The following is a 53,671-nucleotide window of genomic DNA, read 5'->3' on the forward strand; positions in this document are numbered from 1 at the left end:
TCTCCCTCTCTATCTCCCTTCCTCCTTCTCTCCCTCCCTCACTCCCTCTCTCTCCCTCCCTCTCTCTCCCTCTCTCTCTCTGCAAAATTAACGATCAGGGTAAGAAATCTGGGCAAGACACGGGCCAAGCATTCCTATGCATAAACATGAACCCTGTTCCCACTAAGTCTCCACCAGGATTACTATGAGGTAACCACAGAATAAACTGGGCAGAGTAATACTGGGCCTCGCAGGCCTTGGGGATGGCAGGGGGAAGAACCATGACTGCCTAGTCCCACAGCATAGAGAGATCCCCACCCAGAGACTCCTTGCTGCCGGGCCAGATTCTGTTTCCATAGGTATTGGTACTCATCTGTCTACATCCAGGGCCTGGCTGGGCTTGCCTCTCCTCTGCAGATTCAGGGTAGCCGTAGGTCCCTGGGGAACCTCCATAGAGCATGGGAGGTAGCCAACCAACCTCCACTGTGCAGCCCACAGCACTGAACCTCCAGGTTACTGCCTAGATGATGAAGGTCATGCGCCTTAACCCTGGGACATTCTCTGGAATAGATGGAGGAACTTCTGTGCCTGGCTCAGGCAAGGCCTGTGTGCCATCCCCCTGTAGGACATGTGGTGACAGAATCTGAGTGAATAAAGGAGACTCGGAAGGATGCAGCAGCAGGGAAGGCCTTGCTGGAACATTCCGTGGGCATCTAAGCCACTCCAACTTGCTCTTTCTGAATGATCCCACCCTGTAAGCTTGTGAGCATTGAACATCAGGGCTCCTGGCTATGGATAGAGCCTCACGGGTTAGTAGCATCCTCTTGCCCTGGCCTGGACCAGTGATACCTGAGACAGTAACTCTGAGCTTAGTGCCTGATCTGCCTCCCGGGAGCTAGGGTGAAGTGCTTCCAGGGACAGCAAGCCCGCCTATGTGTCGCTCCAGACAGAGTGCTCCTGAGCCCTGCTGAATCTCAGGACAGCCTCCAACACACCACACCTGCTTGCAGGGAGAGCCTCACCAGGACATCTTCTCCACAGTGTTGTTCGCTGCCAACTGCCACTCAAGAGCACTCGAAGCTCACACTATGGCCCCTTCTACCCACCCTGTAGAACGGGAGCTCAGTAGACTCAGGGAGGGTACATCCTCCGGGTACCTATGACCCCTGTGGTCCCCAGGCCAACCCAGGCTCTTAGACCTTACTGGAAGAAGCAGCTATATATATCCAGGGCTACAAGAGGCACCAGGGCCGCTCACAGCCTCCTCCAAGGTGTGTTAAAAATGGAACTGAAGCAGCACCTCACCTTCTGAGCACCAACAAAAGCTGACAATGCAGACTAAAAATAACAGGTGTTTTTCCTGGAGGAGACAGAGTCAGGCTTGCACCGGCATCCCCTCCCTCTCCCCCCGTACTGCAAGGGGCCAGAGCTGCAGAGCAAGTTGGCCCTGGATCTCAGCTCTCCTGGGCTCGTAGAGACGGTGCGAAAACCTTTTCGGTACAGAAGCTGCAGTCCTACTGTGTGTCAGCGCTGCTGCAATAGACTAGGTGCGGGCAGCAAGGGGCCTCCTAGTAGGGGTTCCCTTCCGCCTCAATCCAGAGCCGTGGTGCGATCTTCTCCATGTGTTCCCGGTGGTCCTTGTCCTCTGAAGCCGGTGAAAGGGAGGGGGTGGCCGAAGGAGACACCATTCCTAAGTGTCCCTCCAAGCACACTGAACCTCAAAAGGGCTCTTTTTCTCGAAGCCCTGTGGTCACACTAGGGTCTCCACCGCATCATGGCTTCTTGAGGCCGCTGGAGTGTGTGACTTGGCAAAAGACCGGGAGGACCCAGAGCAGAGGTCGTGGGTTAAACATCAGGCCAGCTGAGGTCCGGGACAGCTAAGGTCCCATCCTTCACCATGACAGCTGTTCGGCCAAGATGTCCCTCAGGGACATGCAGCTGGGGGCGGGGCACCACGGAAGGCAGCCTCCCTTGGGACAGAACCTCCCCCCAGGATTCTGACTCAAGCCTCAAAAAGGGGGACTTGCGTTCACATGACAGAGTTTGGACCCTTCACTACGGACTCTCCATGGGGACACTCTTCCACAGAGCAAGCAGGATGGGAACCTCAATTCCTGCTTCCCATCATCCCTTGCCTGCCAGGGGCTGTATGCAAGCCTCAGCCGATATATAGATCAGGGACCAGAAGCAGTTTGTTGGATCAGCTAGTCACAGGCAAAGCAGAGGGGAAAAAAAAAATCAAACTCAGAAGCGTCGTGCATGGTGGATTCCTTGAGCCTCTCTAGCTACATTGAAGTTCACAAGACAATCAGCTTTCCGGAAGGAAATCCTGAGGACCCTTCCGTGTCTGAGCTGTTATTCTTCTCGGGGGTCTACCAACATGCTCCCAGTAAGGCAGGCCAGGGAGGAGGCCACAGACCTTCTCTAGAGAAGAATCTCACTCACTCCCATCAGGGCCTGGCTTGGAGAAACAATGGGGATGGGTTTCCCTTGACTGCCTGTTTCTGGGGCAGGACCCGTGGTCCTGATGCATTGCCCAAACTTCTACTGGAATTTACCGGTCTCATGGTATTCTTCAAGACATTGGTAAATGCTCAGGCTGAAGCAGTGATAAAGGGCTTACCATTCCTGGGGCCATAATAGACCCCTGTATGTCCTTTTTTCTGAGCCTTGGAAAACAGCCTGGCTTCAGGACCCTACCCTATGTGAGCATAGCAAGCCCTGAACCCCCTGTATGCAGACAGCAGTGTGCCAGACGCTATTCCTGAGGCGTCTACATGCAGAGCCGGATGCCAGCCAGTCCCCTCACCCAGCCAGGTCCCAAGGATGACCCCAGCGACATCTTGTTCTTCTCTTATGTGAGATGGGCTGCTCACACCGAGTGTGTTCCAGAAAATGCATCAAGATTTAGCTTCTAGAACTATGCTTGCCCCACCCCTGCTCCACTCCCCCTGCCCCCCCAGTCCTGGTTCTGCTGGGCCAACCGGAGTCCCAGAGAGCCATACCACTGAGCAGGAAGCTGGGTTTCTCCCAGTCCTACGCCTTGGATAGAATCTGGAAAATGCTCTCACGAGGCAGATCACTGCAAAGCTCCCGTGTGCCTGGACTAGCTGCGGAATCGTAGACTACCCGTAACCAAAGAAACACTCGGCCCAGGATGTCAAATTTAAGGAGACAGGCAAGCCAGGCCGTGTTGGCACACACCTGTAATCCCAGCACTTAGGAGGCTGAGGTAGGAGGGTGAGCTGGAACATCTATAGTGAGGACCATGTCTCAAAGAGCACACTCAGGGGCAAATCACACACCCACTCACTTACCAGACAGGCCCCACAGTGTCTCTCCTACTTGCACCCAAGGACAGGCCCCCATCTCGGCACCATAGTGCATTTATAGAAACACTGAACAGGAATGTTGCTTTTGCGTATAAGCCCACACAGCCCTCTTGTTGCTGATGCTCTCATGCATGACAACAGTCTACAAACATCTTTTCTCCTGCTGTGTTCTCCTCATCCCTTAACAGTCCATGGCTACCAAAGAGCTGTGACTGGTGACAAGCAGGCAGGGGGACCTAAAGGCAGAGTGGGCAGGAGGCAGGGTTATTCTATACAAATGAATAAGGAGGTAGGTTTAACTGGTCTCATAGAAGCAAGGCTCTCTACAGGAGAGCAGTCTTCAGGCTGTAAACATTTGGGGTGGGAGGAGAAAGCTACAGGGGACGTTTCATGCACACAGACTGGAGGAAAGTTTCACCATGCATGCCTCTGAGCTTCACTCACTGAAGGCTTGGCCGCTCCTGTGGTTGTGGGGTGGTTTAAATGAGAGTGGTCCCCATAGGCTCATGTTTGTGAATGTCTGGCTCCCGGTTGAAAAGTTTAGGAAGGATTAGATGTGGCCTTGCTGGAGGAAGTACGTCATGGGAGGTGGACCTCAAGATTTTTAAAGCCCACACAAAGCCGGGCAGTGGTGGTGCACACCTTTAATCCCAGCACTTGGGAGGCAGAGGCAGGCGGATTTCTGAGTTCGAGGCCAGCCTGGTCTACAGAGTGAGTTCCAGGACAGCCAGGACTACACAGAGAAACCCTGTCTTGAAAAACCAAAAGAAAAAAAAAAAAAGCCCACACAAGACTCAGTCTCTGTCTCTGTCTCTGTCTCTCTCTCTCCCTGTATATGTGTCTGTCTGCCTGCCTGCCTGTCTGCCTGTCTATCTCTTTGTGTCTCTCTGTTTCTGTCTCTGTGTATGTTTCTATCTGTCTCTGCCTCTCTGTGTGTGCGTCTGTTTCTCTGTCTGTGTGTGTGTCTGTGTGTCTGTCTCTGCCTCTCTCTGCCTCTTGTTAGCGGATCAGATACGAGCTCTCAGCTACTGCTCCAGCGCCATGCCTGCCTCCAGCCACATTCCCTGCCATGAGGTTCCTGAACTCACTCTCAGAGACTGGAAACCAGCTCTGCGCCCCCCCCCCCCCAACTAAATGCTTTCTATTTTAAATTGCCTTGGTCATGGTGTCTCGTCTCAGCAATGCAGTAGTAACTAAGACAGGGGCCCTGAGATAGCCTCCCTCATGTCAAAACCATACACTCATTCGGGACTCCATCCACTCCCCCTGCCCCCAGCCTGGCCCCAGCTAGAACTGTGGCACTTTCCCATTGTACTGCCCCAAACAGACATCCATCCAAATAGTGAGTGAACTGTCCCACAAGTTCTAAGGCCAGTGTGTTCAGCTCAGGCTGCTTGCCAAGCTGAGAACCCGATGGGTTGGCAGGTTGCATGCAGGATGACTCCCTCCCAAGGCTGGCAAGAGGGAGCCCCACCCCACCACCTGCCCCCAGTGCCACCCTAGACTCCTCCAGCCTGGAGTTTCACAACCTTGTCTTGAAAGTGGCAGTGGCTTGTGCCTGTCATACACGTTTGGCAAATGAGGGGGGGCTGCTTAAGTGTTAACATCGGAGCAGGTACCAACGGCATGAGGAGCCACCTCGGAAGACAGCTGCACCCAGTTTGGCCACCCGTGGGGTCCGAAGGTCTTGTTTCAGTAAACCAAAGAAGCCTCCGCCTCCTTTCTCAGCCATCCAGAGACCGTGACCTCTCTGGAATGAGGCCGAGGAAGCAGCGCCCGTGTCCTCTTCCTGGGTCACTCCTTTGTCCCTTAGAAAGGAGGGATGAGGAAAAATACCTTTATCCTCATAACAAAGCAACTCACCAAGGAAGAGCTTGTATCAAGAGCCTGGGTGGCCTCCAGCAGGGGTGGGGTGCGCAATGCCCTCTAGGGGCAGAGGGAAGTGGGGTGGCCAGCCACATGCCAGCTATGCCCATGTAACCCCATGACTCTGGGCAGGTAGGAAAGAGTGACCCTTTTGTGTCTCCGTTTCCCCATTTTTCAAAGCAGGCAACACGGGCACCTGGCAGGGGTACTTGGGGACGAGGAAGACTACGAGGCCAGCCCGGCCACCTGCAAGGGCGCTGGCCTGTGCCTGTGGTGACTTCTCAGCACTGGTCTCGTTGGTGTGAACTGCCTAACCCGCTGAGGACTTTCTTCTTCTTTTCAGCTGGACGCACGGCGCTGGCTCGGGACGCGGAGGCACGCTGCCATCGCAAGCCAAGATGACGCGCACATTTTTCTAGGTGTGTATAGTGGAAACAAAACCAAAATATTAGCACAAGGCTAAGTTTGTTTTACAGCAGTGATGATCTATAGCGGTACTTGTTTGAATCTGTCTAAACAGCTCCTCCCGGACGCTCCCAGACACTGCCAGCTTCCTGCCCACTGTCCCCTGGGGCTCCCAGGATAATCTCTTCAGCCTACACCCAGAAGACAGACACCCTTCGACAAAAGATCACCCTAACAATGTCCGGGATCCCCCCAAGCCCCGCTACCCTCTTGCATGGCTGGGTACAAAAAAAATTCCAGGCTGGGTCTACCCCACTTAGGGTTGCAGTAAAGCAGAAGGGTGCCCTGGCCTCTGACCGCTTGATAGCAACAGTCCCCTCTCCTGGCTAGAGCAAGAGGCAGGGGCCTCTCTAGCACATCCCCAGCCTCCCTGGATACTGATAGTACTGACTTTTGGGGGTTTTTTTGTTGTTTTTGTTTTTGTTTTGTTTTGTTTTGTTTTGTTTTTCTCCGAGACAGGGTTTCTCTGTGTAGCCCTGGCTGTCCTGGAACTCACTCTGTAGACCAGGCTGGCCTCGAACTCAGAAATCCGCCTGCCTCTACCTCCCAAGTGCCGGGATTAAAGGCGTGCGCCACCACCGCCCTGGCAATAGTACTGACTTTTATCTACAGGTCCCACAGCACCAACTCAGCCCCTCAGACACTTGAGTTCTGGACTACAGCCTCTTCCTAAACCGAAGGGAAACCACCCAGCCAGGAGAAGCCGCTCTGGGGATGGCAACAGTGACGCTCTTACAGCTCCGTCACCCTCCCAGGACTCAGCCTAGAAAGAGATGAGAAGCAGGCAGTCATCTGTGTGTGGGAGCTGAGCTCACAGGGCCAGTGACTGACAGGTGCTGACAGAGACCCAGATCCGCAAACAACTTTAAAGCCTGTTTCCCAAGCTCTCTCATCATCCCCAGTGCCGCCTTGGGAGAAGCACTCACGGCCACAGTAGAAACACCAAAGTGTCACATGGCTCAGAGAGGGCAAAGAGCTCCAGGAGGAGGGTGGGAGGGCCAGCGGAGTCTTCGGGGGAGACATGGCCGGCCGGAGAGTTTGCAGTGCTCAATAGACAGCTAAGTCGTCCATATGTTGTGCTCGGTGAATGCCGAACACTGTCCTCGGATGACAGCCCAAACCCGTTACACTCACACTTGGGGGAGACTGTCATAAGGCTCCCCACGTCATGTGCTCTGCTGCCAGTGGGCATCCTAGCATCTATTGCTGGCCTAAGGTTTGTTCCTTAGGAGCTGTCTGTCTTATTTTATGAGACAATGTCTTTCCCAGGATGGCCGGTGAACCCCAGAGATCTGCGTGCCTCTGTTTCTCCAGCATAGAGATGACAAATGTACACCCAGTTCTTAATTTTTTTAAACATTTATTTATTTATTTATTTATTTATTTATTTAATGTGAATACACTGTTGTTGTTTTCAGACACACCAGAAGAGGGCATCGGATCCCGTTACAGATGGCTGTGAGCCACTTATGTGGTTGCTGGGCATTGAACTCAGGACCTCTGGAAGAGCAGTCAGTGCTCTTGGTGACTGAGTACAGCCCATAGACCCCATATTGTCCAGCCCTTAGCCCCCATATTCTTGAATGTGGCTACCGCAAACACCACCGCAGTAAGTTAGCATGGCTGCCGTCTTCGTTAGGGTCTCTACCGCTGTGATAAAACACCATGACCAAAGGCAACTTGGGGAGGAAAGGGCTAATTTTAGCTCACAGGTCCACATCATAGTCCATCACTGAGGGCGATCAGGGCGGGAACTCACACAGGGCAGGAACCTGGAGGCAGGAGCTGATGCAGACAGAGGCCATGGAGGGATGCTGCTTCTTGATTTGCTCCTCATGGCTTTCTCAGCCTGCTTTCTTATAGAACCCAGGACCACCAGCCTCAGAGTGGCAATGTAACTTTATTTTTTTTTTCAAGACCTAATTTTTAAAAAAGATATATTTATTTATTTTATTTATGTGAGTACACTGTACACTGTCGCTCTCTTCAGACACGCCAGAAGAGGGCATCAGATCCCATTACAGATGGTTGTGAGCCACCATGTGGTTGCTGGGAATTGAACTCAGGACCTCTGGAAGAGCAGTCGGTGCTCTTAACCGCTGAGCCACCTCTCCAGCTTCCGCAAAGCCTACTTTTAATGATGGGTTTTAAACGCTTTAACCTCCCTTTTAGCCCACCACCCACCAGAAGTAGTGGGTAAGAAAGGATATGGGGGAAGTGGACCTGTTTAGAAATGGTTCCTTGGAGCAACTCTGGTCTGTGTTGTCTAGAAATTGGCTGTTCGGTTCACAGGTCAGCAGCGGCAGCTCGATCCACTCGCAAACACTTCACGGACACACCCAGCCGTCCAGTTCAGCAGAGTGGGGATAGCAAACAGGAGTCAGCAGTGGTGACAGGGCCTAGCAGAGACAGCCAGGCCTCGGCCTCCACACAAGTCAGCAGTGGAGACCAACAGGAACACCAGGAGAAGTTCTTGGCTGTGTCTCTAAGCCAAGACCCACAAGCATTGCACAGCTAGCTCTCTAAGCCTAGCTCAGCCTCAGTCCCTGTTGGGCAAGTCCTATTTATACCTCCAAACATCACATGTCCTGCCTCTCAGCAAGGGTCTGTCTCCGCTGACATCACTCTACAGATCAGCCCAGGTCTGCAGAAGCGGCATACCACCCGAAGTTCTTTGGCGCGTTTCTCTCTATAGAGTCCAGCCAGATGCAGCTCAACTACGTAGTGTAGGGCGGACCAATACATGTGCGTTGGTAGCAAAGAATCCTTCATCCCCAGTCCTTTCACATGCTTGCTTTAGCAGAGCATCCTCTCTCCTGTGTCTGCTTCAGTGAAACGTTCCTTCCCGAGTCTGCCCGAGCCTTTCACCTGTGCCTACTTCAGCTAAACATTCCTTCACGTGCTTATCCCAGCAAAACACCATCCACCACAACCAACTCTCCAAAGAACCTTTAAGTTTCCCTTTCATGCCCCTCCCTGTCATCAATCATTGATTAATCAAGAAAATGTACCTCCGGCTTGCCCACAAGCCAGTCTTATAGAGACGTTTTCTCAATGGAGGTTCCTTCATCTCAGAAGGCTCTAGCGCATCATAAGCTCGTATCAAGTTAACAGAAAAGTAGCCAGCACAATTGTGTCAATGTTTCTTGTGTGTGCTGACCGTTCCTTTAAATATACGCCCAGACGTGGCATAGCCGGATCTTATGGATCTACTTTTATTTAGGGCTCTTTTGTTTTGTTTGTGTGTTTGTTTGAGGAGTTTATAGCTGACTTCCACTGGGGCTAGACATCTCCGCCAACATGCATGTGTGTTTGCAGTATTGGCACTTGAACCCAGGGCCTCGGGCATGCTGAGTTGGTACTACGCCACTGATCTATATCCCAGCCAGCGTTTTCTCGCTCCTAGCTGCTGTGATAGTCAGAGGGAGCCTGCTCACTAAGGATGACAACACGCTTTGTGTATTTATCCATCACTGGCGCCACTTCTTCTGAAGACTCACTGGTTACAACACTTGTTGATACTTTCAGTTACATACTCTGCTTCTGAATCCTCTGAGGGATGGATACATTTCCTCCCTTGGCTGCCCCACCACCACCACTCTCCACTCTGGTGCCCGCTTCCTCTGCAGTGCACGCTTCTGGGCTTCATAGGCTCCCACCTGTCGGCTCTCACTGTTCTTCCTGGGCTAGCTAGCGCAGCCCTCCTCTGAGCTGTTTCCTGCGCTCTACCCTGAAGGGTTTGCTCTGCATTTCCTTTAGCAGTGCCACTGTCTGGGACCATGCACCCACAGTTCCAGGTCACTTTGGTACAGAGCGAGAAGTGAGGATCTAGTTTCTGTCTTCTGTCTGTGGACATCAGCTTTCCTGACAAATCTTTGCTGAAGCAGCTGTCTCTTCTCCAGTAAGTTTTTGGAACCTCCGTAGAGAGTTAGGGGTTTGTGGTTTACCAGGATTCAGTTAGTTGCTTTACATGACTCTATTGGCATCTTCCCATGTTGTTTTTGTGTTATGACTCTGCGGTACATATTACTCTTTTAGGTTTATTTGTTTTTATTTATTTACTGTGCGTTGGTGTTTTTGCCTGCATGTATATCTATGTGAAGGACAGTTGTGGCTTTGGGAATTGAACCCAGGTCCTCTGGAAATTCAGCCAGTGCTCTTACCCACTGAGCCATCTCTCCAGCCCCTCATACTGCTCTTGTTGCTCAGGATTTCTTTGGCTATCTGGGGCCTTTTGTGAAGAATGTTATTTTGAAAGGACTGCATTAGATCTATTGATTGATTTGAGTAATACAGCAATATTTACAATAAGATTCTGCCAATCCAGCCGGGCGGTGGTGGCTGCACGCCTTTAATCCCAGCACTTGGGAGGCAGAGGCAGGCAGATTTCTGAGTTCGAGGCTAGCCTAGTCTATAGAGTGAGTTCCAGGACAGCCAGGGCTACACAGAGAAACCCTGTCTCAAAAACAAAACAAAACAAAACAAAAAGATAAAAATGGTCGAAATACAATACCCCACTGTCATCTCTAGATACATTCTCCAAACTAAAAATCAACAAAGGACCCTCGGAGTTAAACTACATCATGGATGCAATGGACTGAGCACATGTCCACAGAAGGCTCTACCCAACAGTCACACTCTTGCCAGCAGCCCATCAGACTGTCTCTAAAGTAGACCGCCCTCCAGGCCACAGATTGATTTTTTTACCAAATACGAAAGAATTTACACTATCGCTGGTGCTGAGCCAGCGCACAATACACTAAACTAGACACCAACAAAGCAAGACACAACACATCAACACAAATGCATGAAGACCAAACACTACAGCCTTGAGCAACTAATGGGGAGGGAGTAGGAGGAGTTAAAAGTCCCTATAGGCAAATGAAAACAAAAGCCAATTTACCATAACTTCCGATGTGCGCTGAGCAAGTTCTGAGAGGAAGTTTGTAGCTATGAGTGACTTATTCTTTTTTTTTTTTTTTAAATTCAGAATGATCTCAAATAGATAACCCAAGGGTGCATTTCAAGGTGCCAGAAAAACAAGAACAGTCCCAACCCCAAAAGCCGTTGACAGGCAGAAACAAATGCAATGGAGCTGGAGAGATGGCTCGGTGGTTAAGAGCACTGAGGTCCTGAGTGCAATTCCCGACAACCACACGGTGGCTCACAACCATCTGTAATGGGATCTGATGCCCTCTTCTGGTGTGTCTGGAGACAGCTACCATGCACTTACATACAATACATACACACATACATACATACATGTTTTAAAAACTGGAGACAATTTCAACACAACCTCCCTTCAAAATCTCCATGACAACCATCCCAGGACTAGCAAAACAATTATACATTTCCTTTCATAGGAAGCAAAAGAGGCTCTTCAATCAAGGGGCCTGGCGGTGGTGGCACACGCCTTTAATCCCAGCACTTGGGAGGCAGAAGCAGGTAGATTTCTGAGTTTGAGGCCAGCCTGGTCTACAGAGTGAGTTCCAGGACAGCCAGGGCTATACAGAGAAACCCTGTCTGGAAAAATCCAATCGGGATGGTGGTTGGGTATCGTGGTCCAACATAAGACATGGAAGGGTCTGGCAGGTGCTCTCCTATTAGGGTAGAACTGCCTATGCATGAACAAGGAGCTGGGCTCTGCAGAATCCAGGGGGCCTGGGATAAACGAAGTAGGTAGTTCACAGTGGGACTGGTTGAGATCCAGATGGGATCAGTTAGGATAGGGTTGGACATTTCTGGGGTGAGGAAGAAAGGTCCTCACAGCTCATCCCAGGACCTGGTAGCACCTGGCTAGAGCAGAGTCCAACCTCAGGGAACCCCCAGCCTGGAGCTAGACGGAGCCTAGAACATGGTATGTCTTCCCTGCCAGCAAGCTATGAGTTCACACATATCGCCTTTCCTCAGCCCTGACCAGACACAAACCCCAGAGGAGCCTCCGTACCCTGGAAACGTCCCACAGGGACAAAAGGCTGCAGGTCAGGTCACATGTGAGAGGGGACGATCCCGAAGATGCTAGCAAAATATGCGTGTGGAAGGGAATCCCCCCAGGCTCGGCTGGAGACACTGGGAACTCAAGCCCCTGCAGCACGAGAAAGATTAATAACCTATTCACCCTGCCCACAGGAAAAAATAATAATAGAACACACGGTTTTCTCCACAGGCCCCTGAGTGGAATTCAATGAAAGTCTACATCTCTTTGTGATTTAAAAAAAAAAAATGCTATGCAATTAGGAATAACAGGTTTCATGGCTCTTCGGATGGAGGACGTGTTTAAAAGCAAACGCCTACAGGGTACCTGCGAGTTATGTACGGGTTTGCCCTAGGAACGTACACACTCATATAAATGCACATGCCGCACACCACATGGCTCTGTCCTGAGGATGTTATAGTGAGAGCGCGCTCGCGTGAGCCCGCGCACAAGCACGCGCGCGCGCGCGCGCGCACACACACACACACACACACACACACACACCTTCATTTAGGTGGCTATTGTTTGACAGGCATAGACCCGAGGATACCAGCAAGCCTTGAGACTTCATGTTGGCTTAAGGACCGACATGCCGACGAGGCAGGAATGTCTCAAGGGGGAAAGTGGAAAGACAAGCGAGCGAGCAAGCCCAGCCCTGGGTCACATGATCTTTGTGCGACCAGCCAGCAGTGTCTTGGCTTGGCATCCATGAGGAATACCGGCTAGCTGTTTTTTCATAGCGAGCTTAGACATAGTGACACCGTTGGCAGTAGTCACAAATGACCAGGGATTCAAAGGGATTTGACAGACACAAGATCTCTTGGACGCCTAGGTAGCGTATATCTCCCAGGTGACCTGCCTAGACTTCATGCCCAGGTAGTCACAGCCCAGGGACCATGGGCTAAGTTTACTGTAAAAAGACATTTTAGCCACATAGAGAGCCCTGGTCCACATTTCCACAGAAATGCAGGAAAAGGGAGTAGAGGCACAGGTCTTAAAAGGTGTCTCTGTCTTCTGGGGTTCAGGGACACTCTTAGTTGACAGTCTTAGGGAGGGAGAGTAAAGGACCCAGAAAGGGATGCCGAGACCTTCCACCAGGCAGCAGGAAAGGGTCTTTGAATAAGATAGCCTTGGAGGACGTTGGGAGGCTCAGGAAGCTGGAGAGTGTCCCCGTAGTCAAAGGGATGACCTGACAGGCTCTCAGAGGAACATCAGCAAAATACGAGAAGGAAGGCCTAAGTGTGACCCTCCTTCAGCTGAGGGCTGATTCTTCAGACCCCGCCTTGCCACAGATAGCCACGCCTCTCTGCCCACCTCCTGCTAATAGCCACGCCTCTCTCCAAGTTCCAGTTACGCCGGAAGTCCCGCCTCCAGAGACTAAAGAACAAGTTGCTGATTGGGCCAAGCCGCTGAAGAACTTAGGGGAAGGGGTTTTGCCTTACCTATGCTACCTGTTTGCTTGTAACAATGGGAATTGAATGAAAGATGGCAGAAACACAGCTATATGTTTGTCTAATTTTTACAAACCCTTACCGCAGTTCCGGTACCCCAAAATTATTTTTCAGGACCTTGACCCCATTCCAGAAAACCCATTCGTACATTGTGGCCCCTGGGCGGCTACACTTAAGGAGTTGGAGGAGGCCTAGAGTTGGGCTGCAGACCTTTGATACTTTGGGAGCCACCTGAACACTGCTGAGGAGAGGCCCTAAGCCCAGGCTGCCTCATTTCAGATTCATCCCTGCCTGGCTCCTCAGGAGAACAGGCAGACACTCTCATCTCGGAGCTCAGAGCTGAGCTGCACGTCTGAGGACTGGAAGCAGGGGACCTCTCAGCTGAAGTCACCCAACTGCTGGCCACACGCCCCATCCTAAGTCCCTCCTGAGCCAGTCTCTAAATCTGGATATTTGTCTCTGGTGAGAGAGACTATGCAGTTGACATGGCTCTCAGTGTGGGCAGGTCCAACCAGTGGTCTGGGGAGTCCCAGCTTGGTCTCCGAAGTTACGGTGGCTGGTATCCCTGGGTCCTAGGATAGATGCTGGTGATTCTGGTGTCTGCGCACTATGGAGGCAGACATCAGGGCCCTGGAGCCATACCAGGCCTCAAAGTGAGCCATACAGACTAGGAGCAGAGATCAGTGGAACAGGCTGGGTTTCCAGGGCCCCTTGAATAAATGCCTCGTGCCTCCTCCTGCATCCCTAAAGATGGCATGGCCACCCCTCCCCTGAGAAACCCGAGAGTCAGGAAGTCCAGTGATCTCTGGCTGAGCTGCAGAACCAGTGGGCAGCTGAGTCCTTGCTGGAGGCTGGGGCATCAAAATTGAATTGAATTTAGCAGATGGAGGAGACACTGGCTGAGGTTTCAAGGAGCCCAGGGCATCTCCGACAGCACAGCTCACCCCAATCCAGCAATCCTAGCCAGCTGTGTCCTGGCCAGTAACACCCCCCCCCCCAGGCCAGCCTTGGGTTCCAGGTTCAACCCTGGGTCAGAACCCCAAGACAAGGGCCAGGGGAAGTCCTCTTTTCCACTTCAGGTGTATGGAGCTCCGAGCTGCCTGACAAGTCTTTGAGTACCTGGGAACAGAGACGGCATGAGAAAGGCATTCCCTGCCCAAGAGTTCCAGAAGTCAGGCCTGGGTGAGCTCTGGCTCCCCAAATGGGCTACGTATCCCTCCAAACTGGTAGACATTTCTTAGGGGGCTGATCTGGAAGAGATCACTAAGACACCCATTCCAGGGACAAGAGCCCCCAGGGACACGGCAGCAGGCCTCAAAGGCTCGGCAGGCTTAGATCTGCTTCCCATTCACCCTCTAGTTGTGTTGGCTGGGAGCTGGAATGTCTGCTTTGTGGCCCGTGGCCTAGCCAAGAGAAACACCGGGCACACTCAGCGAGCCCCTCTTGTCTCTAGAACAACTTGCCTTTAGACTTCTACCCCTCCGTTTGGGGCATGAGGGAGACACAGCTCCACAGATAGAGTGATATTCTCCCTACAGCTTCTAAGACAACCCAGCGACAGCCACTCTTCCTGCTGGACACCTCCTGCCCACTTGCCCAGCCAGTCTGTGAGCTTCCGCAGGGGTCAAACAGTCTTACCAGGGGCTGGTTCCCTCACTAGGGTTAGTCAGACCCCAGACTGGGGCTTACAAGCAATGTACTTCGAGAACAGCAGGTGTGGCCAGCTCCTGGGAAGGCCTCATACTTAGATGGGCTGTGGCCACCAAGACTCTTAGAGCTCTGGTCCCCGCAAGCTACTCCTTCCTTGGATGTCCTGACCACCAGGAGAGTTAGGGAATGCAGGATGTAGGCCTGGCTAGTCAAGGCCAGATACCCTGGGCCCCTAACTTCATACCCTATTCAGAATCCTCTGAACTTCCCATTGCCTCCCAGCTGTGGCTTCTTCTTCCATATGACTCTACCACACCTAAGGCATCTTTCCATCCCACCCCCTTATTTCCCATGATGTCAGCAAGCACCAGAGTGAGGTGGGGTGTCCCGGAAAGCTGTTTAAAACCCCACAAGTCAAGAAATTGGGTTCCAGGGGCTGGCGGGATGGCTCAGCGGGTAAGAGCACTGACTGCTCTTCCTAACGTCCTGAGTTCAAATCCCAGCAACCACATGGTGGCTCACAACCACCTGTAATGAGATCTGACACCCTCTTCTGGTGCGTCTGAAGACAGCTCCAGTGTACTTATGTATAATTAAAAAATAAATCTTTGGGCCAGAGCGGGGTTGACTGGAGCAAGTAGAGGTCCTAAAATTCAATTCCCAACAACCACACGAAGGCTCACAGCCATCTGTACAGCTACAGTATAGTACTCATATACATAAAATAAAGAAATAAATCTTTAAAAAACATCGGGTTCTTGTGTGTTTTAGTTCCTGCCTGCTTTAGTATGAGAAGAACAGGATTGGTATCCAGTCAGGGTTTGTATTCCTGCACAAACATATGACCAAGAAGCAAGTTGGGGAGGAAAGGGTTTATTCAGCTTACACTTCCACATTGACGTTCATCACCAAAGGAAGTCAGGACAGGAACTCACATAGGGTAGGAACTTGGAGGCAGGAGCTGATGCAGAGGCCATGGAGGGATGCTGCTTACTGGCTTGCTTCCCCTGGCTTACTCAGCCTGCTCTCTTATGGAACCCAGGACTACCAGCCCAGGGATGGCACCACCCACAAGGGGCCCTACCCCCTTGATCACTAACAGAAAATGCCTTACAGCTGGATCTCATGGAGGCATTTCCTCAAGGGAAGCTCCTTTCTCTGTGATAACTCCAGCTTGTGTCAAACTGACAACATAAAACCAGCCAGTGTACTGTGGAAGGCATGGCCCTGGCCAATAGCTTGTCTCTCTTCTGGGCTTTGGGGTGGTGACAGTTGGTGGCCCTGGCTCAAGTGAATAATCCTGCCCTGGCATCTAGGATGGGAATCACCTCCAGAATGACTGCACTCCTTTGAGAGGTCCAAGTCTACAGTTTCCTGGTTGTTTGTGGCCAAGGACAAATTCTATGGGAGGCTGGGTAGCTTCTCCCCAAAGCAGAGGACAGGGTGGCCTCTGTGGATAGGACGTCCTTCCCCTTGGCTCTCCCAGTTATCCAGCCTCTGTCAGTCTGGGAAGCATGTGTAACCCAGCCTTAGCTAATGAGGTACAGGTGGACATTGCTAGTGGATCTCTGAGAAAGCCACCACAAGGGGACATCACAACTTTTCTTGGCCGTTTTACCATTTCCCCTCTGCGCAGTTCATGCCTGCCTAGACTACGTGAATATGATAGCTGGGGCATTGGCAGCTGCTTTAGTATGAGAAGAACAGGACGGGTATCCAGGCTGTGGGCAACAGTGGGCAATGTTCCAGATTTCTCATGGACAAACCATGCCGCCTTTTGGGCACCAGATTTATGTGTGATGCATAAGCAGTTTGTAGATGACCAGTGGAATCGCCGGCTTCCTTGGAAATTCCTGGATGGACTACCTCTCAGACTGTTTGCAATGTGAATACCATGGGCCAGTGTCCCATCCCTAGGAGGCAGAAAAGTACAGGGCCCAGGCTCTGGTCAACCACCTGCTGACCTGACTCAGGTCTCAAGTGCAGCTGCTCAGTCTCCCGCTCCATATCTCACAGACTGCCCTGTGCTCTTTCTGCCCTTGGAACTGGGCTTCGTTCACACCTGGGAAGGGCTGCCCATAGATGAAGCCGCGCAGAGAGTGGAATGATTTGGACAGAGTTAGAGGTGAGTCCGCAGGGGAAGAGCAAATCCTGAGGACAGACAGAAGGACAGGCGGAAGAACTGGTGACCAAACTACAGGCCATGAGCAGAGACGCTCCGAAGGGAAAATGGAAGCTGCTCCTTCCCTTCAGACTCAGCCTGTGCCCGTGCTCCCAAAAACACAGGGTAAAAGCTAAGATGGGAAACCAGATGCTAAGAGAAGTAGTGAGAACTCTCGGGAGCGGGAGGGGCTCTGTTAGCCAGAAGAGTCACCCAGGAACCTGAGATTTCCTTTCAAGGTCCCCCTTCAATGTACTCTGCTATCACACAGCATGGAGCCACTCCCTGGGGAAGTCAGGGGCCTTGAGGTCCCAGCATGGCATGCGACTCCTTCTACCTGAGATTTGTGTAGTGAGAGAACGCGATTTCTCAATCCAAGGCCTTGGGGCTGAGTGCCTCTTCCAACAATGAAGGGAGAACTTGGAGGGCCTGTGGGAGCCCAGGCATCTATTGCACATCCAGTCCTCGGGTACAGCAGCTGGCTACTGGATCTACACCACCGCCAGGCAGTAGCCTGGCTACAGACTCAGAATAGAGAAGAGCAAAGGGCCTGATGCTCCTGACTCATTAACCAACTTCCAAAGCACGCTCCTCCATCACTGTCTTCGAAGAGGAGGATGACGAGGAAGCTCGTGCCCCACTAGACTAGAGCAAGGCCACCAGGAGTGCCTCAGACACCAACCGACACACGTTTCCCGCAGCCTGAATGCTTGCCTGTGTGTGTCCTCTTCATGTATGGTGCTGTGTGTGTATCCTGTCTATGGAGTGAGCCTGCACGTGCGTACCTAGTGTGTGCTGTGAATGCACTTGTGTGGGGAGCTGTCCAATCCCTGACTCTGCAGTAGGCTGAACTGCTGCAGAGGACGACGGGTAACCCTGCTTGCCTGGGAGCCCGTACTGCCCCTGTGACATCAAGGGCCTAGCTCCTTGCACATCTCACACACCTGAACCTTGGGTTGAGGAAGGGCGGCAGCTGGCAGAGAGGAGGCGGGGGTGGGGGATATTGGCACTCAGGCTGAGCGGATCTGGAGGGAGGCTCTCTCCACAGACCTCAGCTTCCCCCTGCTGTGGTCTTCTCTTCCAGATGATATGGACGGACTATGCAGGCATGGAGGCCACTCGTACTGCAGAGGAATGACAGACACTGCATGGCCTCTGGGTCTGTGGGACCAGCAAGAAACTCTAGACAAGTACTAGGTGCTCTTGACTGCTGAGCCATCTCTCTAGCTCCCTGTTGTAGCGCTCTTAATCTTGAGGCAGACTGAATCCACACTATGATGATCCCATAACTGTTCTAGCCTACATTATCTTAACAGGTTTGGAAGAAAAAACATACTTGAACTGCGGCTCTATTTAAAATAAGGTAGGTGTGGGGCTGAAGGGGAACAGCTCAATGGAGAAATGCACTGGCTGTTCTTTGCAGAGGACCTGGGTTCAACTCCCAGCACCCATATGGTGGCTCACAACATCAATAACCCTAGCTCCAGGGATTCTCACACACTCTTCTCAACTCCACAGGCACCAAGCATCCGCACAATGCACAGATATGCATGCAGGCAAAACACCCATCCACATAAAGTAAAAATAATTTTTTTTAAAAAAAATAAAGTAGGTGGTCTCAGGGCCAGGGCTTAGCCCAGGCACCCACAAGGGACTTCAAAGAGAATTCGGAGGCCTGTCTGCTATCACCAGAGCCGGCTGGCTGCATAACATCCTGGAAGCACACACTGATAGTGCTCTCTGGAGACGGGCCATGGGGGTGGCTGAGAACCAGAGGCTGGGGGCCCTCCCTGCCCATAGCTGCCAGGCCGTGTTCGGGAGCCACATGTGGATGAGGCCTGGGCACTAGCCAGCACCTCCCAGTGTTTCATGGTGATGTTATCACTGTTCGAGGAGGAACATTCCAGAAGAAACGCGCCTGGTGTTTATTTAACACTTGGCTTCTGAGCAGCACAGAAGCCTGGGAGATGACGCCCTGGGGCTGCCGTACAGCCTGGGAGCCGTGCGTGTGCCTGAGTCTCACACATCCCAGCAGCCCCCCATCCAGGTCAAGCCTCCTGGAGAATCGTTCTTCGCTTAGCACAACCAAATGTCTCTCGGGCTGTTGTGCTTGGCCTGAAGGCCCTTTTCGGGTACAGTTATCTGCTGAGGGCAGCCAGTAGTTTACAATGCCAGCCTGCGGTGGGTGGAGTAGCTGCCCTACAGTAAGCCACAGTCGACAACCTGAGGAACACCAGCTGCAGCACGAGCCCATAGCTTGTTCCTCTCCTTCCCAGCTCATGTGCAGCCCCTCTTGCTGGAAAACCCCCAGTCCCCTCCAAAGGTAGCCTAGGGTGCCCCTGCACCCTCTGCTCACTGCACAGCTGTGAGGCATGCAGCTGTACCCTGTGTTTACTGCACAGCTGTGAGGCATGCAGCTGCACCCTCTGCTCACTGCACAGCTGTGAGGCATGCAGCTGCACCCTCTGCTTACTGCACAGCTGTGAGGCATGCAGCTGCATCCTCTGCTCACTGCACAGCTGTGAGGCATGCAGCTGCACCCTGTCTTCACTGCACAGTTGTGAGGCATGCAGCTGCACCCTGTGTTCACTGCACAGTTGTGAGGCATGCAGCTGCACCCTGTGTTCACTGCACAGTTGTGTGTGAGGCATGCAGCTGCACCCTCTGCTCACTGCACAGTTATGTGTGAGGCATGCAGCTGCACCCTGTGTTCACTGCACAGCTGTGTGTGAGGCATGCAGCTGCACCCTCTGCTCACTGCACAGCTGTGAGGCATGCAGCTGCACCCTCTGCTCACTGCACAGCTGTGAGGCATGCAGCTGCTGCTCTCTTAGACTGCTGTCCCCTCCCCCCAGGCCCCTGGCTCTCTAGCATCACTGTCATCTCACCCAGTACGGTTCTACAGACTGCCCATCTCAGAGAGAGAACTGCTAAAAACCCAAGTACCAAGATGCCAAGACCAATTTTCTTGAGAAACTTCACACTCTCAGAAGGGTCAAGAGTTCCGGCAAACTTTGGAAATGGAGTCACTGCAGATGTAGTCGAGTACACAGAGTCAGGCGGGTCACTTGTGTGATTCCAACAGTTGCTAGGCTGAGGCAGGAGGTTTGCCACAAGTTTGAGACCAACCTGGGCTACATAGTAAGACCCTGTCTCAACAATAAGAAATATGCTCAGCTCAGAGGGCCCTAAGTCTAGTGTGACTGTTCTGAGTACATCCACTCAAGCATACCTATTTTCCTCTCCCCTCCACATCCCCAAATCCTGGGACCAGAGCAGAGAGAGGGTAAGTGTGGGGCAGGGCTATGAGCATCCGGTTGGGAACAGGCTCCCACCACCTCACTGTTTGGTTCTAAACTCTCAGAGCAGCACCAAGTCCTGGGAGACTCCAAGCGTCCAAGCCTGGTAGAGCGGAGGAAACTCCGGATGGGTGCTCCATGCATTCTGATTTACGGTATTTTCATCTGAATCAAAGGCCAGCTATAATTTATCCCAGCAAGCAGGGGTAAACTGTGTGGTCTGCGCAGGTTTGGGGGTGGGGTGTCGTGGTTTAGCAGGCTGGCAGCTAGGAACACCAGAGTGGAGATGTAAAAGGGGGTTGAGGTCACATGACTGGCAGCTGAGAGGAGGTCCCTCAGTGTCCCAATCCCCAGGACTCAGGATGGCCTCCCTCTTAACTAACACACACCCCAGTAAGAATGGGGCTGGCAGGCCCAGTCCTGCTTAGGACAGAAGAAACTCTCCATGCTCATGGTCTGGGCTCAATGGGGACACTGCTTGGCTGGGAGGCCCATGCTCTGGGGCCACTGACTGCTCTTCCTGTCCTGAGCATGTTTTGTTGACAAAATAACCTGGGGAAAGGTCTGTCCCTTGCTGGCGTGGCCCCATGGTGATGACATCATACCACAGAGCAATACTCAGTTCACATGACTGAAAATCAAGAGGATTCCAATGTCCCATACAAGGACGCGCTCCCAAAGATGTAACTTCACTGGCCCCTTCCTCCTGCAAGCTCCAGCTGCAGGGGGGTCCCCACAGCTGCCCTTCTCCCAGCTCAGCAGACACGCACCCTCAGGGACAGGCAGGGCTGTCTCCTGCTGTCTCCTGTCCCTAAGGTCTGCCTACCCTCAAGCTTCCTTGGGGGCAGCCCAGCACAGAGTAGGGTGTGGCCAGAGAAGTCAGGCTCCACCTCGTGGAGGGAGGAAGCAGGTACTGCTGTGCCCCGAGGTCAGTTCATTGCCTATCTAACCTTCAAATCAGGAAAGCCAGGGGACAGTGCGCTTTCCACAGAAATGGATTACCGTGTGACTCGTGTTTATTCTAGAAAGATCAGGAAATACACAAATCCAGCAAACTCCCATCATCCATGCAGAGGACCGCTTTCTTAGGATCTGCCTCCCGTGTCCATCCACACGAGAACACATGCTTTGTCTGAGGTGAGAAGGGGCAACCAAAGTCCCTAGAGCCCTGCCTGTCCAGAGTCTGGCCAGATGAATGCTGCTCTGCGAAGCCTTAGGCACAAAATCCACCCAGACCACTTTTTGCACTGATTCCGAGGTAGTCCCAGTGATGTCTGCCTGGCTCCTCTCCTGCTCTCTCCACGTTAGTGTCCCTGACTGGCTGTGGTGCCCTGACCTGCTGTCACTGACCTGCACATGAAACTGGCCTGTGGAACGCTCTCCCAAGTAGGACCCTGAGGGTGGGCCTACATTCCCCAGTAGGGGCAGAATGAAAAGGTGCTCGCCATGGTCAGACTGGAGTCGCCTGAAGCCACATCACAGAAATCTTAGTACACACAACACAAGGCAGTAGAAACCACCTAAGCCGTGCCAGGCACACTGGACAGTGCTGGCACTACGGGTGGGGTTAGCACGCATGGCTTCTCTTAATGACAGCCTATTTCCCCCCACCAAGGCAGCTGTGGTGTCTCAGCAGACAGCTGAAACGGCCCCTGCTGAAGGAAACTTGAGTCTGTCCAGATCGGTTCACTCTTATTTATTTATAGACCAGGCTGACCTTGAACTTGGGACCTGCCTGCCTCTGTCTCACCCAGTTTAGGCCTATTCAGTTTTACCCACTTCCATTGACCAAGTGCCCTAGGTGTCCATACCAGGCCTGGGGGCCTCACTTGTTCTGCCCGCTCCCTACTCACAGGGCCGGGGAGCTATAAGCATGTGGGCCCCCCTTGTAAAAGACTAGGGAGCACCTTCAGGGGTGAGCAGTGCCATAGGCGCGCCCAGATGTAAGGTGGAACGTGGGTCCGTGTGAGCTGTGGGGTCTGTGGGTCCCACCCTGAGAACCCACTAGTGCCTAACACAGGTCTATTTTGACACCCACCAAAGAGACTCCTGAGCTGGACTGCTGTGCCTCCAGGCAGGACCACCTGCTTCTCTGGTCACAGAAGGGAAAGGAAGTAACCTGGGGCGAGAGAGGTGAGAGCCACAAGCCGCTGAGGCTTGGCCGAAGGCAACTGGTGTGAGAAGCGAGGTGAGGATCCCAGACAGCGAGGAAGGAGTGCTGAGCCTCAGGGACCCAGCGACTTGACAGGACTCTGCTTCCACCCTGGTGCAGCCCTTGCAGATCCCCACAAGAGCAGCCATCCAACTCTGGTCCCTAGCTGGGGATCCTGGGCTTGTCCCAGGGAGGGTGAGCCTTGAAAACGCAGGAGTGGCTGTCTCTAAGTGGGAAGTGAAGCCACAGTCCATAAGTCATTTTATTTGTCCCCGTCGGCAGCTCCAGCTTGCCTTCCCTAGGTCTCATGGCTAGCTAGGTGGCCATGCAGGTACAGGACAGGATTCAAGAGCTGCTGGCACCTCCACCCACATGTGAGTCCTCTGGAGCTCATGGCCCACAATGTCCTTGGTCAGAGTTGCTCGCCACCTTCCAGCTGCATCTGGTGTGCCAGTTGCTGCCCGATGGCCAGCAGAGGACTGGCTCTGTAGGCTGGGCTGGCCAGCAGCTTCTGAAACCGGGTCCTTTCTTCCTCACTGAAAACAAGGAAAGCCGAGGTCAGCATGGGGAGAACCCAGGGCCCACACAACAGCCCCAGACACCTAACACTGGAGCAGACAGCAGAGGTCAGAACAACCACGAGGTACAGTACCAGGGTGCACAGGCTGCTGAGCACACCAGCCACCGGAGAGGTCACCATACCAGTAGGTCTAAGAGGGATTTGCTAGGAGCTGCTGTCAAGGCAGAAGCTGACGATCAGGGAGCAGTGGCAGTTGCTTTATGTAAGAGATGCCTTCCTCCCAAATGAGCCCAAAATAGATGTGCACTGGAGAGGGGTGAGCGATGGGGCAGCTACGGACACAGGCAGCTCAGGGGGGCCTCTCAGATCCGCAAGAGCCTAGGCTGTCAGGTCCTCTTATCCCTTTCTCTAACCAAGCATGGCCATCTTCAGTAAGGCCTGAAGACACAGATGCAATGTGAGTCAGCAGAGAAGCAAATGTCTCAGAGGCTCATATATTTGCATTTTTGGGCCTCCATTAGTGGAACTGTTTGGGAAGGATTAGAAGGTGTGGCCTAGTTGGAGGTGTGTCACTGGGGATGGGCTTGAGGTTTAAAAAGCCCAGACCTGGCTCATTCTCTCTTTTTCTCTACCTGCTGCCTGACTCAATCAGAGAGAGTTCAAGACTAAATTGGGTAAGAACTACAAGACTAGACTTAGTTAAGAGCCTATCTCAAAAAAACAAAACCAAGAGCCAGGTGGATCTCTTTGAGTTCGAGGCCAGCCTGGTATATAGAGCCAGTTCTAGGATAGCCATGGCTACACAAAGAAACCCTGTCTCAAAAAACAAAAATAAAAACAAAATAAAACAAAACCCTAAAACCAAACAAACACAGGAGTTATGCTATAACTTAGCATACCAGAATGTATGGGGGTCTGGGTACAATTCCCAGGCCTGGGAAGACAGTTGAGGCTGTAAAATTCTATACTGATTTCCAAAATCAAAAGTAATCACTAAAAAAACTTACTGAATCTATACATTGTTGACACAGAACCAACACTAAAAACTAGCGGAGGTTGTATACAGATAAAATAACCACCCTGCGTGGCTGAGATCCAGGCTGCCTTGGGCTCCCTGTGAAGACAGCACAGCACTGGAGCCAAGTTGACAGAGGCTCAAGAGCAGAGGCAAGAATCTCACACCCAAGTTCACATCTGAGGGCAACACTGCTGATGGACAAGGTGCTGTGTGTGTATAACCCGTGGTAATCACACATCGCAGCCACCACCCTGGAGGCTGGGGAAAGGAAGTGCCTACACTAAATGCCATCACCTCTCCCTGAGGAACTCAGATAACTATAGGACAGCAAAGTTTTTGGTCCCCCAAAATGTCTCCCACCCGTAGTCAGAAACCAAGACAGGACAGGGAAGAGGCTAGGAGGTAGGGTAGAGGTAGGAGGGGCTGGGGGTGGGGTGGAGTGTAGATCAGAAAGAAGGCCCTGTGGGGCAGGGCTGAACTCACAGAAGCTGCTGTCTCTGGGCTGTGCTCATTCGGCTAAGCTCCACTGGCCTGGGCTTGCTGGTCACCCTGCTGTGGATACAGAGAGTCCGAGTCAGTCTGGCACATTTCATCAGGAAACTTATCTCTGTGGCCCCTAGTGTCTACAGCACCAGGAGTTCAGGAGTCCGCACTGTACATTGGCTGTGGAGACTGGATCTAGATGAGCTGTGTCACCTGGCTACCATCTAAAGTTAACAACCACAGTATCCCAGGTCTTATCTCACTCCCTAAGGTTCCCGTGTGACACAGAAAGGTCTATCACCCCAGGAAAACACATCACTTTGTACCCTGAGTCTGCCACCTGCCTAGCCTGAGTGGAGACCAAGCCATCTAGGCGGCAGCCTGTCCTGGACCCTCAACTCCACTGCCAGGGCTGAACTTCTCTCAAACCACATAGCACTTCCTGACAAGACAGGGGACTCTCACATCTGGCCTCTCATTTTTGACGAGAGTAGAGGGAGCTACACTACTAGAGGTTATGTGGTACCTGTCATTCCAGTGTGATCTTAGGAGATAGGCACCAACCCATGCTGCCTACAGATGCCAACGCCATGCACCGAGGGATCTTCTGGTGCAAGAAGGTGGTGCCTGCTGACCACCAGACTGGGCTGTATCATGACAAGATTCTCAGGCCCTTCCATGCTACTGTGCTAGGTATGACATGTCTTGGGGGTTAGTTTGAGAGCCTGGGGCTCAGGACCAGGCAGCACACCTACTAAGGTCAATTCTGGTGGCTGCAGGTCACGCCAAGGGCATTCTTACAACATCCCCAGGAGCCTGGTCCAATATCTGAAAGAAAGAAATTGGCACCCCTGGGCAGCAGCAAGGGACCTGGGCAGAGAGGAAGAACCCAGAGCTCACCACCTGACGAGATGATTTCAGAGATGTCATGCTGAAACCAAAGCCCGGAATGAGAGGCAGCCAGAGGGACGGCCAAAAGCGCCACAGTGGCCTGGCCAACACCTCATTTAGACTCCAGAGCAGGAGGCCTGATCTATTCCGGTTCCTTTTCAAATATGAATGAACGACGCTTCAGGGTCTTCTCACGCCCTGGCCTCTGGTCCGCCCCTCCCCTAGGGAAGGACTGTGGTTGTACGCAACTCTTTCCCTGCCCCAGGCTGTTAGGATGGTAACCTCGTGCCTGTTTGCTCAGCCTTCCCAGGGTTCCAGAAGAAGTGCCTATGAGGTAGTAGCCAGTGCCACCAGCCTGTTTCTCCCGCAGAGGACCACCGCCAGGGGTGCCTAGCTAGTTCTTTCTTAGTCTCACTGGCTGTACGATGGGGAAAGGCTCCCTAAACACAGTCCAGATCTGCTCTGAGTGTAGTGGCTGCAGCCCAGGTCTGAGAGGACTCTATGCGTGGGCACATAGAGATCCTGAACTCCAACACTGGAAGCAAGAACACAGCCTAACTCTGAAGTTCTTCCACAAGCAGACGGCGGGACTTCCTAGAGCCCCATGTGGTGTTTCATAACTGAAGAATTTAAAAACGGTAGATTTTCAAACATGCAACAGCCAAAAATAAATTCAGAACCAAACGTAAAACCATGCAGGATGTCTTCGGCAGAGCTCGCCTTCACTGCAGCCTCGGTCCTGCGTGTGCATAGCATGCAGCACCACCCAGCACTGCCTGACCCCTCGGCTCAGAGGAGACACTACATGGAGGAATGGCAGCGTTCTCCCTGCACAGAGCTTCTGGCTCCCAGACAAGCACAATGATGTCACTGTGGAGACAAACGTTTGTGACGGGTTCTTTTTTTGTTTTGTTGTTTTTGGTTGTTTTGAGACAGGGTTTCTCTGTGTAGCCCTGGCTGTCCTCAAACTCAGAAATCCACCTGCCTCTGCCTCCCAAGTGCTGGGATTAAAGGCGTGCGCCACCACTGCCTGGCTATGATGTGTTCTTATTGTTCCTCACGCCAGGATCAAATCAGGGTATCTTTGCACTGCAGTTTTAGAACCCTTGATTCAAAAATTGTTTGAGTTGCTGGCTTGAGTTTTGTAAAAATGAATGAATGCATGAATGAATGAAGGAAGGAAGGAAGGAAAGGAAAAAAGAAAGAAAGAGAGAAAGAGAGGAAGAAAGGAAGAAAGAAAGAAAGAAAGAAAGAAAGAAAGAAAGAGAGGAAGGGAGGAAGAAAGAAAGGAAAGAAGGAAACTGCTTGGAATTAGAGAATAGTTTCCAGCAGTTTCTGAAACAGCCCTCTATACTGTTTACCATGTGAAGTGCCATTCTCAGCCTTACGATTATAATGTAAAAATAGGAAAGCCACTCTGCATCCTTATTAATACACAGCTAGGACTTACTATTTTCTTAAGACTTGTCTCTGGCTGGAGAGATGGCTCAGTGGTTAAGAGCACCAGCTGCTCTTCCAGAGGTCATGAGTTCAAATCCCAGCAACCACATGGTGGTTCACAACCATCGGAATGAGATGCCCTCTTCTGGTGTATCTGAGGATAGCTACAGTGCACTTACATATAACAATAAATAAATCTTAAAAAAAAAAAAAAGACTTATCTTTATTTTTACTTACGTGTACATGTGTGCCTGTGACTGAATGTCATGGATGCAGGTGCCCATACAGGCCAGAAGAGGGCATCGGTTACCCTGGAGGTGGTTGTGAGCCACTGTGCTGGGAACCGAACCAGAGATCTCTGCAAAAGCAGCAAGTGCTCTTAATCACTGATGTGCAGCCCAGGATTTAACTCTTTATGTTAAATAAGCATGCTCATTCCATCAGTGTATAAATATGCTGTCATCTGTATGTTACAAAGCATGTTCATTCCATCAGTGTGTAAATATGCTGTCATCTGTATGTTAAAAAAGCATATTCATCCCATCAGTGTGTAAATATGTTTTCAGCTTTGATGACAGTAAAATTGTGTGTATCCCACGGGATTGGTTTTTTTTAAATGAATGGATTCATGTTTATTCTATCAGCGTTTGATTTGATCAGCTACCTTATAAGCCTATGTAAACCCTCCTCAGCATCCGGCACAGCACATACCTTTAATCCCAGCACTTGGGGGGCGGAGGCAGGCAGACCTCTGTGAGTTTGAGACCAGCCTAGTCTACAGAGTGAGTTGCTTTTTAAGACATGGGTTCTGCGTGTAGCCCTGGATGTCCTAAAACTTGCTCTGAAGACCAAGATGGCTTCGAACTCATAGTTCTGTCTCTGCCTCCCCGAGCACTGGAATTAAAGGTGTGCGTCACCACACCTGGCTTGTTCTAGAGAATTTTATTTCTCATAAGTTAGATGGTGACAAAAAACGTGATCTACCTCAGTCTACCTCAGGAATTCTGTAGACTAGCCTAGCTCCAGTGTGAAGGCAGCCACTCCCGTGCATACCTGGAGGGTACAGTGAATACCCTCTGGCCATTCTGTCCTTCAGCAATGCTAGGCCACACCATGGACTTGCAGTAGACCTGGTAATGAGAGAAGGCCACTGGACTGTCCTACATCATGTCCCTCTCTGAGCCTAGGACATGAGCAGGGATGGGCAGAAACTAGCTGGAACCCGGTACAGCTATCTAGACATAGTACCTTCACCTTCCTTCCCACTGTGAAAAGCAGTGCCCCAGACAAGGCCAGTTTAACACAGTAAAGAGATACTTGGGGCCTGAACCCCAAGGGCTGGCCAGTGCAGCATTAGGTAGCCAAGACGTTGATAAGGGAAGGTATGGAGAGAAGCAGTCAAAGCCGGTTCCCGGGCTGGGGAACTTCCCCACTGCAGCCCTTGGTGCTGAGCGAGCCTCCCATTCTGTCTCCAGCTCTGCCTCTGAGCCTCCCCATGCTCTGCCGTGGGTTTCCTTTCCCATACAAACTGTGACCATGCTGTAACAGCTCCAGACCAAATCCTAGAATCACCAAGGTGGAGTGAGCTGTCGCTGGTGCATGCACACAGCTGCCAGAGAGAGGACGGTCTTCTATCTCCAAGTACGCATGCTCGGGTCGGCACCTGGACCAAAGCACCTGCTCTATTAGAGGTAAGACTCTGGAGTGACCAGCACTCCAGCCTCAGATCCTGCTGCCTGGCATCATTCTCCAAGGCAGGGAGCCAGGCTCCTTGGAGAAACGCCTGGGACCAGGACCAGGCAGAAGATGCCCAAGGTGAGCTTCCAGCATCTGCTGACATCAGAGAGTGAGGAAGTGCTCAGACCAACCCACCCACAGACGGGCAGATCAGAGCCATCTGGGAGCTACTAAATGACAGTGGCCACTGCTCGAACAATTTGAGCAATTAAGTAAAGCAGCGTTGGATGATAGCCCAATGCTTAAAGTACACGCTCAGGGCCTACGGGAACCTAAGTCAAGGATGGCTTCTCACTGGACCACCTGGCAGAGGTGTTTCCCAGGATCCTTGCTGTGAGGGCTTTGTCCCCTTCTACTTGGTGCCTCTGGGAAGGAAGTGGCAACACCGGGCTCAGGGTGGGGAGCTATGTTCCTTCTCAGACACAGGCTTGCAGAGTCTTGGGTTCTGCTGAACAGGAGTTTTGACTCTTCCCCAATTACTGACCCAACCTATCTCAAAACAAGACAAAAACAAAAGAAAAACACCTCCCTCCATCCCAGTCCCCCAAAGTGCCTGTCTCAGTCTGAAAAGCTCACAGCTATAAGGAGCCTGAGGGAACAGAAGAGCCAAGTTTCTTCCTGTTAATTAGCTATTTCATTTATGGTATGTATTCATATAGGTACGTACATCGCTCTTACTCTGCCTATGTGTGTGTGTGTGCTCTCTCGAGCTCACGTGCCCCCACATGTACATATGTGCATATGAAGGTCAGAGGTCAACCTTAGGTGTCTTCCTCCATCGCTCTACCTTATTTTATGTGGAGCTCATCAATTCGGCTAGGCTGGCTGGCCAATGAGCGCCAGAAATTTTGCTGCCTCCACCCACAAGGCACTGGGGTTACAGATACCACACCCAGGTGAGGTGATGTGCACAGCGGGAACTTCACAGCCTGCGATGTCGCCTCAGTCCCCTGACCACTGCTTTAGCCGTGAGACCACACATGGCTCAATCCTGGCTCACTTCCACAAACCATGACGCTAACTTAGATGTTAACTGTCTGCTGCTCTTCTGCAAATCTAAACTGCTATTGGAATTTCCTTCTTATTGGAGTCAGGGTCTCATGTCTTCCAGGCTGGCCTCACGTCTGCTGCACCCTTCCTGCCTCAGCCACTCAAGGGCTGACATTACAGACACATGCTGCCATGCTTAGCCTCTAAGGCTGTCCTGAAGCGAGGCAGGCAAAGCCCCGGGTCTGTGTGAGGAAGCAGCCAGGGCTGGTAGAGCAGGCTGCGTGTGCGGCTCTCCCGGGTCTGGGAGCCCCAAGCGCATTTCTCAGAAGCGAAGCTGTAAGGAGGAAGGGCTCCTTGACCAGGGTCACATGTTTTGCTAAAGAACAGGAATGGAATCTGCATCGCTGGCTCGGTCAGCTGCTGAGTCGTGACCCTGTGTGGGGGCCATGTCTGGCCTGGGCGGGATGGGTGCCCCATCTTGGGAACCCAGCCTTTGGCCATCTGGTTCTACCACCTGCCTCATGCCAAGGACGAGCGCTCACAGACAAGTGCACGGAACCTTTGCTTTATCCTCACATGAAAACTCACTGGAAGATTTTTTTTTAAAGGCAAAATAAGAAACAATAAGCCTGGGGTAGCGGCTCACACCTGGAATCCCAACACTTGGGAAGCTGAGGCAGGGGGACTGTATTAAGTTCAAGGATAGTCTGAGGTACACAATGAGTTACAGGCAAGTGTGGACAGTGAGACCTTGTCAACCCTTACCACCACCACCCTACAAAAAACCAAAACCCCAGGAAACAAGAACAAAGGCTGAAAGCTGAGTTTTGAGAGCAGAGTCCTGAAGCCCCTCCCTCCACCTGCCCCCAAGGCAGCTCCCCACTGTAGAGCCCTGGGCCTGCAAGCACTCCTTATCCTTTTACTGAACAAGGACAGGGCTGTGTGGGCTCCAGCCTCCTCCTTGAGGGCTTCATGCCGTGTGCCCACATACAGAGGCTCGCCCTGGGGGGATCAAGGGAGGGAGGAATCCAGGCAGATGTCAAGTGAAGGTTCCCTGAGAAAAGGATGTCAGAGCTGTCTGCAAGGGAACAGGAAAGTCAGGTGGCCATACAGTAACAGCCACAAGGCCTCGTGCTGACCCAGTGCACAGTGGAAACTGAGACCAGCCAGAGGGAGGAAGGCATGAGGGAGCACACAGTGGTGGGCTAGGCAGGCTTCCATCAGGGGTAGGCACGGGGCTGCTTCCACAACACTACACTCAGGGCTCAGGGCAAGGGGGAGGCTCTCTGAGACACATGTGGCTTGAGCACTGACCTCCTCACCTTTCGGAGATGGGAGACTACAGAGACCACTATCAATCGCTCTCCTCCCCTCTGAATCCAGGGCTATGGCGATCCAGGCCAGCTCTGTAAGAGATGGCTGGTGCCAGACACTCACCGTCTGGCTTGCTGCTGCTGGTGGCCGGCCTCCAGTTCCTGCAGCTCAGGTAGGGCATCCCTCAGGGGGTGCAGGTCGCCTACCACCACCATGGCCTTGCGCTTTCGTTCCTCCCTGAGCTTCTGCTCTGCCAGCTTTATGGCTTCGATTTCTGAGGGGAGAGACAGGAGTATATGGCTATTAGACCCCATTCCCCAGCCCCCTCAGAGGCCATCAATGTCAAGGCACCCACTAAGCTGTGTGTACCGAGGCCTGCTGGCTCCCACAGAGCACAAGTATTCTTTGTTACCCTGCTGTCACCTGCTCTGCGCCCCTAAAGAGTTGGGGGGCGGGCCAGCTCTGAGTTATTTTTTTCTCCTTAATCACAGAGGCATACTTTAATTACAGGGCTGACTATGAGCTTGGAGCTGCAGAACAGAGGCCTGCCTCCTCTAGAAGGGGTGCAGCGCAGGGCCTGGGCACACAGACACAGTGGGGCTGGCAGAGGGACAATGGGTAGATGCAGGCCCTGGGCTTCACTGGTAACTTACTGAGAAGCCACGGCGTCCTTTATCCTGAGCAATCTAGAACCATGCGGCACCTCCCTGAGACTTCAAGAGAAGGGAGAGTGGTCCCATAGGGTGGGACTGTCAGCCATATGGAACGGCTGGGAGCAGTGTGGGCAGTCAGGTTGCATGCACGGCACGAATGTAAGAGAAGGTTCACTTCGGGCAGTCTTGGGATTTAATGCTCTTCCAAAGGTGGACTCAATTCCAAATTGCTAACATAACAAGTACTTAACCCTGCCATTTGCCTGCACGTGGCTGTGGGGTGTGTGCGGTTCTGGGGTAAAACCCCACCCTCTCTGGGTACACAGCCATATAAGGCCCGTTCTTCTGATAGTTCAAACACGGGGTGACCCTAGCAGAGCGTGTGAGGCAACCAGCAGCTCCCCCCTCAGCAAGACGCAGCCAACTCTGCTACCCTCTGCATCTGGGAAGATGCCTCACAGGGCAGGTCAGAAAGGCTCCCCGACCACCCCAGGCAGGGCCAGTACCCCAGTCAGGGTCCATCACTTCACACTGAGGCAGAGTCAGCCCTCCAAGGGCTGCCCAGTGCAGCCTAACACACTGTGGATTTATGAGGTGACAATTTGGTGGGTTTTTTTTTTTTTTAGTCTAGGTGGAACAGAGCAAACAATTCACTTAGCACCTCATCAAAACCAGCCGCTTTGGGGGCAGAGGGGAGAGGGGTGAACTTCCTGGGCAGAAAGAAGGGCTAAGGGGCCACTCCCTCACACATACAGGCTGACAGACCCAAAGAAAGGACAGCAAGGCTGAGGGAGACACACGCAAGCAAATCCAAATCAAAGATGCCCAAACAGGGTGATCCAGGGTGTGCAATGATGGTTTGGTATCTGGAAGTTGTTGTAACCCACCATGACCGGTGGCAGCACTAGCTAAAAGGGGAAAAACATGGTCACTAGATGTGCCAGAAAAGATGTGGTAAAACTCACTATCTACCCACGACAGTTACAGTGAAGCCATAAACAGATCCGAGATAATAAATAGCTCGTTTCTACTGAGCTCAACAAGACAGTACTGACCGCATCCTGGCACTGCCGTCAGTCCGGCAGCTCACTGCTACCAGGGAGGCAAAAACAGCAGCGGGGTGAGAGGGTCAAGAGATGTGCCCAGCCCCATCCCTAACCCACAATGCAACAAGACTTTTAACCAAGTTGGGAAATCTAAATCCTTTCTTAAGCAAACAAACTAGACAAAAACAAAAACCCTCAAATATTAGAGACGGGAGGATAAGAATTCAAGGTCACCCAGACAGTACAGGATACTGAAGACCCTGCCTCAAAACCATAGAAATCACAATGTGAACGAAACATTATTTAAGCAGAATGAGCAAGAGAGCAGGTCTAACACCCAAACAACGGAGCCCAGGGCAGAGTACCAGACAGGGACAGGAGGTGGCCACACTTGCGGCTGCCCCTCGCTTTGTGTACCCGAGGGCGAACTACTTGAGTTAGACTCTCTAAATAAGTAGAGAACCACAAAAAGCCAAAACACAGTAAAGCCACACGGCACCACTGGAATCCAGGAAGAAAAGCCCAGCTGTGAAATGCGACTTCTGAGTTGCCTCCTTCAGTCGGGTGTACCAAGCGTGAGAACAGCACTTTATGGGAACTGAGCTGGAGGTGCTGGACGGCGCAGTCCTGGCGGACACCTGGTCCACGCACACTCTCAAGGGCTCCCATGCTCAGAACACGCTGCTCCAGGGAGGGGGAGCACTGCACTCCAGGGAGGAGGGAGCACTTCCCAAGGAATCTGGAGCTGTGGAGGCAAAGTGGAGCGAGATGGAGAGGGGGCAGGGCAAGGTAAAGCTTGGGACAGTTCCTCACAGTGACAGCAGGGAGAGTGTGGCAAACCATCAACAGGCTCCACAGCCATGGAAGAGACATACTGCTGACGGTCCTAGAGAAGCCAGTATGGCTACCAGACCTGAGATACATCCTGGGCCAGGAGGGAGAGGGGGAGAGAGAGAGGGAGAGAGAGAGAGAGCAAGCGCATGAGTGAACACCTCCAACACTGATAACTAATTAAGACAACCTGACCAATGATGAAGGCCTATCGTGTTCCTTGACCTGATTCACTGTCTGCAGCCCACCCTCCTGAAGCTGGTCCACAGACTCGGTGTGACCCAATCACAACCCTCTCAGCTCCTATTGTCATCTTTAAGGAAAATGACAGTGAAATTGGGTAAAGTACTGAGAACCAAGAAGCCCAGCGCAAGCTAGGACGAAGGAGCAGAGGAGGCCTTGTGTGCCTGTCCCACTTGCTGACACTAGAGTCATGGGCCACAGCACAAGCATGGATGGAGGGAAGCCATGTGACTTTCAAAAGGACAATCCAAAGAGGACAAGAGTGAGCGGCAGGCTGCGCAGGACCACCCACCAACTCGCGGCAGACAGGCGCCAGCTCAGGGTGGACCATAGCCGAAGTACAAGCCAGGTTGTGACACTGTCAGAAGGAAACAGAAAAACATCTTCATGACTTGGGATTCGGGGTGCTTTTTTATGTCTGTCCGTCTGTCTATCTGTCTGTCTGTGACAGAGTCTATTCTATAACTCTGGCTGTCTTGGTTAAGGAAATGAACCTTAGGCAAGACAGTCTACCAGAAATACAGCACACAAAGCTGACCAGGGCCACCCCCAGCACACATAGCTGACCAGGGCCAGTAGGTCCCCAGCACACACAGAGAGTTCCCAAGCTCAGTTATAAAAACACAGAGAACCTCAAGAAGAATGACCCTCACTGAAGATGAGATGCCTACGTGTGGCAGCGCTTTCACAGAACACACACCAGCAGCTCGTGAGAGGACAGCCCAGGTCACCAGATACATGACTGAGGATGCACCACCACCAGCACGCATGGCTACGGGGCCACAACTCTCACGATGCTGGAGGGGGACACATGAACCACGGCTTCAGAAGAATGCCTGGCAGTGCTTATAAAACTAAACATACACCTGCCCTATGACCCAGCATTCCATTCCTAAGTATTTACGTAAGAGGAATAAAAAACATGTCCACAGAGACACTAGAGCAAATGCTGGTCAGCCTTCCTGACCAGAGCCAAGATGGAAGGGCGGACATCCACCAACAGGAGACAGGGCAGCAAGGATAACCGTGAACAGCGTGGTGCTGTGTGCAGTGAAGCCTGGTAGGAAGGCACTCTCAGGAGACAGAGTACTATGAAACCACAGACCCGCCGGACATGGCGTCTCACACTGGGCAGGCAGGTGGCACACTCAGGCGTCAGAAGTCATTGCAGATGCCAGGTAAACATCCTCTACACAAGAGAACAGAGAGGTATCACAGACAAGACAACGCTAGCCAGCCTATTTGCCAGCAGGTAGACGAACGCCCGAAACTTGCTTCAAAATGCACTAAGAGCCGGGCAGTGGTGGCGCACGCCTTTAATCCCAGCACTTGGGAGGCAGAGGCAGGCGGATTTCTGAGTTCGAGGCCAGCCTGGTCTACACAGTGAGTTCCAAGACAGCCAGGGATACACAGAGAGTCCCCTCCCCACAAAAAACAACAACCACAACAACAACAACAACAAAAGCACTAAGAAAGTGATGATGGGTGAGCAGGAATGAACCAAGGAATGGCTGTGACAGAGAAATAAACTGTTAAGGGAAGACAATAGTCTAGCTACTTAACCAAATCTAAAAGAAAACCAGGCCAGGGGGTCAGGGGCAAGTGAAGCTTCTTAATAAATCTAGTCAGAAATGGTGGAACGCAGATAAAAATGACGACAACAGCTCTTCCTGAGTACTGCGGTTCAGTTCTCAGCACCCCAGCAACGACTCCAGTCCCAGGAGAGCTGATCCTTCCTTTGACCTCTGAGGCATGCAGAGAGGCCAAACACTCATACACACAAAAAGGATATGAATGCGAAAGCAGAGCTGGAGATGTGTAGCTCAGTGGTAGAGAACTTGTCTAGCATACGAAAAGACCCCAGGTGCAATCCCCAATACCAGGGGAGGGTGGGGATGGGGGACCGAGGCAGGAAAGAGGCAACACACAGCCTTTTGCTGATAAAGTCTGAGAGCTGATGGATTAAACTATTTTACAAGAAACCAAGAGGCATAAAAAGCGATTCACATCAACCACCAGGAACAAAAACTTCCACACCAAAGAAGCCCACCTCAGATGTGGCCCAGTCCCATGCCAAAGCCTCAGCCCCTCCCGCCCCACAGAGAGCACAATTAATTCCTTTTGGGTTTGTGGGAAAGTGACCAGAGTAGCCAACTTCTTAAAAAAAAAAAAATCCAAAAAGCAACAAAATATAAAACTAGAAATTGTTGAGGAAATTGAATACTTTCTAGAAATACTGCTTCCGAAACAACCTTTTACTGAAAGTTTTCAAGAAAAAAAAAATTTCAAGAAAACCTTATTTTCAAGAAAAAACAATACAGTAACCCATATTTTAAAATGTATGAACATAAAGATGAAGCTGTTCCGAGTTAACTCCCAGAGTCGGCAGAGACACACTACAAAGAAAGATAACGGCTAAGAGAAAAATTACAAAGCAATCTTCGTAATTTTCAAGTAAACACAGAAAATTCTTGGGAAACATCTCACATAATCAGCTTTGTGGTAAATGACTGCCTACTCCAGGAGGGGAGTGAGCGGAGAGCTGCTCCAGATGCTCGGCTAGAGACCGAGACCAAAGTCAACCTCCGCCATGCCGGCGGCCGGGCTGCCTTCCTCCTGCCATCCCACAGCTGCAGGACAGAGGCCCAAAGACCAGGAGCTCAAGGTCAGGCTTGGCTACCCTCAGAGCTAGGCTGGACCATATGAACTCTGTGATAAGATGACAGTAACCAAGCTCACACAGACCTGGAAATGACAGCAGACAGGCCTCAGGTATGCGCATGGCTCTGACCCCACAAATGTACATGCCATCCCTGCAGTTAAAGTTTCTATCATGAAGCCCCAGATAGACCACTTCTACCCAGAAGGGACAGAGAGCAACATTGGGGATGGTTTTGTACAGAGGAGGAAGCAAGGAGGTTGCAGGAGGCTCACACACCGGTCTACACCCGCTCTAGGAACAGATGGCCTCCTGCTGCCCTGTTGCCGACTCCCTCTGTGTGGCCAAGTGAAGCCAGCCACGGGTGCTGCTTCTGACACTTCCTAGAGCGCGTCTCAGATCCCATCAGGGTCTGAGAGAGCACATGACCAGCCTCCATGGAGTGGAAGGCCATCCACGCACACAGGCATCAGAATGAGAATGGGGCAGATGTGGCTAATGTGAACTTACTCTGTAGCCATTGCTCACGGCGAAGCTTCAGTTTTTCCTTCTTGGGCAAAACGGCCTTTGGTTCTGCACCTGAGAGAGAGAGACAGAGAGAGAAAGCACAGGAGTAACGGGGTCAGTGTCTGTCCGGCCCGGGGTCTCCCCATCCCTGCAGAGGCTAAGGTCAATGACAGGTCAGCCTGTGAGTACCCAGGTGATGAACAGCCTCAGGTTTCATGAGCAGTGGGTCCCCGTGCTGGTACAACACTGTCAGGTTCTCCAGGCTCAGCTGGCCCCAGTGCATTTGGGGAATGTGAGGATGCCGCAGCACCAGCACCAGGTCCTGGACATGACATACCTTCACCTTGCTTGCCAGCATTAGGACCAAAGCATGAAAACAAAGTGCCTGTGATGCCTCCTATCCTCACGTTAGCTCCCATCCCTGGAACGCAAGCCTACAGCCTCTCACCTCCAATCTTTTGGTGGTAGCTCCCCGTTCCTGGTTTCCTGTTCCTCTCTTCCTTGTGCTCCTGGCCTCAAATAACCCAATACGGCATGGTGATTGGCACATCCCTATTGTACCGGCTGAACTACGTTCCAAATCCAGTGCTGCAGTGCTAACTCTTGGTTCTTTAGAATGGCTTGGCAGGCAGCCAGGCATGGAAGCTCATGCCTTTTATAAATCCTAGCACTCAGAAGGCTGGGGGAGAAGAGCAGCCTTAAGTTTAAGGCCAGCTTGGGCTACATGGTGAATTTCAAAAAGGACAAGTAATATGAGGATCTTTAGAGACAGGATTCGATGGTTAGTCCTGGTTGCTGACCTGGCATAATGGGTATATTGGCTGATAAGGGACTTTCTTAATTGGACTGAAGTCGGAAGACCCACCCTGAATATGGGCGGCACCACTGCAGGGCTAAGCTCTGGACTGGAGGGATGCAGAGGGCAAGCTCAGCACTAGATGCCTGTACCTGCCATCGCTCTCTGCTCTCGACTGAGGATATAGTCTGACCAGCTGCTTCAAGTCCCTGTGGCCTCTATGGCCCTGAATTGATGGCACTGTAACCTGGAACTGTAAGTCAAATGAGCCCTTTCTCCCTTCATTGCTATGGCCAGGTTGTTTTATCACAGACACAGTTCCTGGGCCTGGAGAGACAGCTCAGTGGTTAAGAGCACTTGTTCTCCCACAGAAACCGGGTTCAGTTCCCAGCCAATGCATGGCAGTTGTTAACCATTGCAACTCCAGTTTTAGGGGATCCAATATCTTCCTCTGACTTCCACAGGCACTGCACATGGGGTGCACTTACAAACTTGCAGGCAAAATACTAATATAAATAAAATGAAAACAAACAAAGCAAAATTTTGAAGGCACGGGTCCCCACACAAAGGTGATCAAAATACGGTGAGGTCCCCTTCACAGATGAAATGAGGCCATCAAGGTGGCCCTGATCTGGCTTGTCCTTGGATGAGGACCATGAGACAGGTGCACTCAAAGGGAAGACCACAGAGAAAGAGGACACCATGTGCCGGCCAAGGACCAGGACACCCAAGCCCTCCCTATCATAACTGGGACACAGTTCTCCAAAACCACGGCAACAGTACACACTGAAGCCACTGGCTCTGTGGTATTGCTATCCGAGTCAAGTTTACCTTCTTAGACAGGATGAAGGGCAACCGGCCAGGGAGGGGCCTTGTATAGACTGCTAGTCTCTCCTGGTCACCACTGCAGGCAGAGGGCCTCTCGGCAGCTGAGCGTGTACTTGTCTGGGGACATTTAAGAACACAAGTGGAGATATATCTGCACCAGGAGCCAGATGACATGGTCCCACTTTTTAAAGGAGAAAACCAAGGCTCATTGCTGCATGTTCTGTGGTAACGTCAGTTGGACCTGTCCCAATTAACCATAAGTTGACCTGAGTGGGGCATAGACAACCGGGCTTGTGTGAGCAGAAAGCATGGACAACACTGATGGGCTAGCTCTGAGGGGCCTGGACAATGCTAGCTGGGCTTCCTCGCTCTAAGGATGGTCTCAGCCCAGTCTAGGACAGCTAGAGCTAGCTAGGGCCACTGTCCAGCCACAGCAGCAGCCCTGCCCATGGTGAACAAGAAGGACTAAGAGTGGGACTGAGGGACTGCGAGGCAGAAAGAGGAGCCCTTCACTGGGTACTGGGCCTCGGGACCTGGGTGGCCCAGGAGCCCCTCACTGGTTACTGGGCCTCGGGACCTTGGTGGCCCAGAGTCTTGGTGGGATGGAGGGCAGGGATTAGGTCACTGGAATCTCTGCTGCAAGTCTGCCCCAGAACAACTCAAGGATGACCCATGCATGCCCTTGTCTTCATGGCCTTTCCCAGGGCTGACATGCTTTAGCCACAGAGAAGAGAGAACATGGTTTTAGTTCCCAAGAACATGTGTAGGAAACACGGCCTCCTGCCATCTCACACATGTAGATGTCCCTGGATCATACAATGGAGAACCTGCGTGTTTAAGGATAAACAAAGCAGAAGCAAGTCCCGTCAGAAGCTGGAGATCCTGGTAAGCTACTTCAGCCTTGGTGGAGGGGAAGAGGACAAGGCCTCAGCGGCTGGTGACTCAGCTCCTCCCCACAGTTAGGATCAAGGTGCTGGGGTCTGGTGCCCACGCTTCCAGCCTAGGCTGCGCTGCCTCCTGCTCTCTACCCTACTGCTCATTTTCCCTAGAAGAAAGGCTGGGGCTGCATGCCTTCAGCACGCCTTGGGCTGGGCTGGGGTAAGAGGGCCCAGGGCTCAGTAGCTACTCCTCCAGCTGGTCTGACAGATGGAGCATCCAATGCACTTCACTACACTCCAGTGCACCATACCTAGGCAGGTGTCACATGACTAGAAGCAATGTCAAACCACAAGTGAGGTGACAACAGCCTAATGTGGGATGTCAGGCTGGGGTGGGACTGGGGGTTTTCTGAGGTGCATGGAAACTTGTAAGAAAAAAATGGGCCTGGCACAGCCGAGACAGCACCAAGGGGAGCTGGGAGAGCTCACACAGAAGTGCCCAATGGTAAGACATCCCAGGGGACAGGAAGTAATTCTCTCTAGATGATTCTTTCAACTTTTTGTAATTTTGCAGTTACTCCAAAAATAACACCAAGGTCAGTGGAGACTGGCCCTAGCAATAACATGCCTAGCACCACACACAACGAAAGATGCTGGAGAGGGCTACTGAGAATGCTCGCTAGAATGTGACCTTTTTAGCCCTCCGTTGCTCCAGAGAAACAGAACCGAACAGGCTGTTCTTGCAGATGCAAAGGGTTTGGAATGCTGAGGTCATGCCGAAGCTGAAGCCCTGACACAGCCCTAGGATCCTGCTGCACTTGGCACTGACGTTCGCCCTCGCTTCACTGGACTCTGCACAGGCTGACGGTTACTCCCTGTGGGCAGAAAGACAGGCCCAGGAACAGACAGCAACTAGACAGACATGGGTAGTCTTCACAATGAGGACAGGGATGTCCGTGATGTCAGCAGGCCCCTGCTGGCTAGAATAAACACAGAATGAGCTGTGGCTGCTGCCCAAACAGAAGGGGCTCCACGGGAGCCACTGTGACAGAATAGCAGCTCGGCCCTAGCTGTGCTGGGGACAACAGGGCTTTGAGGTGTTGCTGCTTCCAGGCCTCTCCCTGACTCCCAGTTGACACAGCATCAGCTGTAGCCCTCATCCTATGAAGGAAGGAGACGGGGCCCAGCAAGCATTGCTGAGGCATGACAGGAGCAATTGCTGGACCGAGACCCCCAGCTTCCTTACCAGTGAACTGGAACTTGGAACAGGTGCCAGGATTACTGGGCCCAGGGCAAGCCATTTACCCCCATCCACAGCTTACCCTTAAGGATCAGCAAAATGTTTAAAATAAAATTTGCAACAAAGCAAGACCTAACCCAATTGCCATCGACCAGACTGAAAGCAAGACTACTGGACAGACAGGAAGGGCAAGCACAGCGGGAACTTCAGCCCAGCACCAGAGAGAGGGAGATGTCACCACCAGATCCTCCCAGGATGCTCAGGAGCCACAGCACCGAGGGAGAGGGGCGAGCATTCTGTGTTAGTCAGCTTTTTAGTACTGTGACAAAATAGCTCAGAAAGAGGCTGGGACAAGAAGTCTGCCATAGTTCAAGGTCAGTGTGCACCAGGGTGAGAATGGGTTTCAGAAAAAAAGCAACTGGGCTGGAGAGCTTGGGCAGTATTAGTGCTGGCTGTTTAAGCCCGACAGCGCTTGAACCCTGCACCCTTGCTGACGGCCTCAGCAGATGGCAACTCTCTCACATTGTGTGTGACCTCGGAACACACGAGGAGGCTCATGTGCTTGCACTTGTGTACATACACATACATGCATTGTACATACAGACTAGTAAGACATGCAGTTAAACTGTAAAAAGGAGGGAGGGCTAGGTACAGCGGCTCTCTTCGAGGGACTGTCTAGTGAGGCTAAATGAGGGGGGAGGAGCTACCGGAAATACAGGCAGCACTTTCCACCCTCAGCCCGGAGCTCGGGACTGTAGAAAAGGAGAAAGTGCATTGAACACAGTATCCATAGCTCTCTGCTTCCCAACTGTGGACAGGGGCAGTGGCTCAGGAAGGTACCTGGGTACCAGTAGGCCAGGAAAGCCCTACGAAGTTCCTGGGGTGGCCAAGGCCCTACAACAATGGCATCCCCCTGAGGAGCTTGGGAAATACATGGGGCAAGAGTATCCAGAAGGAGGCAGCCAGGTCAAAGGTCAAAGGTCGTAGGTCATAGGAAAGGAGCTGATGACCACACAGTGGCATCTGCGCCCAGCACACGAAAGCAAGCCTTTCCTCTCCTTGTCCAACCCTACCCCACCCCACCCACACAGGTTTAATCTCAAAACCGATGCTGCCCCCTAGCCTAGTTGCGATGGATGACGGGGTTCCCCTACCTTGGAGGGTTTTGAAGCAGGTGGGGACAACCTGTAAGGACAGAAGAGCTCCTGAGCCTTCTGGTCCCAAACAAGAGCCACTGGGAAGAAACGACGTCTCCTTGAAGCTACCTGTCAGGTGAGCTGGCCTGGGACAAAGCACAGTGACGACTCTCTGAGGACCCACAGGCTAAAGGACCAGGTGGGTCCTGAAAGAATGGGCGTGTGGCTCCGAACAGACCAGGGAGCATGCAGTAGGTCCCACATGAACACGGGTGGATGGCTAACGTGACGTCACATTCAGGACCCACACTGGACCAGGCTCGGCAGGTCCCCAAGGCAGGGTCAGGTGCTACTGCTGCTGCTCATCCCTTACCTTTCATACGACTGCAAGCAGAGGCTGGGCCCTAATGGCCAGGGGCTGACGCCACACTTACAGAGCCAAGGCCAGGCTCTAGCAGGACACGGAAGAGCCATATCCAACTATCCTCTAGACTGAGTATGCCAGGACCCCAGGAACGCTATGCACTAGGTCCTGTTTCCTGGGGCCTAGGGATGCAAGCCCCACAGCCACTGGGGGGTCCATCGCAGCTAGGCTAGGGGGCAGTTCTGGGACTGACCACCAGCACAGAAGGGCAATTCCTACTGGGTAGAGGTGGGCACCCAACATGGTCCACCGCAGAGCACATGTTCTGCTAGTGTGTGTTTCAAGTGTTTATAAGGCCTTAAAACAGGCACCTTTAGCCGGATGCAAATGCAGTCCCTCATGCTCTTTGGAACATGTTCCTGTCACAATCACAGGTGTGGCCTTGTTGCACTGCCAGCCTCTATGTTTAAGCTCTGGAAAAAGAATGTGATAGGTCCTGGCATCTTATAAACTAAGGCTGCAGGAAGGAAGTGGCGACAGACAGGACAGGACCTGGCTCCGGCTGGCTCCCTGCTGGCAGCCAGGGTAACTCATGCTGTGACTTGCCTCTAGAGCTTGTTCCAGTAACTCCCTGCTCTGTGTGCAGGCTAGGCCTGGGAGCGGGACACTGATGAGCATGTCTTATGGGCTGCCTCAGCCCCCTGCTCTGTGTGCAGGCTAGGCTAGGCCTGGGAGCAGGACAGTGATGAGCATGTCCTACGGGCTGCCTCAGCCCTCTGCTCTGTGTACAGGCTAGGCCTGGGAGCGGGACAGTGATGAGCATGTCCTATGGGCTGCCTCAGCCCCGACTTCACAGTACTCTTCTAGACAAATCCCTAAAGAAGCTCAATCTCCTGGGGCTCTGTCACAGAAGGAAGTGGCTTACAGCAGGTCCCCTGCCCCGGAACCTAAGAAGGAAATGGGGCTCTGCTGCCCTCTGCTGACCACAGAAGACTGTCACTCATAGGAGGGGGAGCCCGCAAACAAATGCATATTCACTCACTCTGCTAAGCACAGAGAAGGTCAGGGTCTAAAAAGGTTCCACCAACCGGGCCCAGGAGCCTATCATGATGCCTGAGGAGACCATGGAGTGCATTCTGAGTTTCCTGGGGCCACATCACCCAGCCTAGGGCTCCTAATGACCTCTTTCCCCCACAACTCCCAGTGGCCTTTGCACCATGACCAAGAGCAACTGATGGGGGTTGTTCATATGCTTCTCACAGCCTTCACTCCAGGAGCGCCTAACCCACCCTGGCTCTTCTCCTCTGCAGGACTTGCCTCATCCTGCCCACGTCTCGGAGCTAGAGTCAAGATGAGAATCTGGAAATGGATTGGTTTGTTTTCTGCAGTTTTCTAGTGTGCGGGCACAGAGAACTGGAAGTGAAATTTGATTGTGAGCTTGTAGACTTTCTCCTCTGAACAGCACACTGTCATGTTTTAGCTTCCTGCCCAAGGTCAGTTAAGGCAGATGCCAGTCAGCACACTGTGACCATCTGCTAGGCAGTGTCATAAGCAGGCTCACTGCACCAGCTCACGCTGACTACACACCAGGTAACACACCATGTGCAGGGTGGGGGTGTGTGCCACAACTCCTGGTCCAAAAGAGCAGGCAGGGGAATCACAAACCACTTCACATAGGGGGTCAGAATCCCACAGGGAAGACCCTCTATCCCGTAGGACAAAGCTGAGTTTACTGGCCAGGCACAGGGGATCTCTAGACCAGCCTCACCCCTTTGCCCAGGGCGAGAGGTGAGGACACGTGAGTCACAAGCCCCGCAGCACAGTCACTTAGCCCAGCACCTCCCAGGCAGAGATCTTGCTTGCCACGTGAAGACAAGCTCAGGGGAGCAGGAAGGGCTGGCTCCCATGGCACCAACAGAAAGATAGAGCTGCCACCAGCAAAGCACTTACGGGGACAAAGGCCATGCCACCTCCCGGGGCTACAAGTCTGTTCATGGTAGGGCAGCCCGTGTGTACACGTGGTGGTCATGGCGATGTCTACTCTCCTTAGGGCCATTCCACTTACAGCCACCTCAGTTCCTGGGCCAGAAGTGTGGAGTTATTTCTGACTCGGTCCTGGGCAAGGATGAGACAAGGGGCAAGAGGCGTTGCAATGACACATACAGTAAAGCACCCACAGGCTGCCTGTACCTCTGAAACCAGCGGGTCACTGAGCAGACTACGGAAGCAGAAGCAGCCCTCAGTAAATGTGTATTGTCAGCATGGGCACAGCCCTATCAAGGCCCTAAGGCCTCAGACCCACAGAAACAGCGGTCTTCTTTTGGTCCAAGTACAGTGTCTGCCATTGATCGGTGAGTATAAAAACAACTAACTACACCTTCTGCCTCACACATGGCTGCAACGTGAGACTGCTGCCCTACTGGGCTAGCTATTCAGTGCTTGACACAAGCTAGACTCATCAGAAGAAAGAGCCAGCCTCAAATGAGAAAATGCCTCCATAAGATGAGGCTGTAGGCAACCCTGTACTTTCTTAATTAGTGGTCAATGGGGGAGGGCCCAGCCCATTGTGGGTTATTGCCATCCCTGGGCCGGTGGTCCTAGGATCTATAAGAAAGCAGGCGGAGCAAGTCATGGGGAGGGGCAAACCAGTAAGCAGCAGCCCTCCATGGCCGCTACATCAGCTCCTGCTTCTGGGTTCTTGCCCTGTGTGAGTTCCTGCCTGGCTTCCCTCAATGAACTGCAATATATAAGTCAAATAATAAACCCCTTCCTCCCGAGTTATTTTGGTCATGGTGTTTTGTCACGTCAATAGAAACCCTAAGACACCCGAGTTCCCAGATTGCCTGGGTATCCTCCATCAGAGCAAGCACAGCCCGCCAGAGCTACCCAACCTCAGCTCTCCTGTACGCGTGTCTGTCCTTTCTTCATTCCTGCATCGCCCCAGTCAGGTTTGCAGCACCAAGTCATGCACAATGCAGCCAAGAGTCTGAGTCATGGATTCTGCTCCCTACCTGAACACCCTGACACAAGTTAGGTGTCTCTCCACCTGCCTGGCTCAGAGACTAAGCTGGCCAGGAACACAAGTGGCCAGGACCAAGAACACACCGGGTGCTGGGCAACCAGAAGAATCATGTGGAGAGGGGTCTGCGATGCAGTCATGGGAGCTGGGGAGACAGACGCAGGCTTTGAATGTCTCAGCCAGGCCAAGTATGAATGGTCGAGTATGATAGAGGACTGAGGTTTTCCCACCACAAGCCCCTCGCTGCACGTGTGGCTAACCCGAAGGGTCTTCCAGGCACTGTTATGGCCAACAAGCTGCTGATCTTTTGTGCTACTGGGCAGAGAAGAGCCATGTCTACCCTACTTCCTTAGGACATCCTGAGAGGTCTAACAGTCACCTAAGTCTAGCCTAAAGTTAACTGAGGACAGATATGTGGGATTCAAGGTTAGAGTAACAACTGGAGACATGGCCAGTCAGAGGGGTCCCCAAGAAGGTAAGGGCTGATTAGGAGACAGGTGATACATACACCAGGGAGAGTCCCTGGATGTCTCAAGACCACCCCTAAGGGATCAAAGTTGGCTGTAGATTGGACTAGTCCTACATTCAGGATCATCTTCTCCTGCGACACCCTGTGCCCAAACACATGAATTGAGGCATCACGGGCATGGCTAACCAAGGCTACTCTCTGGCCAGAGCTACACATGGTCCAAGCTAAGGGACCCTCCCACATCCCCCAAACCCATCTCTGCCTTACACTAAAACTTCAGTTCCTATGACCCTGTCAAAGAAGCAGGCCATGAGAAATAATGCAACTACGGAAGCCAAAGGCCACTCTATGAAGGTTGTGAGAGATCAGATGTGATTTGTCCCTTATTTAAGGTTTTTTGCACATATATGGGTATATAGATTTTTTTTCCCCGAGACAGGGTTTTTCTGTATAGCCCTGGCTGTCCTGGAACTCACTCTGTAGACCAGGCTGGCCTCAAACTCAGAAATCCGCCTGCCTCTGCCTCCCAAGTGCTGGGATTAAAGGCATGCACCACCACCGCCTGGCAGGTATATAGATTTTTAAAACATCATTTTCTAAAGGATTCAACCAGGTACAGTCTTCAAGCTCTCTCTAGTTAACTGTTACGTTAACCCTTTTGAGGAAGCATTGCTATCAGGTGGGGGCAGGTCAGAGGGTGACAGGTGGCTGCAAGACCATCCAAACAGGGCTGGACAGAGTTGAGGGAGGCACCATCACGGTAAGGCCAAATTCTTCAGGTCCAGTTGGCAGTAAGAGGGCCCATAGCTCAGCTGAAACGTACAAGCATCTCCATGTCCTAAAGAAGGCTATGCGAACTCCTCTAGAGTCATCTACCCGGGTCATCTTGCTGAGCCCACCTCAGGAATAAGGAGCAAGGAATCAGTATTTGCTGAATGCCTCGACCTTTCTGGATATGGTAACCTCAGTCTCTATGAGGTAGGTCTGTGACCATTTTATACACACCAGGACTGACAGTTAAGAATGCCAACAGTGAGCTGGTGAGATGGCTCAGCGATTAAGAAGCACTGACTGCTCTTCCAGAGGTCTTGAGTTCAATTCCCAGCAACCACATGGTGGTTCACAGCCATCTGTAATGGGGTCTGATGCCCTCTTGTGGTGTGTCAGAAGACAGCGACAGTGTACTCACGTATATAAAATAAATCTTAAAAAGGAAGAAGGAGGAAGAGGAAGAGGAGGAGGAGGTGGTGGCCAATGGTAGTGCTGGGTGTGGTAGCAATGCCTTTAACCCCAGCACTTGGGAGGCAGAAGCAGGCGGATCTGTGAGTTCAAACCTAGCCTGGTCTACAGAGTGAATTCCAGGACAGCTAGGACTACATGAAGAGAACCAGTCTCAAAAAAAAGAAGGGAAGGAATGAAAGAAGGAAGGAAGGAAAGAAGGAAGGAAGGAAGGAAGGAAAGAAGGAAGGAAGGAAGGAAAGAAGGAAGGAAGGAAGGAGCGAGTGAGCCATTGGTAGCCAGGTGTAATAGTGCATGCCTTTAAAACCAGCACTTGGGAGGAAGAGGCAGGCTAGCCGGGTCTACAGAGCAAGTTCTAAGACAGGTAGGTCTACACAGAGAAACCCTGTCTTGGAAAAAAAAAAAAAGAGTTGGTCTGGTCCCAATACCTTCAGCAGCAGTTAGGACTGGCTTGACTAGCTGGTGGTCACAAGGCCTACCAGCTTTCTGCCACCTTGACAATACAGGCGCAGCATCAATCTTGTAGGTAAGTTTGTCTATCGGAAGCATGCCCAGGGATGCACTCTGAAGAATTTATGAATGGGATGCCGGGCAGTCCAGTACCTGCTTCCAAAGGACTCCATGTGTGAGCACCAAGGGCAGGCCCTGCACATGGAACTCCTCAGCACTATTCTTTCTACTTCAGTATTTTACTTTTTTTTTTGTAAAAGTAACACCTCTTTTTGTTTTGCTTTGAGGTAGAGTCTTTCTCCACAGTCTTGGTTTTTTCTAGAACTAGATGTGTAGTCCAGGCTGGCCTTGGATGTAGAGACTGGCCTGCCTCAGCCTCTCGAGTGCTCGGATTTAAGGTGCGCAACACATGTCTAGTGTCGTTTTTTTTTTAAAGCACAGGCTAGCCCGCAGGCAACAGTCAGGCTGCCCTCTCGACTCACCTCTCTTTAGGGACACCACACTCCTCTGGTCCAACTCCAGCCTCTGCACCAACGCGCTAGGGTCTATCTGTGTCCTGGCAAAGATGGCATTGTGAACGAATGTCCAGTCCTGCAGTCCCAACAGGAGAAGAAAGGGGACAACATCAAGTCGACCTTTGGTCAGAGTCACACAGCGAGAAGATGCCAAGGCAAAAGTCCCCTACTTCTCAGCCAGGGAGGCCCTGGGAGAGTGGCTGTGTCCCTGTTCCCAGATCAGGCCTTCCTATCCCAGCAGACTTGGGACAATCAGGGCAGCTTGGTCTCCCAGAAGTGGAGGAGAGCCCCGCTAGCACAGGGCCCCAGCACAGCCACCTTGCAAACATAGGCAGATCCAGGAGCAGCTGTGAGGTAAGGCTTGACTACTGCTTGCAACTGTGTGCATGAGCCCTCCCACAAGTGAGCAGAGGGGATCTTCTAAGTACTGGTCCTTGGGTATCACTGAGGAATAAAAAATAGGAATACCAACCATGTAGCCTTCCAGGCAAAGACACGGCTGGCCGAAGGGGCTTAAGAATAATCTCTGTTAACACAAGACTTAAGCCAAGTTACCAAATTAAAAGAAAAATGGGGAAAATAAGACATCCGTGGCTGCATAGCTACAGGAGGGCGTGGGAGGAGATGGGAGGAGCTCTGCAGTTTGGCCACAACAAAAAATAAAAGCTGGGCACAGTGGGCTACAGCCTGGGTACACGGAGAGTGACAAGCTGGCTGGGCTAGGGTGAAACCTTGTCTCAAAAGAATAACAAAACAATGAGATGAGATAAAATAAAAATAAATAAGATCCCAAAACCCAAAGCAACAAGCAAGCACCAGGGGCACAGGCACACGCCTTTAACCCCAGCGCTTGGGAGGCCGAGGTAGGCCGATCTCTTATGAGTGTGAGGCCTGCCCGGTCTATCTACAGAGTGAGTTCCAGAACAGTCAGAGCTACATAGAGAGACCCTGTCTCAAAAACACAGTAGAGAGGGCTGGAGAGATGGCTCAGCGGTTAAGAGCCACCGACTGCTCTTCCGAAGCTCCTGAGTGCAAATCCCAGCAACAACATAGTGGCTCACAACCATCCGTAATGAGATCTGATGCCCTCTTCTGGTGTGTCTGAAGACAGCTACAGTGTACTTACATATAATAAATAAACCTTAAAAAAAAAAAAGACACACTAGAGAGAGAGAGGAGACAGAGACAGCAACACAGAGACAGACAGACAGATAGACAGACAGACATGGGGAGATGGAGACACCCTGGCCTGAAGGACCCCTGTTCTGAAGACCCTGGCCATCCAGGTGCCCTGCTCTGTGGACAGACAGATGGACAGACAAACAGAGACAGAATGAATCTCAACTAGGGGCTAGAGAAATGGATGGTTCGTGGTTCAAAGTACTTGCTGCTCTTGCAAACGACCTATGTTTGGTTCCCAGCACACACATGGTGGCACACAACCATGCCTAACTCTAGTTTCAGGGGATCCACATCCTCTCTGGCCTCTCACAGTACCAGGCACACACTCACTATAAACACACATGTGCTCAAAACACATGCATAAAAGAAAAATCTCATCTGTGCCGGGCAGTGGTGGCACACACTTTTAATCCCAGCACTTGGAAGGCAGAAGCAGGTGGATTTCTGAGTTCCAGGCCAGCCTGGTCTACAGGATGAGTTCCAGGACAGCCAGGGCTACACAGAGAAACTCTGTCATAGTTAAAAAAAAAAAAAACAAACAAACAAACTCATCTGTCAAATGAAACTGTGTCAGCTTTATGGGTGTATAATATGTGGTATATATAATAATATAAGCATTTATAATACAGTAAATGCTTGAAAAATCATGCTTTAGCATTATTGGTGGGAAGCCACCAGTTCCATGGTCCAATAGCATCCCTTCTGCTGCTCCTGTGCAAATCAGAAAACACTGTGAGGCAGCTGAAGGAGGAGCACCAGGCAAAGAATGTAGCCTGTGTGGGGGTATAGGGTACAACCCTGACAACATCGTGCTGAGTGAAAGAACCCAATACAAGAGACCAATCTCCCTCCATTGACACGGACTGTCCAGAGCAGAAGCCTAAAGCAGATTTCTGGCTGCATGGGTGGACGGGGCTGTGGATGGGGGATGACTGTTATCGAGAACAACGCTTCTTTTTAGGTTACCTAACCTCAGACACGTCCTCTCCCTCTACTCAAAGCCCCGCGTGTGGATTTTAAAGAGCCTTTGCTGGCGCCCTGAGACCTTTCCAGAGCGTAGTGGGATGCTCTCCCTCAGCGATGGAGCGCTTCTGGAGCCTCACACCCCAACCAAGAAGACATGATGGCTAAAGGGGGGCCGGGTCAGGACCCTAACTAGAGTGACAGGAACACACAGAGAGGAGGCGACAACACTCTGGCCTGTAGGGCCCCTGCTCTATGGAGACCCCTCCTGCTCTACGGAGACCCCAGTGCTGTAGGGCTCCTGCTCCATGCAGACCCCAGCCCTGCAGGGATCCTGCTCTACGGAGACCCCAGCCCTGCAGGGATCCTGCTCTACGGAGACCCCAGTCATGCAGGTGACCTGCTCTATGGAGACCCCAGCCATGCAGGTGACCTGCTCTACGGAGACCCCAGCCCTGCAGGGCTCCTGCTCTATGGAGATCCCGCTCAGCGGAGACTTGGCCCTAACCCGCGCGCGCCCCACACCTCACCTTCGCCCCCGCTCCGCCCGCCGGGGCTTGTGGGAGAGCCGGCTCCAAGGCGGGGGGCACAGGGCCGGGTGCAGCCTCCCCGTCGGGCCTCACAGCCGCCCGGTGCACACGAGCCCGCAGCGCCCTCACTTTCCCCATCTTCGCAAGAGGTCTCCGCCTGCCAGCACCGCCGCCTCGCTCGTGGAAGCGCCTCCCGGAAGTGCTCCCCGCGGACCGGAAACAGAGCCGCGCCGGCGTCGCGCGGATCCCCGGAAGTGCCTCCCGTGGCGCGTGCGCAGTGCGGGTGCTCACGCCCGAGTTAGACGTGCGCCAATGTGGCGGCTAGAGTGCCTTTGCTCTTGCAAGGAGCCAGGGAAATAAAACGATAGAAGCCTCGGGTGCGTGTTACACCATGTTTCGATGGGGCGCGTCTGGGGTAAAGTAAGGAGATTGGTTCACGCCGGGTTTACTCGTGCGTGGCTCTACGTGTGCAGCATGGCGTTTCGTCCTCAAAACAGGTCCTGGAGTTTGACTTTGCAATTCCACTTAAATGGGAACAAGGGTGACTGAGCGGCCTCCGTCTCCCTGCACAGTCGGCTCCGTGCCCAACAGCCTCTGTGCGCGCAGTGCGGTTTTGCTTAAGGAATGCAAGGACGAAGGGTGATAAAGTGTTCTATCACAGCAACAAAAAGCAAACTAGAGCAGTGAGTGAGTGGCTGCGGGCCAAGCCGTGCAATTTAGTGTGAAGCTGAGACAAACTAGATCAAGTCCGTCGACTTGGAGAGATGTTTGAACCAGAATGGCTGAATTGAATCAGCCAGCCAGAGTTCAGAAAGAGCTAGAAAAGGAGAACTTATTCAGCAGTAAGCCTCGGAGACAATGGCATCGGGTGAATAAAAGTTACTTTCACAAGCCTGCTTTGAGATGACCTGGAAATGATGTCCATTGAACTCTTCACAACCTGGCTCATCCCTCCAGATCACCTGGCAGCCAGAGCCACCTTGAAAGCTAGCCTGGCTTCTTTTTTTTTTTTTTTTTTAAGATTTATTTATTGTTATATGTAAGTACACTGTAGCTGTGTTCAGACACACCAGAAGAGGGCGTCAGATCTCATTATGGATGGTTGTGAGCCACCATGTGGTTGCTGGGAATTGAACTCAGGACCTTCGAAAGAGCAGTCAGTGCTCTTATCCACTAAGCCATCTCACCAGACCCAAGCTAGCCTGGCTTTTACCTAGGGCAGACCCCCCACCCCTGAAATGTTTTCTCCTTCTCAGCCTTCAGCAGTGTTCCGGTCCTGTGCTCTGGGCTGTCTACTGGGCCCCAGGTTCCCCCCATGAGGGATGAGTTGCTTAAGGCCAGTTCCAGGTCATACCAGTTGCCACCCTTGTCCCAAGTCGACAAGGGGGTGCTAATTAATTCTTTAGAATCCTCTACTCTTTTTCCTGCCGCCTGAGGGCGCTCGTGTCCCGCGCTTCCCTGGCTTCTGGCAAACGAGTTTTGCAGTCAGAGAGGGTGTCTCTGGCTAGTCTCTCCCCTCGGACTGTAGACCACGACCCTGCTCCAGGTCTCCAGAGTGTGGGGTGTGAACCACCACCCGGAGGCACATCCACTGATACAGCTACTGGGGTGAGGGGCGGACACTGTATCATCGCGTCCTGCCCGGCTAGGCCCCACCTCCCCCCCTACACCCCCCAGCAGCAACGAACAGGGTCCAGATCACCTCTCAGCCGTCCCCAGCCCCACTGACTGATCCAAGACAGTTTTGCCTGCCTGGCTTTTCCCGGGGAGGAGGGTCCCCTTGAGTCTTCCAGGGAGGTGGCCAGGTGTGCTGGGTAAGAATGTAGGTCTGCCTTTCCTCAGGGGACTTGGCCAAGGCCTGAACTTTTTCAAGCCAGTTTCCCTGTTTCTACAGTGGAGGTGGGATGGAGATGGGGAGGTAGAATGGCTGCTTGAGGACTGAGAGAAAAGTGAGAGCCAGAAAGTGTCCACTACAGCAGGCAGAAAAGAGGCCCAATAGGGTGTGAAGGGCCAGAGCCCAGGCACAGAGCTGGCACAGACACACAGAGCAACTCAGAGGCCCAGGACCTTGTGCTGACTGAACCTGCAGTACAGAGTCCTAATTTGACTCTGATCGTGGTTGCTAGGCCAGCCGCTCAAGGCCGTGGGGCAGGGAATTGGCCTCCTGTCCTTCGAAGCTTCGGGCAGAAGGAGGGCTTTCTGAGTACCAAGACCCAAGGCCTAAGCCGGGCAATGGTGGCACACGCCTTTAATCCCAGCACTTGGGAGGCAGAGGCAGTGAAGTGTCTGAGTTCCAGACCAGCCTGGTCTACAGAATGAGTTCCAGGACGGCCAAGAACACACAGAGAAACCCTGTCTCGAAAAATAAGAAGAAAAGAAAAAGAAAAGAAAAGACCCAAGGCCTACCATCCACCTTGGTCAACCTGCAAAGGACACAGAGCCACTTCCCAGCAGTTCCCTGAAGTCTGGTGATCAGGGGAGAGACTGGGAAGGGCAGGCTCATGTGTCCTTGTCCCATTACCTCCCAGACCTACTGGTGTGTGTATTGATGAGAGGCTGAAAGACCCCTGGGGGAGACCCCAACTCAAATCTCGGGAGGACGTACACCCAAGGAATCACGAGAGACCACATCTTGATGTAATTACAAGAGGTATATTTTAATTTCAGGACGCCCTGGTTCGGCACCACACCTATCTCACGCAGGAGATAGTGGAGCCGACCACGAGGCTTGAAAGTTAGGGGTTTTTATAGGAAAAAGGTCTGAGGGAACAAAGGGATCGGTGTGGTCATTCATGATTGGCTAGTTCAAATATTAACTATTACGTGCAGAACAGGAATTGGAAAATTCCTAAGGTTGGTGTTAATCTGAGTCAACAGAGCATCTGACCTTAAACCATATCTGAGAGGACCAGATGGTCCATTACTTAGTGTCTGCCAGGCACGTCTTTGCAGGCCTGGGCCTTGGACATGTCCTCGTTTGCCTAGACATGTTTTCTTCTATGTTTATAGTTTTATGTCTTCTTGACCTGCCAGCTCTTATGATATCTAACAACTTGTTTGCTCTTTCCCAGGCCTATGTGGCCAGTTTGTGATGGATTCTTAGGCCCATAACTTTTCTTCCTAGTCAGCACAGGTTTAAAGCTTTAATTTCTCCTTACAAGGACAAATCTTTTAAATTCAGACTCTATTTTAGAGAACCCGACCTAGATTTGAACTCAGATAAACTCACAGGCTGGTACCTAGCATTAGTTTCCAAATTGACACCCTCCAACCCAACAAAAATTGGAGCCTAGCTCCAGTCTCTAGGCTAATCCCTAATAAGACCAGCGTCTTGCCGGGCAGTGGTGTCGCACGCCTTTAATCCCAGCACTTGGGAGGCAGAGGCAGGCGGATTTCTGAGT

The 53,671-nt window shown here is 52.2% G+C and overlaps 1 protein-coding gene across 2 annotated transcripts; it reads right to left on the minus strand.

The window, feature by feature from the left end:
- Window positions 1-21,858: 21,858 nt before the first annotated feature.
- Fam207a (family with sequence similarity 207 member A) lies at window positions 21,859-50,503 on the minus strand. Of its 2 annotated transcripts, none has more exons than XM_031347744.1 (6): window positions 50,271-50,503; window positions 47,563-47,671; window positions 36,665-36,733; window positions 30,846-30,996; window positions 24,351-24,416; window positions 21,859-22,865 (listed from the first exon to the last, which is right to left on the minus strand). In XM_031347744.1, the coding sequence occupies exons 1-6, from the start codon at window positions 50,406-50,408 to the stop codon at window positions 22,742-22,744; spliced, it is 657 nt and encodes a 218-aa protein (XP_031203604.1). In that variant the 5' UTR covers window positions 50,409-50,503; the 3' UTR covers window positions 21,859-22,741. The 2 variants fall into 2 exon arrangements, with proteins under 2 accessions (XP_031203604.1, XP_031203603.1); XM_031347743.1 differs by having other exon boundaries at window positions 24,351-24,419; window positions 50,271-50,500.
- Between the last annotated feature and the right edge of the window lie 3,168 nt (window positions 50,504-53,671).

The sequence above is a fragment of the Mastomys coucha genome, unplaced genomic scaffold (genome assembly GCF_008632895.1).
Source record: "Mastomys coucha isolate ucsf_1 unplaced genomic scaffold, UCSF_Mcou_1 pScaffold3, whole genome shotgun sequence".
NCBI lineage: Eukaryota > Metazoa > Chordata > Mammalia > Rodentia > Muridae > Mastomys > Mastomys coucha.

Excerpts from the sequence above, each read along its gene's own strand:
- Fam207a (XM_031347743.1), bottom strand. The coding sequence starts at position 50,408 with ATGGGGAAAGTGAGGGCGCTGCGGGCTCGTGTGCACCGGGCGGCTGTG. Across the intron at positions 47,672-50,270 it reads CGGGCGGAGCGGGGGCGAAG|GACTGGACATTCGTTCACAA; the intron begins GTGAGGTGTGGG and ends TTGGGACTGCAG. Across the intron at positions 36,734-47,562 it reads TGTGGTGTCCCTAAAGAGAG|GTGCAGAACCAAAGGCCGTT; the intron begins GTGAGTCGAGAG and ends TCTCTCTCTCAG.